This window comes from Chelonoidis abingdonii, chromosome 7 (genome assembly GCF_003597395.2).
Source record: "Chelonoidis abingdonii isolate Lonesome George chromosome 7, CheloAbing_2.0, whole genome shotgun sequence".
Classification (NCBI taxonomy): Eukaryota; Metazoa; Chordata; order Testudines; family Testudinidae; genus Chelonoidis; species Chelonoidis abingdonii.
This window is the reverse complement of record NC_133775.1, coordinates 91,944,547-92,009,121: the sequence shown is the minus strand read 5'-3', so window position 1 is coordinate 92,009,121 and position 64,575 is coordinate 91,944,547. Positions and strand designations below refer to the sequence as shown.

The following is a 64,575-nucleotide window of genomic DNA, read 5'->3' as shown; positions in this document are numbered from 1 at the left end:
TTTTTTGAGAGATTCTGTTTGAGAGTAATGGGGGAGACATTTATAGTGGGGTGGGAGGCTGAGCAAATCCTGGCTGTGGATTACGAGCAGCCAGACACCAGGAGGATTGAAGAGGCACAACCAGGAGGCGTGCGCATCAGAGAAGCCTTTGAACATATTCAGCACGCGCCGGTACGTGTGACTGTGTGGTTTGTTTCCTTGATGAACCTCCCCCATTTAGATTAGACTCATTCCGCTGGAAGGCATCCCACCTTTCCCTTTGCTTATAGGCTTGTGAAGGGAATAAGTCGTATTTGGGTTAAAAATCATGTATTCTTATTAAAAGCTCATTCGTCAGTTAAAAATCATGTATTTCTTTATTAAAGGCATTCCTGTAAGCAACCCACCCTCCCCCTTTGGATGTATTTCTTATAAAAGTAATTCATAAAGAGGCAGCAGATTACTCAAGGTATCCTGCTGCTGTGGTTTTGGAGAGGAGGATAGGAGGGAAGGGAAAGGCTTAAGACATTTCACCGTAATGACAGTTTTGGTTGGACTGTCCATGGGGGTGCAGAGTGGAAGGGTGCGAAAGCCTTCCCCATGCGTTCTTACACGTTTGGGTGAGGGGAGTATGGAACATGGGGAGGTGAGGGTGGTTCACGGCTGCAGCGGCACTCTGTACCACTGCCTTGCCTGAAGAGCATCATGCCGTTGGAGGATATCAGTTTGATCACGCCGGCGCTCCAGCGTTGATCCCGCCACCACTGATCTTTCTGCCTACACCTCTGATCTCTGCCGCTCCCTCTATCTTCCTGCCACCACCTATCATCTCGAGCGTCTCTTTCCTCACGTTCAACTGGCTCTTCCTGTACTTTGCTAGACGTCTTCCAATCACTTCTGATGAGCTCTTTCACTTGCGGGTTACTTCCATGATTTCCTGAGAATTTCTCTCGCGTTCTCTTCTCCTACGCCTTATCTGACTAGCTTCAGGATGGGGTAGGGAGGCTGGACAACTTGTGCGGCATTTATGGGGGGAGGGAAAACAGGAGAGAAGATATGTTAAAAGATACATTTTCAGAACAATGCTTGTATCTTTCAGTAAATAACCACTATCACCTTAATAGCATGTGATTTTCACTACCAAAGTCGCATTTTTGCATCCTTTAATATTGAGTGCCTTTGTGGCTTGGTGTTGCAGATTTCCACAGACGGCAGGTCAGCAATATCAATCTTTCAGCTTCATGCAGGGCCATGAGTAAGGTTTATTGTTTGACTTTTCTGCAGCTTATATACACAGTGCCCTACGATGCCTTGTTCCTTTAGAGGAACAGCAGAATCCAAACCCCCACCGCTCTTCTCCCCTCCCCACCTCATGGTTTCTATCATGTACGATCACGTAATCATCCCATCCTTCCCGCCCCCGCACCGCCCGTGGTGGTTAGCTGGGAAGATTTCCTTGCTCTGACAAATGCAGAAAGCTCAGCGATATCCTTCTCCCCTCCCCCCGCTTTGCTACGTGCACGGAAGGATTTATTAGTGGCAGCCTATATGGATAGGAAATTCGCCATGTACGATCTATTGCCCCCCTAATTAAATTCCTGATTTAACAGGTTACAATGAATGATATAACTCTCTGAGGAAACAGCGCAAGATGCGAACGGTATGTTTCGTGACATGCCAGCAGTCACCAGGAGCATACTCAGCTGTATGCTTTGTGAAGCAATGATACTGAAATTATTGTTAATGCATGGAGAGGAAAAGTGTCCTACAATGGGGGACGGATAAGGTGCCTTGCCAGCAAATCTCTCTGCCAAAAGGCTTTTTGAGTTACTCATAAAGAGCGATTCATGGAGATTTCTTGAGGATTTCACTCCATCCCCAAAGTTAACGAACTTTTTCCTGTAACTTTACTGCTGCGAATCAGCATTCACAAGCTGATGGCAAATTCAATCATAAAAAAATTGTTTAAACCTGTTGATATTACAAAGGTTACATCACCAGAGGTCGCTATCATGGTTTTCACTGTCTGGCTAGTGGCATTGGGGGGCTGGGAGGTTAATTCTGGAAGGTACAAAAAGTTCCTGGCTGTTGGGCTAACGGAGTGCTGTGTGCTCTACGGCAAGCTCTTATCCTCTTCCTCATCCTCATCTTCCCCTTCCGCAAAATCTATTCATGGCTGATATTACACCCGACCTCTGAATCCCACCGGCCAGGGTGGCGGACTGGTTTGCGGCCCCTAAACTGCAATGCAGTCACACTAGAAGCGGGATGTTTCGGCCCTGACCAAGACCTTCCGTTTCATTCTCTGGTTTGTAATGTCTATTCTGAGCTCCTTAACTTTTACTCCTGCACTGCACTGAGTCCTGCTGTGCCTTTTCGGTCATGACATTTGAAATTCTTTCAATATTTTTTCATTTCGTCTTGTCGAACGGAGTTATGTTAGACTAATACCTCTCGCCTATAGGCAATCAGATCGAGTACCTCTTTCGTGCTAGTCTATGCTGGTGCTTCTTTTTCGCAGTTCAGGGACTCATTGTTCCTGTTGAGCTGGATGAGCTCTGCCATGGCTACTGTGCATGATCAGAGCCACTGCTGGCCAACAGGGAATTGAATTCAAAAGTTTCACCAGTGCACCGCTCCAGAAATCGACGCTAGCCTTGGACCATGGACGCACACCATCGAATTAATGTGCCTAGTGTGGACGCGCACAATTGACTTTATAATATCAGTTTTATGAAACCGATTTTAGCTAATTCGATATTATCCCATAGTGTAGACGTGGCCTGAGAAAAAGCAGATTCCCCTTTTTCCTATGATGAGTTGCTCTCCTTTGAATATGCCATTATCTGACCTTCGGGCAGGGCAAGTGCTAAGCTTCGGGGAGTGTCAGTGATACTAGTGATTATAACTTGCATAACTAACCAAAGCAAAGTGATTTGACATTTTTTTCCCAGGCAGCAATAGGTCTGAAATCTTGTCTCATTTTTGACTGCCATATGAGCAATAGTAGATCCAGCCACAATTATGGAAAATCTTCAGGCAACAAATTATTAGGATTTTTTTCCTGTTGGGAAAATCTTGCAGGACAAAGACTCAGCTCTGTAACACATAAATAAAATGGCCATGGACCTACCTAAGCAAAGTGGAAGATGTTGTTCTCCAACACTTCACGTCCTCTGTGAATATCAGACACTAAGTTATGAGTGTGACATAATATATGGAACAATCTTGTACAGTTGATCAGCCATCAGACTCAAAATACTCTTCATCTAGTCTACCAACATTACCAATAATATATTGCATTGTTTCCAAGACTATGAAGAAGACTCACCTAGGCCAGCTCTATACTAGAAAAAGTGCTGGTATAGCTATACTAGCATAGCTAAATGGGCAAACTCGCTACAGTAGTTGCAGCTTATACCAGCAAAATAAGTTATATTGACAAAAACAATTTTTTTTGCCCAAATAACTGTCTGAAATATGGGAGGGTGGGGAACACAGCCCTAGCCAATGTTACTATACCAGCAAAAGTTTCTTGTGTAGACCTTGCCTTATTCATATTTGTATTATACTGTAATAAATCCACAACTAGGAACATCAGAGATATCACCACCCAGAACAGAATGATGGCAGGAGAACTGAAACCAAAAGGGCATGTTCTTACTAGTTAAGCCAAAGGACAAACTATTAGTTGTCAGTAGCATAGGACCCATAACACAGAGATCATTTCCGATTCCTGCCTTTATAAAGCAGGGATACACATACATTTTAAGCAGTTCGTTGTATCATTCCTAGCTGCACTTCTCTTTTTATGCCTTTCAACACTGCATTTTCTCGGTATTATTAACTATGATATATTATAACTGACAGCAAGTCAGAAAACGCCATTTGTCACCTGTATTTGAGAGTTTTTAGCATGCTGAATCTAATAGTACATCAGATCAGACAATTAAATTATTTGGCTAGCATACCCTTCTAACCCTGCATTTAGTAGACAAAAGCTGAGATTCAAAGCTATGTGTGACAGGAAGTTCTGAATAAAAATATTGCCATTTATAGAATTGGATGAGTGAGATGGGAGAAATATTTTAATACTAAGTGTGACAGATTTTTTAAAATCTCAATGTACTTTAAAAGGTCTGAACTGCTATGTCTCTGGCTGTCGCAGAAGCTTTACATTTTTTTTGGCTTGATCCTTACCCCTGTGATTCCTTTAGCCTCACCGGGGCTAGATTTTCAAATGAGCTCAGTCCCCAACAACTCCCATAATGATAGTCATACCTGGGGGTTTTTCAAGAATTCAGCACTAAAGCTGGTTGGGAATTTTTCAATTTTTTCCCTAATAAATGTTAATTTGTCAAAATTTAAACAGTTCATGGGAAAGCATCCATTCCAACACATTTGTGAACTAAAAAAAATTTTTTTTAGGTTTTCAAATTGTCAAAATATCCCATTTTGATATTTTCAGAATGAAAACTTTTGCTTTTTCAGTTAATTTATATGAAAACATGGTCAAAATGTTAAAATTGAGATGAAATGCTTTGAAATTATTGAAATAAAATGTTTCAGTTGAGCAGAACTGAAATATTTTTTGGTTTGTGGGTTTGCAATTTTTGTTTACTTGATTCAAGATTGGAATTTTTTGTCAAATTCTCAAATTCTTGTGGGATGGGAAAACCATTTCCCTTCCAGGCCAACTCAGCACCCAATATGCTGTGCTCTTTTAAAAATGAGGCCACTTTTTTTCATGCCTCTCTGAGAGCTGAGCTCTTTTGAAAATGGCCCTAATAATCTTGGTGCATAATCTTGTACTTGACAAGAGTTATCATATTGCATTGTGTACAAACAAAAATGTTCTCCTAGTAAAAGCTACTGTTGGCTGCATGTTTAATTTAGAATTTATGTGCTTTTAATCAGCCATGATAATACAATAACTCTTGTCATGTACAAGATGTGAGAGTGGAGTGTTGTCCATATGTAGAGAACAAATTCATATTAACCACAACACTACAATATGCCAAGCCTGGCCAAACCTTTTGGCTAACAATCTGGGGGATTGCTGAGCTGCCAATATGGAAGACATATGTTCTTCAGGACATAGATGATGATGGTTTTCATCATACTACTTCCTCTCAAGCTAGTTTATTGAGATAAGTAGTGTTACAGAGCTTGCTTGTCTGGATGGAACAAATGTGGGTCATAAATGAAATGTGTAGTTCTTGATATGATCCATGTCATTCTGGACTGCACTGGTGAAGGGATTATATTCAGTGACTTTAAAAAACAAACAGACAATGAATAGAGCTGCAATTCAGTATTCATTTGCACAGAGAAGTTAAAGTAACCTATAGGTTTCATGGAGAATACAGTTTACCCAGTTTAACATTACTGAGCTCCTTTCGTTTTATGATTACATAGGTATTCTGAAGGGGCAGGATTGGCAGCACACAACCCAAGTTAAAGGGCCATGTTGACAGCCACACACACACACACACATACACCCTGAGTTCAGTAGGATTTGTCCTGACAAGAGATCCTCATTAGGCGCAGAAGGTTGACTTTTCATTATTCTTTACTGTAGGTGGCAGGAGTATGCATGGTCAGGAGTTGGAGGATGGGGACAGGGTAGTTCTGTGATTACACTCTTAGCATGGATCTTAAAGAGCTGATGGGTCCCAGCTGCACTCACTACCCTTCTAGTGGGTAGAGATTGAATCCAGTTTGCTTCACTTTTAGGACCAGAGTGTCCTCTCATACAACAGCAAGTTAAAGGCTTGCTGTGGTGACAGTAGCTAGCGTTTCATTTCTTAGGCATTTTCCAGTACAGATAGTGCCAATATTGAGGTGGGCAGAATCCTGAACACAACAGGGTTAAAACCAATTTGACAAATTAGGCAAACCGCAGAAAATATGAAGACAGCTCTTTGGTGGCACATCTGATTCCCATCTACAATCGCTTAAAGGTTCTGTCATAAAGAGCAGCCTGGAATGCCTAGCTAATAAAATGTCAGCAGCAGGGATATTACAAGGGAGTTTACAAGAGTGCATGAATTTAATTGCTGCTGAAAACGTCTGATACACTTTGTGTTTGATTCCAGGCTTTGGAGTGTCAATGAAATAAACCCACAGAGTTATCATGAACAGCATTTTAAAAGGAAAATTTCTCCTATTTTAGGTACCTTTATGGCCCCCATTAGCAGAGTATCTGAGCAGATCACAATTTTTAATGTATTTGTCCTCACAGCACACTTGTGAGGTAGGGAACAACTAATATCCCCATTTTACAGATAGGTAGTGACAGAGACTAACCCTCTTGCCCAGGGTTTCTCAAACAGAGGTCGCCGCTTGTATAGGGAAAGCCCCTGGCGGGGCGGGCTGGTGTGTTTACCTACCCCATCCGCAGGTCCGGCCAATCGCGGCTTCCACGGGCCAAGGGACTTACTGGCTGCTGCTTCCAGCAGCTCTCATTGGCCCGGAGCAGTGATCCGCAGCCAGTGGGAGCTGCAATCAGCTGGACCTGTGGACCACGTGCTTGGGGTGGCATGCTGTGGGGGGCACTCTGCTGGTCGCCAGGAGGGCAGCAGGCAGGCAGCCTTCGGCAGCATGCCTGCGGAGGGTCTGCTGGTCCTGTGGCTTTGGTGGAGCCGAATGTCTAGATCCACCCCTGCCTGTGGACGGGGCAGGTAAACACATCGGCCCTGCCCACCAGGGGCTTTCCCTACACAAGCGGCAACCCCTGTTTGAGAAATCCTGCTCTTGCCCAAGGTAACACAGGAAGTCTGTGGAAAAGGAAGGAATTGAGCCTGTTGAAACTAACAAGCCCGAGGGGTCAAACTTGAGCATTGCTGAGACCCCTGTGGTGCCAGGTTGCAACGTCACCTGTCCCACCCCCTCCCCCAAAAATGTTCCCTTTCTCATTCCTCCTTTCATACAATCGAACATAAGTAGGAGCATACTGGGTCAGACCAATGGTCGACCTAGCCCAATATTCTCTCTTCAGACTGTGGCTGGTGCCAGATGCTTCAGAGGGGGGGAACCAAACAGGGCAATTTTGAGTGATCCATCCCCTGTTGTCCAGTCCCAGTTTCTGGCAGCTGGTGATTGAGGGACTTCTATAGCATGAGGTTGCATCCTGGACTATCTTGACTAATGGCCATTGATTGACCTATACTCCATGAACTTATCTAATTATTTTTAGAATGCATTTGTACTTTTGGCCTTACACTTGCTGCCTATTAATTTCATTGGGTGATGGCTTGTAGGGTAAATGAGTGAATAACACTTCGCTATTCACTTTTTCCCCACAATTCATCATTTTATAGATCATCCTCCTTAGTCATCTTTTCTAAGATGAACTGTCCCAGTCTTTTTAATCTCGCCTCATATGGAAGGTGTTCCACACCCCTAATCATTTTAATTGCCCTTCTCTGTACTTTGTCCAAAATCTAATACGTATTTTTTGAGATGGGGCAACCAGAACTACATGCACTTTTAAGGTATGGATGTACTATGGCTTTATATGGTGGCATTAGGATATTTTCTGTCTTATTATCTATCCCTTTCCTAATGGTTCCTAAGATTTTGTTACCTCTTTTGACTGCCACTGTACACTGAGCAGATGTTTTCAGACGAGTATCCACAATGACTCTAAGATCTCTTCTTGAGTGATAAAAGCTAATTTAGACCCCATCATTTTGTATGTATAGCTGACAGTGTTTTCCAATGTACATTACTTTGCATTTATCAACACTGAATTTCATGGGCCATTTTGTTGCCCAGGCACCCAGTTTTGTGAGATCGCTCTGTAAGTCTTTGAAGTCACCTTTGGATTTAAGTAACTTGAGTACTTTTTTATCACCTGCAAATTTTGCTACCTCAGTGTTTATCTCTTTCTCCAGATAATTTATGGATGTGTTGAACAAAACTGATCCTTGGGAGATCCCACTATTTACCTCTCTCCACTGAGAAAACTGATCATTTATTCCTACCCTTTGTTTCCTATCTTTTAGCCGGTTACCAAGCCATGAAAGGACCTTCCCTCTTATCCTATGACTGCTTATGTTGCTTAAGAGCCTTTCATGTGGGACCTTGTCAAAGGCTTCTGAAAGTCCTTCTGTTGCCAGCAATTATGTGAGCTGAAAACGTTACTATTCACTTCACATTGCCTGTCTCCAGCCTTAAAGCTACTTGACTGCAGTTTCTTGTACTTATGACAAAACTGAATGTTTTTTCTTTTATATATAAACTATATATTCTTCCATGCAAAGCTGAAAAAAGAAACCAAATAATTTAACATACCTATCGACTGCTCATGAGACTAAAAGTAAAATCAGGTCTCATATTCAGTAATGATTTTAAAAAAACCCTTGTATAGGATAACAATGCCAGTCGCAATTATTCCCATATGTGATGTCAAGTAAAATGACACCAGGACAATTATATAGCTATTTCATGAAACAATTTAATAGTCAGATCATATTAAATGAATCACTTGCTTCCTGTGAAAATTTGACTTCCTTAGTTTGAGATTTTCCTCTAAGTTGAACTAAAAATACTCTAAGTGGGGAACAGAGGTGTATTTCTAATCTGAAGCCGTGGCATTGGGCTGCAACAGCCTGTTTTGATTCCTTCTTTGTGATTACAATAATAAATCATTTAAAAAAACGATGGCATATATGGCCTGATCCATATAGATTCCAGTTGATTTTATTGTCTTTGGATCAGGACTAAAATGCTTTCATACCATTACAGTAAATGTACTTGCACATCCATTCCCGCTCACCCAGGGGACCATAGTGTGCTATCAGTTTTTAAGCAGAACTTCACATTGAACACAATCAAGTGCTATGGTCTATGGCTGTTCTCTGCCTCACGGGTGGCCCTGAGAAGCAGAACATACATCAGTGCAGCACTAAGAGAGTTCTATTTATACCATGGACCTCACGAACCTGAGAAGAGCCTAAACTATGAGAAGCACAAATGCAGAGCTCCCTCTATTCCTGCCCCAACCACTGGGAATGGGGTAATTACGAATCACTGCCCTAACGTCTAAGGCCTGGTCTACACATAAAACTTAAGTCAACCCAGTGACATCACTCAGGGTGTGAAAAATTCTCACACCTAAGAGATACAGTTAAGCCAACTTAAACCCAGGTGTAGACACCACTAGGTTGATGGAACAATTCTTCCTATAACCTTGCTACCAGCACTTGATGGAGTGGATTTACTACAGTGACAGAAAACCCCCTTCCATTGCTCTAGCAAGCATCCGTGCTACGGTGGCATAGCTGCAGTGCAGTAGCTGTGCCGTTGCAGGGCTTGTCGTGTTGACATGGTATAAGAACCTGATCCAAAGCCATCAAAAGACAATAGGAATATTTCCACTGACTTCAATGAGCTGTGGATCAGACCCTGCACACTGAGCACAGTAAAAGAGCATAACATTGTATAAAAGTGTTTTCTCTGAATGCTTTTAAGTAGCAGGTATCAAAAAAAAAATCCTACTAAGAGTATGATGATCAAGGTTCTTCCCTTAACTGATTTTTTTTTGTTAATGAATTTAAGAGTGCTTTATCATGAAAGTATGCAATTCTGCTTTAATTTTTAAAACAAATGAGTCAGCAATGCTAACACTTTTATTCTTTGCATTCCTGTTAACTTTGTTTTTGTAACTCCGCTGTTGGGCTTCTGCGTATTAAATCATTTCTGATCATCTGTGCTGCAGTCCAGATCAATACAATAGAAAGGGTCCCACATGCAGGAAGATGCACTACTTCTTGCTAGGCAGTGAGCACTCTCAACTCCTAAGGCACTCTGAGGCAGCTGTGAACAACCAATCACAAGGATGAGGCCCTAAAATAAACATTCATATCTCTAAAACTGTTCCTCTGTGGTGAATGATGAGTGTGTTCCAAAACAATCATAAGTGTGTGTATTCATCCAGTAGACCAGCTGTCCCAGTCTTTGCAGTAGTCATTTTATAATCTTACTGCAAACGATTTTACTGTTGTCTTTAAATAAAACAAATAAATAAAACTTTTATTAGTTTTAATTCATGTTTTAAAAACACTTTCACAATTGGACAGATTTCAAAACAAGATAGTGTGGGGCCTGATCCTACTGTCCTTATTCAAGCAAATCTTCCATTTACTTCAAAAATTAGCTCCTTGAGTCACTGTTTTTTTTGGAACAAAGATGCTGAGTGAAACTATAATGGAGGGGGGCGGGTCACAATGTATCATTTTTGAAATTCAGAGGGTTTTTTTGGTCCAAACCTAAATGTTTGAAATTTCTATCTCTCTCTTCTTCTGGGGGTTGTTTTTTTGAGGGGCAGGGAGGCAGGAGGGTGTTGGGTTTTGTTTGCCACTGCATGCAATGGGAAAGTGGTGTTCAGGGGAGACAGGGGGCCTTTTTTCATGTTTCCTTATGTCACTCTAACTTTTCCAAAGTTGGAGAAGTTGTAAAAGGTTATAAAGCATCCCAAGGAAAATGTATGTGTGTTGGGGGCAGGAGAACACCCTGGCCAGCATTCGTTTTATTGCATTCAGTAGCAAAAAGGGAGAGAAAGTGGTCAACCCTGGAAGTTTGGACATTTCAAATTTTTTGATTTTTCCAAAAATATCCCTGAAATAACCCTCACAAAACAGAAATTTTGAACATTAACAAAAATGTTTTTACAGTTCTTGTCCAGTTTGGCCCAAAATATAAATACTAAAATTACTGCCAAAAAAAAAAAAGGAACATCCAAAGGCTCTTTCCCTTGCCTTGGTACTGGCTCCTGTCCCCAGCTACAGCCTGTGTTCCTGCCTGCACTCCTATCCTCCCACATCCCTGGCTCCTAACCCCTTATGCCCTCCCCACAGGTTATTATCCCCTCTTGCCACCCATTCTTTATATCGCTACATTCCAGTCAAACAGCTTCCTTCTTCTCAACCACTCTGCTTGGACACCAGCAGGGGGGGCATTGAGAGCATAGAAGAAATAGTCTCCTTGCTCTCAGTTTCTGTGCCTGACACCTTTGGCCCCTGGGTTCTATTCTGGCTCGGCCACAGACAGCCTGGGTGAGTGCAGGCAGGTCACATACCGTTTCTCTCTCTCATAGTTTCCCCATCAATACAATGGGAATTAATCAACTATACCATCCTCAGGGGTGAAGCTAAACTCATTAATGTTTGTTAAGTGGTTTAGGATCCTTTATTTGTAATGGAAGGCACTAGGAAAGTGCAAAGTATTATAACAATAAATTACTGTTGTTATTATTGTTTACTGTTATGGCAGATTTCTCTGTATAAACAGGAGCTCTTCTTCTTTCCCAGCTGGTTTCTCTTTCTGCATAAAATAAGACATTTATATCCATGATTAAATCCTTTGGAAGAACTTCCACCCTAGTATTATTATTAATAAGAATTATTACAGTTGTGCCCAGGCACCAACCAAAAATGGGGACCCATTGTGCCTGGCAACGTACAGAGAGTAATATTCAGTGCCAAAGAATTTACGATCCAAGCAGACAAGATAGACATATGGTAAGGGAAAAAGGTCTGTTACTGCTAAAGAAGGGGGATGACTGTGGCTTGTAGCCTGGAAGATTTTGTAAGCCCTGGAAAATACTTGGGGAGTGGGGGAATTAAAAAGGGTTAATTCCATTTCACTTGACGTTCCATTCTGTTAAGAAAAACCCAGTTCCATGAGACTCCCAGCCTGAGTCCAGAGATCAAAGAGATTCAGATACTTTTAGATCCATATCTGCATTAAACCTCTGAACTAACATGAGACAACATGGAAACTTTTCATGACTTGCACTAGCTGAAAACTCCATTCATAAACATACAGATGCATTCAGTTAAAAAATACTGTTTAGGAATCCATTTTGTTGTGTGTGTCACTGCAGCTGTTTACGTATGTGTGTGTATATCTCCACACATCTCTGTCTGTCTATCTATCTATCTATCTATATGGCAGGGAGGTTGAATATTAACTTGGTCTGCAATTTGCTTTCCTTGTGCATTGTTCTATAGAAGCACTTCTTTCCAATTTCTAATGTTCTAATCGTCCACCCACTGTGTCGGAGTACAGGCGCAGAATACTCAGAGAATCATCTTTTTCAGATAAAGGTGGACTAACCCAATGCAAATCAAAGAAAAAGTACGTTTCTAAATGGAATCTGCACATATGAGCACAATATAAAGGTTACCATTGGAAATATTTCCTCTGCTTCTTAAAACATATTAAAATGTAATGCTAATTTTGCAGTCCTTCTTGGAAAAAAATAACCTCTCTTTTAAACTAATGGGAGTTTACCCCAAGGAATAGGGTTTAGCCCTAAAAGAGTCACAGAGACTGAATTTCCGAAATAAATGTCTAGAATTTAGACAGAGGGATAGAAAAATCCACTTTAGTTGGAATTTAAAACTAGATTTGATTCCTTCATTCCTCTCTACCTTTGGATTTTACCAAATAATTTATAAACCAGGTTTTGTCTCTGGCAAGAAAGGTGTATTTGCATGTTGAGACCACAAGAGAGAGCTTTTGTGTTGGATGATGTTTCCCTAACTCCATGAGGGCTCACCAGTCTGATTTTTTCCACTCCCAAGGTCACATGTAGTTCTGTTTTCCCATCTCTTTACCTGACACTTTACAGAATGTGAGAAGGAAGTCAAAGCTGTAGGCAAACTGTCCAATTCAAAAGTTCAGAACAGTCAGTGAACTAGTACGGGCAGGGCCACCGAGAGCTAGTGCTGGCCCCAGTGAAAAAAAATTTTCAGACCCACCAGCAAGGGCGGACTGGGCTGACGAAGCCGGAGAAGTCGGGCCCCCTTCTGGACCGCCAGGGCCCCGGTAATTTGTACCGGCTTTTCCCCCCACCCGCCCTCGTCGGCCCTGAGTACAGGCAGGCTTCACATATCCTGAAATATTTGACTTGTAGGGCCAGATTTTCAGGTGCTCAGCTCCCTCAATTGGGCCAGATTTTCAAAACACCTCAGCTCTCAGCTGGGCATTTAAATAAGGGCTGGGTTTTCAGAAATGCATGGCACCCAGATACTCCCATTGTGACACTTACTGACAGATTTTTATCTAGTGTGCTGAGTTCTTTTGAAAACCTGAATCTAAAGGTCTATGAACAGCCTTCAACATAAGATATTGGCTAGGGTGCTCCCAGATGGAAGGAGCGGTATTCATTTCACTTCTGTCTTCTTATATTGGGTTGGGTGGTACAACATATAGAGATCCATTACTTGTACCATAAATGTAATCAACCTCTTCCCTACACCAACCCATCTGCATGGAATATCTCACAGTTCTGGTCTGCCAAGAAACTACCCTCCCTCCATTCAACTTCCTACTAAAGATTAATTTCTTCCACGATAGCCATGAGAACTGAATCAGTAATAATGATTGTATTTTGGTCAAGCCATCTCAAATCCTCAACCCTATGCTGTGTTACTCCCACACGTTGTCACTTCTAACATCACATTGCGAATGGTTCAGGGGAGTGACCTTAGTCTTTTAATTTGTCCTGTGAAACATCTTTTTGATGTTATAAAAGCAATAAAGTATCACATGTAAAACATGGCTTTAAAAAAGTGTTGAGTAATTTCTAAATTAGGAAAAGCAGGACATTCAGAGTTACCTAACCCCATAGCACCTTGACATATTGCATTCCTGCAGCTGCCTAGGAACGGTATGTAGTGATAATGGTATGATAATGATCTTCCATTCCTGTAACACCTTTCATTCCCAAAGCATAGCAAATAACTAACTAATTGTGCAAACTGTCTATACGGGAACCACTTTGTTTACCACTGCAGAGCAGCCAGAAACACATGCAAGTATCTGAGAATGCACAGCAATATAACTCGTGTAAGGCCCTAACAAAACCATAGGATTATGAGCATAAGCATCGCACTGAGAAAAGTATGCAGATGGCATCATTGGGAGAGGGCCTTTAACTCTGTATTTTCCTGCCTTTGTTCTGTTTAAACAGGACAAATTGCTTCTTCACACAGGTTGTGCATGGGTGTACATTCATGCTACTACATATACAGTTGGCACCATTAAACAGGCTGCATTTGCAATAGTAACTGAGATACTATATCAGTTTTTTCCCCGTCTTTGAATAGGAAACCTGGGCCTGATCCCGAAAGGTACTGAGAATCCTCAAATCCCTTTGATTAAGTAGGACTGTCCCTAGCTGCAGGGTTTTCCAATACCACGTTGCAGTAATTGTCATCAAGTATTGACTTTTTAATGGCAATAAATTGATATTAATTAATTTAAAAACTCTATTCCCTGGAAGATTCTGAGTTGAGGATTTTTAAAATACAAATTATTTTACCCAACAGACCAGAAAAGTTTCTATAGACCCACAATGGGAATATAGTAAATAATAATATGAACACCCACCTCCTGTATAGTGTTTTTTATCAGTGGAACACAGCACTTTATAACGCAGATCGGTATCATTATCCGCATTTTATAGATGGGGAAACTGAAGCACAGAGAGGTGATGTGGCATATATAAAGTGTAGCAACTGCCCAAAAAGTCCACACCATGTTCCTAAGAGACATGCTTATCCCGAACCTGAGCAGCTTGAGCTCTACACACAGCTATTTGAGAGCGCTAACGTGAGCTCCCGCAAGCACAGGTCCATCATCCCAGGCTGGGAGACTGGCTCCTGCGGGCCACTGCAGGCTGTGTAGAAGTATCCTGTGGGGCCTGATCCTGCATCATGGTCCACTACTGATGAAAATGCACCTATTCGGAGTCATATATTGTACACAATTTCTAACATGCATATTCATATTCTAGCATGAATAATAATAGTCTATCTATCCCTCTGTACACACAGTCATCGCATTACTGTACCAGACACTTAATTTTTCCCAACAGATCATAAAAGTTTCAGCATTAACTACAAATGTTTTGTTGCACTTTTGATCTGATTGACTGTGCAATAGCTCCAAAGACAACAAGGCCGCTGCAAGTGACTCGCACATGTTGGACTCGTGTTGCTTCCTGTCTACTATGGTAGGTTTCCTTCGTAGTTTTACATACATTTTTTCCCCAAAATTCTCAAAGATGTAATTTACTAAATGGCCAGTAGCTATTCAGGTTACAGAACAGTGACATTTTTGAAAGCTTAGAAGTGGGCAAACGAGATGTATGAAACTGCTTAGCTTCTAATATCCCCCCACTCCCCAAGAGCAGTTTTCCTTACCCCCTATAGCCTTTTCAGAATGATACAGTATCCAGGGCTGGCTAGAGGATTCAGGTGGCCTGGGGTCTTCGCCACCGAAGACCCGGCACTTCGGCGGCAGGTCCCAGAGCAGAAGGACCTCCCTGCCACCGAATTGCTGCCAAAGGTCCAGAGTGGAAGAAGCTCTGGGGGCCCGGGCCCCATGAGAGTTTTCTGGGGCCCCCGGCACGAGTGAAGGACCCCGCTCCAGGGGCCCCGAAAAACTCTCATGGGGGCCCCTGTGGGGCCCAAGGACTGGAGCAAATTGCCCCACTTGCTCCCCCACTCTGGGCAGCCCTAACAGTATCTCCCTGGCCCACAACATGAATGGTTTTGCACTCCCTACATTCTGAGCCTGGCACTGTGGCCACCATTAATTACTTCCACTGATGAAGACTGAATATGTTTCCCTCCAGGGCTAACCAAACCCAAGATGGCCTCGGCTGCCTTCAAGAGAGGACCAAGCTTTGGAGCCAAGGACACTTACCTGACACAGCCTTTACCAACTGGGAGAAGCTGCAGCTCTTCAGTTGGCTAGAAAGATGAGGGAAGCCTGGCACCAGAAGCTGAACATACAGCTGAGATGAAAACAACGTGGAGTAATCAACACATATCTGTGCTGTGGGAACCTGGGACATCTGCGTGGTCACTCCAACCAGCATGGGATTAAATTGGAGTCTGCTTCCAAGCAAACGACTAGAATATCAAAAACCAGGATTCAAACGTGCCAATGTACATATTAGAAACATCCCAACTGTATGTGATATTTCCCTCACTTCTCATCCTGACACAACTCCTAAATATTTTCCACAATTCCTAAAACTCCTCCTGCCTGAGCGCAGAAAGGGACTGTTTTTAGTTACACACCTCCAGAGCACGCATTTCGGAGCTGAGGCAGAGGGCAGGGTGCAGCAGTAATTTACACACCATAAACTTTTGTAGGTTTTATTCACCTTGTTGGTCTGGTATTAAACAGCATCACATGGCGACTGTGAGCTACAGCGCTGGCTCTTGACTTGTTCGCGCTATATCCCTTCCCCCTCTTTCTGCTTTGCATGAATGAGATGCAAGTTGGAAGGCTGCTGACAGGAGGGGAATGAAAACGAGGAGGGAACTGAGTGCCCACAGACTATTCACTCTTATCACGTATTTATATTATAGCAACATTCAAAATGTGCTAGGTGCTGCACATATATACAGCTGAAGAGGCATTCCCTTCCCAAAAGACAAAAGAACTTACAATTTAACAGGCATTACTGATGGCAAAGGAAGACTCCAGTATCAAATATGCAAAAGGGTGACATATCAAGACACTCTCAGCATGGCTTTGTACTGGCTGGGTCTAGGAAGGTTCCTTTCAGGCACACCTGATAACAACAGTACTTGGCACTTTTACAGCATCATTCATCAGGTGACCACAAAGAATTTTACAAATTTGGGTCTGGAATTTTATTCCCAGGTAAGAAACTGAGGCACAGAGAATTCATGTGACTTCCCAAAGCCACACAGGTCTCTCAACATTTACTTCTCTGCTTTAAACCCTTGGCTTATGCTGCCCTAATAGCAATGCAATGCAAAGACCATGAGAGTCCATGTTTAAGCCTTTACTGTAGTACCATGCAGGATGCACTCATCCTATGAGTTCAGCCTCCTGATGGAGAACTGAGTTTCCTAATTGGTTCAGCCCACTCTAGAGCCTGGCTGCAGTAAACACTACTAGAAGGCCTACGCAAAGTATTCGAGAAACTCCTCTGATAATCAACAGGCAGAAAACACTGTCCAGTGTTAAAAGGAAAATCTGTATAAGTGACAAACTTTCTGGGGGAAGGGAATTTCTGTATGACACACAGAATTTTTAGTGACAAAGGCAAAGGACAATGGTACAGGATGAAGTACATGAGACCTGGAGGCAGAGCAAAGGATTCTCAGTCAAGAGTTTTTTCTCTTATTTAATTGGCCTCTCAGAGTTGATAAGACAACTCCCACCTTTTCATGCTCTCTGTATGTGTATATATATATCGCCTCAATATACGTTCCATTCTATGCATCCGAAGAAGTGGGCGGTAGCCCATGAAAACTTGTGCTCAAATAAATGTGTTAGTCTCTAAGGTACCACAAGTACTCCTGTTCTTTTTGCGGATACAGACTAACACTGCTGCAACTCTGAAATCAGTCAAGAGGATGAGGCTATGAAATAAACCTCCAGAGATCAAGCGGCTCTGAAATCGGACCATCTCTAGGAAACACTGCCAAACCTTCCTCTTCAAAAAAAGCCTTTTCACCATGAGAATGGCACAACACTGACAGCAATGACACTTGCTATTTAGCAAAATGCCCATGGACTCCAGGAGGAGCAGGAAACTTTGCACTGTGTTGGTTATTTCTGATTGTCAGCTGAAGTGGCAGATGCTCACTATCAGGCTACTATCATATTAAACATGGTCTCTCACTCCAAGCCCCAATGGCCCACTGCTTTATTTGAATTAGCCCATTGCCTTTATGTTCAGTAATTCTAATCTTCGTCACTCTCACGCCATGGCACCAGAGCGCTACTCTGCAGACCTTAAACAAATCTTCGTCCAATGGTCATTATGATGAGTGCAGTGTGTATTTATTTCAAACAAAGTAAAGGGGAAAAAAGCTCACACCATTATTAATTGTTCAGCCAACCAGGCTTTTCCAGGACAGCAAATAGCTGTGAACAAACTATTTTTATATGTCCCTATTTGGTCCTACCTGAATCGCAGAACCCAGAATTGTGTTTCAGGCCTTAATTCTCTACAGAAGTTTAAAAAAGACCTAAACCAACATTGTGGAAACTTCGAGCTAATATGAGCCTAATTCATGTGGGTGGCATGCTATTGAATTCAGTGGATTGACATCCACAATGAATTTGGCCCTATATTCAAAAGTCTGGGGGGTGTGCGAATGGGGAGGTGAGGTGGGGAATGACGTACTTGGTGGTTTATCTGGAAAGGCGAGCCACAAAATGTTGTAGTTACACTTACGTTTTATTAAAAATGCCATTCTAACAAGCCCTAGTGGCCCCAGCACATGGAAAATGGCTTGCTGTGTTTTGAATGGCACTAAGTAACACCCTAGGGCATTAAATCAGTTCAAGATGTGCTGGTAACGTCTGATGTTAGGCATAGAAGAGAAATTCAAAGCAATTCAGATTTAACCTACAGACCCTTCTTCTGCCTGATGCTTATCAATAATGCAAAAGAAAGTAAAGTCCAGAGAAATTAGTAATGAGGATGGTTAGGAAATTGAATAGTGATTTTATTATTAAAAATATTATTACCATAGGGTTTGCATAAGCAGGACAAACAACATATGCAACAAAATGTCAAAATGTGGAAGATACAGAGACACAGCAAAGTAAGACATGGCTTCATCTTTGTTTCTGTGGATGCTATCTAAGGGCTCGTCTATGCTACCACATAAGTGGAGGTAACTTACGTTACTCCAGGCTGTGAAAAAAAACAACTCCCCCGCCCCTCCAAACGACATAAATTACATCGACTTTAAGCAGCTGATCTAGCTTCCACCTCTCACTGAGGTGGAGTATTTATGCCAACACAAGGGCACTCTGCCGTTTGCATAACCTCTTCATCAGACACGCTGCAGCTGCATCACTGTAGCAAGGTAGTGTAGCCTAACCCTAAAAAAAGAAGTTATGTACTGTATGTTGGTGAAAAGTTAGAGAATAAATGGCAGAACCCGAGAAGAGGGTGGAAATATATGTGGAAAAGCTGCTAACCATCTTAAGTCTCACAGATAGTTGATGGGGATCCCCAGTGTCCCAGCAGCTGATTATCCAGGTCAGTGAAGGTTATTTGGGGGCAGAATGCCAATACCTCACAACTGTTTTATTTATTTATTTACAGGTATATCTGGTGCCTTTGCCATGTGGTGTCAGGAAGCCAAGCAAATGGTAAAGACTAAACTGACATGCCGACAAAGGGAAGGATAAGCCATCCCCGCCTGTCACCATACTCACTAAATGCTTTTCTCTTGCATCAATAATCAGAAAAGACCAAAAAATGTTTGCCTTCTGCTGTGCCCAGAAGGCCTCCAAGCCTTGGCTCACAAGGGCTGGAGATGGAGAAATGATGTGGTTGAGGAACTTCTCCTGAGATGAGAATGCCCAGCTCACCTATTGTGATGGGACACAATGGACAATATGAAGAGTGTCTACCCTACAACTGAAGGTGTGATTGCAGCACACATGGGCATATTCATAGCTTTAATCTAGCTAACACGAACACCAATAGTGTTAAAGCTGTGGCAGCACAGACCTCAACATGGGTTAGCTACCCAAGTATGTATCCAGGGTCCCAGAGAGGCTTGCACAGCCTGATCCCGAGAGATGCTTTGCTCAGCATTTGCAGTTCCCATTAGCTTCTATGTGAGGTGTAAGCTCCCTACGGATCAGGCTCTAACTTTTCCTGGGTCCTAAACGATGCCACTACATTGAGTTTCACCTGGAATGGGACAGAAACCCCCAACTCTTTTTGTGTAAGGCATCAAAGACCCTGAGTCAAGATCCACCGCTGGAAAATAGTAACTTGGGAAAGGATAAAAATCTGATATTCAAAATAATAATAATAATAAATAATAATAAAACAGCTACAATTCCCAAAGTATCATCATCCTTCTGCGATGGAAATAAAATGAAAATATTAGTGGACCTGAATATGAGCCACAGTCTTCAGGGGATGACAGAAAACTCCTGGAACTATACCCTAAGTATAAATCATACCTCATCCACTCTGGAAGCATTCAGAAATGGGCATTTCTATCACTTCTAGACTAGATGGGAGAAAGGACTTCTCAGAAAGGTACTGCATACATTTTAACTTTGTCAGAGATAGGCCAGAACTGGAACTTCAGGTATATGACCCGTTTGAATTCCATTGGAGATTAGTTTAGAATCCCCAAGAATCAGATGAGAATCCGTCCCTATGATTCTATCTACTGGATGGACCAATTGTGAAGATCCAGACTGGATTCAGCCCGATGTGGCAGAATTCTCATGAGGACAGCTGATTTCAGGAGATTTCTGCTATTCGGGATCAAAAATATTGCAAGAGCTCTCGAGATTTCAGAGTCAAACATGAATCCTAGCCCTGGATTCAACCTCAAGCCCCAGCCTGAACCTTAACCTAATCCGCATGTCTAATATTTATAGAGCAGGTCTAATATGCCACACTGTGCAGCACGTTACAGAAAAAGAGAGAAAGTCATAAACACAGACTGAACTGAGAGTGAAGGTTTCAAGGCAAGCTTTACAGGAAGAAAATGACTCAGTAGGAAGAAAGGAGCCAGGATTAAAAGGATGTTCTTGTGTAATGGATGAATATACACCTCAGACAGCCCTCAGAGGAGGCTACCAAACTATATCTTACAGCCAAAGTCACACCACCCCAATCACAGCTCTGAGATGCATGTCTGCAGGACTCAGAACCAATGCTCTCTATTGAAATGGTTGATAAACTGTAACAACCTTCTTTCCTAGGTATTCTTTCCTTGGTATCTTTGGAACTCCCTAGTGCTTCTTATAATGACTAGTAGGCATTTCTTTGGTAATAATGTGCAGAAGGACAAGGTCACCAACTTCAAACTGATCCTGGCCAACTGGACTAAGTGAACTGGGGACCTGCATAAATGTCAAGGGATTGTTCCATTTCACTCAAGGTACAAAGGAGCTGGACATCACAGATGACTAACCTGTCTTCCAAGGCACCTTGCAGAAGTGATACCCACCATAAAGGGAAGACTGGATGGTCAATACTAGAGAAGCATCATCAAGTCACAAAACAGAGTGCCACTTGTAATGACAGAATTGGATACCAAAACGGATTCCAAATTGGGAAGCAAAATGGGAGCTGTTTTGTTTTTTCTCTCCCAAGCTGGAAGCAGGATTATGCGAATATCACCTTCAGAGTATCACTGAAAAGAACGCAGCTAAGTCTCCACTGTGGATGTTCTCATGGGAGATTTGTCTAAGGATTCTGCTCTCTGTACCAATATATGCATCTTTTCTACATCACAGTCGACTTGAGTTAATTGCATCAACTGGCTTTTGTTTTTCATTGCTATCTTGAACAGCACATTTTTAAAAAAATGTGTGGTGTTGTCCCTGTTCGGATTTAGCTAAAGGGTTGAGCTCCAACGTGAGTCAGAATATCAAAATCTGGCCCTAATGTCTCTGATTTTTAATTTAGGGTTGGTGGAGAGATGTAGTCAAAATATCTCAAAGCCCCTGGACAGTTACTACCAATTGCAACAGAAAACTTTGCAAAAGCAGATCAAATCTGGCCCTGTTAGCCCTTCCCTGCCAATGTTTTGGCTGTGGGTATTTTTCAAGTTCCTTTCTTGTCACTCTAAATCAGGTGATTCACGCTGGTAACATGTTGTATCGCTTAGCTAGTAATGCAGCCTAATAAAACCCTGCTTAAAACCATTTTCCTTAAAGAACCAGAAGAATTTGTTCCTCTCAGAATCAAACCTGTGTTCTTAATAAAGGCAGATTGAATAAAACAAGCCCTGTGAAGTAAAGAGACTAATTTAACAGCTCGCTGATGAAAATCTGTGGCTAGGTTTCTCTCCTCCCTTCTCCACTCCTGCTCTCCTTCACCCACCCCCCAGCCTTGCATGAGAACAGATGGTTTAACACAACATTTTGAATGCAAACTTAATTAAAAAAAATCCATTCCCCTTACAATCCTTGGGCTAAGACTTTAAAAGTTCCCTGCTTAAAGGAATGCCAATGCTCTTATTTTGAGCTTTGTAATAAGGAAACAGACTCATTAATGTTCCATAATTACTGAAGTAGAGTGATGGTCATGGATTAGCCCTTGACTTGAGCACGGCAGGCTCTCTTGGCAGCCAGACATCAGAGTGGAATTTGAAAACCTCCATTTTGTTCCATTTTCTCCATCCTATTAATCTGGGTCTGGAAGCAAGTACAGTCACCTCCATGGTGATGTTACTATCCCAAAGGGAGGGTGGTGGGGGAGATTCAGAAGTGCGAGGCATTTTCCTGTAACAATAACAATTTACTGCACATTTACATTAGGGCTTTTCATTCCAAAGAACTATGGAAAACAAAAGATGCTTCATCCACTGCTGGAATCCAACCACTTCTAGAGTGGAACACAGTTGCTTTACAGTGACAGCAACATTTTAAAAGAGTTTAGGACAAACAAGGAAGAACACCACTATATTACGATTTGTTTCCAGTGCAAACATACAGGAAGGCATAGTCCCTGCCCCAGTGAGTTTGTAATCCAAAATAAATCCAATTTAAATTACTGGGGGAGGTTTGGGTAAGTGGAATGCAATGATCCAAGTTAGAATTTGGCAGGATGCTGGAGCGAACGCCTCTACTCTTACAAAAAGTGTGATGGCATCTATAACGACCACAAGTGGCCAAGACAGACCTTCATTTCACATCTCATCCTAAATCAAACCACCCTAACAGCCCAGTGCCCCCTAGCACTGGTTCACTACGAAGTCAGAATGAACAGTGCTACCACTCAACCACAAACGCCCCTTCATGCAGCATGCAGATGTTCCTCAGAATTCTTCCCTCATATTGGCCTGGCCCAGCCCCATTTTCTGGCAATTGTAAGAGTTGAGAGGATTATGTGGCCCGGTTGGGTGGCTTCAGCCTGAGTTCAGACTGGTGGTAGGCTGTATTAGCAGGGTTGTTAATGTATCTTCAGAGCCAAGTTACCCTTTGCAAGTAGCTGAAAACAATAACAAGCTGGAGAGAATCTTGAAAGGGAAACTGATTAGTTTTCAGCTAGCAGAGTAAAACGGACTCCTGATAGAGTTACTCTTCCTGGCCCATCTTGTCATCTCTACTATAAGCACAAGCAACAATGCCATGGTGCCCTGAAGTGGACCCTGTGTTGTTCCACAATTCATATGCATGACGGAGAAGTGATTAATCATATATAATGGCTTGTTCCTGACTACGAAGGGCCTGATTTTTAAAGCCAGCCTGCAATTTTGCACCCTTCATTGGTTATGCACTACAAAAATCTAGGTGCCATTAAGTGCAGATACAAACTACTTAACAACACCTGGAAATCAACTAGGTGTCTAAGCATTATCATTTGCACCAACACTTAATAATGCCCACAATCAGCAACAGATGCAAAACTGCTGGAGCAAAAGCCATAGTTCAGTTCTAAAAATCAGGCCTATAATGTGAATGGATCAAAAGTAGCATATATACAGCTAAGTATATTGGTAACGCACATTATTTGAATATGTACTTACCAACTATTGTTGGCATTTAAAGAGCAAGAGCATTTAGTTAGTACAGTTTGGTTGTCTGAGCAGACTAGCCATCTATTTTAAATAGACTAAATATATCCCATAGATGATGGACCTTTAAGTACTCTGAACATTGTACTCCTCCAGCTCAGAGGTGGCTACTGTTCCAGATGATATTTAAAGGTATCAGGGTCCATGACAGTCACTGTTGGTGGTAACTTCTAACTTGCTAGTTTCCCTTCTTTGTTGCATCCTCACAGCACAGTAGCAGTCTGCAGGTCTTATCATGAAACATGGCTGAGAACTAAGTGCTCGTGCAAAATCCCTATCGGCATGAAAAACTGCAGTGAGTGCTGATGAGCAGAGTAGAGCAGGGGCAATCTCAGCAGTTCTGAGTTACACCGATTTGTGGGAATGGCTTTTCCTCATTTCTGAGCTGCTTCTCCTTGCACCTTCAGAGTTCTGAAGAGTCCAGAACGCAAAGTGAATCTCAGTTGAAACCACAGCACTGTAAACCAGCCCCAGATCCACTTGAAACTTAGCCTTAGAAGACTTACAAACCCTACTGAACCTTTCAAGCAACATGGCCTTACCTGTTAATTTGTAACAAAACCTAAAATCAGCTAAATTTCATGGGGCTTAAGCCCCTCTGGCCAATGTGTCTAAAAGAAGCAGACAATTGCACGATACTATTTGGTGATAGAAAGTCCAGAACTCCCCACCTCTGCAATTGCAAAGAGTACCACAGTCTCCGAGATGCCTCACATCAACACTGCCAGCCCTGCAGCACATTTTCATTCTCCTAAATTGCCTCATCACAAATTTTTCAAAACCACAAAGCTGAACAAAAACTATTCCCTTCCACAATGTTGAATGTGAGGAAAGAGTTTTGATATTCCTATCAGGGCCGGTGCAACATTTAGGCAATCTAGGCGGTCGCCTAGGGCACTAGGATTTGGGGGGCGCCATTTTCTTTGGCAGCAACCACTGCGGCCGGATCTTTGGCTGCCCCGGTCACCACCAACATTTAGGCAGAGGGAGCTGGGGCAGGGGAGGGCTGCCTGCAGCAAGTGAGTGGGGGCGGCACGCAGGGGAACTCCCTGCCCCACCTCATTCCTGCCCCACCTCCTCCCTGAGCACACCGTGGCTGCTTCACTTCTCCCACCTCCCAGGCTTGCGGCGCCAATCAGCTTAGGTGCCGCAAGCCTGGGAGGTGGGAGAAGTGAAGCAGCGACGGCGTGCTTGGGGAGGAGACGGAGCAGAGGTGGAGGGGGTGCCTCAGGGCGGAGGGTGGGAGCTGACGTGGGGGAAGGTGCCTCAGGGCAGGGGCTCGGGGACGGGGGAGGGCGCAAGGTGGAAGTTTCGCCTAGGGCGCAAAACATCCTTGCACCGGCCCTGATTCCTATCTTAAATGGGCTTTGCAGTGTTTATCCAGTCGCTAATGGGCTAATTATCTCACAGTGTTTGCAAACGGACTAAGTTTTCTCTACTGTCTCCAACTCCTCCGCTAGAATTGCACCGATGGTGAATTACAGCTATGAGGTTTGCTACGATGGCCACAGCTCGTATGTTTTAATGTGAGTCATACATAGCCTTCTTGATTGTTTGACACCTTGTTTAGTCATTCACTCCAATGCAAAATTACACTAAACTGAGTGCAAACTATGACCAGTATAATTTAGAGTTTCTTTTACACCCACTTGCCACTTCTAGTAGCATTGAATTGATGGCTGTGAAATTCTCTGTACAGCTTTTTAAGATATCTTCATTAATAACCGAAGGTCACAGAAATGAAACTCTTTCTTTTAAATATAGACTTTCTAGATTGTTAATTGTTACTGAGGAAATGGGTAAAGTTCAAACAACGTAAGAACGGATATGAATCTTCATCCAAAACTAGAGATCTCCCTAGAGGTTTGGCCTGAGCCACAAAATTCAGGTCTCCACCATGACCTTCAACACCCTTAAAATTGAGGTTTTTTCAGAGGTAGGGTCTTTGTTTGCCCTATAACAGAAACAGGGGCACCTGTGAAATTTGGAGCCAGAGTCAAATTTTGATTATGAAACCACCACTCACCAAAACATTCAGAGAGATGAATACATAATGTTTTACTCTGGGGGCATCTTTATCCAAAATCAGATCAACACTCTTGGGTAACTCCCCCCCCCCACTCCCTCCACATTACTGCTCATGTTTGTTGTGTCCCTCTGTACTTCCTGGCTTGGGCAGGAAGTAGAAATGGAAACATCAAAAATAACCTGAAAATGGCTTTTTTCATGGTATTTTCATCCCAGCCAGAAGTAGGAAGCATTGGAAATCCCATGAAGAAAATCTAATGTTGCAGACTCCGGAACGCTGAACAAGCATCCAGGCTTCAAGATTCATATTCAAACCTCCACATCAGCTAGGGGGCAGCTATCACTATTCATTAGATATACTGCACCACCTAAAATGTGGTGTTTCACAGTCATTGAGAAAAATGCAAAATAGATCACATCAGTTTTGGTTCTCTGCCATTTGATTTTGAAAAGCTCATGCCATCTAGCACGAATGTTACTACCAGGTGACAGTATGAGAGAACGGAAGAACACTGACCTCTAAAATTATGCAAATTGTTTTGGGACCCAGATTCTGGACAGCCCTTAGGTAAAAAGAATGTCCCCAATTTCATTTGTGTGGCCCACATAAGGACCAAGTAGAATTCCAGTCCCTATGCTTGGGGAAGCAGGGCTCTACACCCCCCAAACTGCCCCCATTGGATCTGCCGCTCTGCAAAAGGAGCAGGAATTTGCACAACATAAAGAGATGTAACAGATGGCAATCTGCCTCTGCGCTCCCAAGACCTATCAGAGAGAGAATGCCTCCCACTGCTTCCTCTAGGGCAATATAGCCCTGCATCCTTACTATGAGCACATCTCAAGCTCCAATAAGATAACAACATTAACATTTTTAAAATGTAAATAGCCTTCAAAAGTGTTAGTGCACTGTCACATTTTGCACATGTACATCTTCACTCATGCAGAAAATTGGATCCGGTTGCACCTAATGCAGCTGTGTGCACAAAGTGGGCAACCAAGCATCTGCAATTGCAGTCTGAGAACACTAAATCTGAGTTTTTGCATACACAAGAAGTGGAACTGAAAAAACATGAATGCAAAAAGCTGAGTGTGCAAAATAGCTCTTGCAGTTTGAGTGCATTTATGGCACTAAACTGACTTTGAAAGAAGCTTTAATAACATCTGATTTTTTTCATGAAAGCATAAACCATTGATGGCTCCACTGAAATACAGTTTAGTGTTTTGCCCTTACTTAAATCTTGATATATCTTCCTAGCAAATTAGTTATTTTGCTGCAGTATATAAATCCTGAAATAGATTAAATGCAAAAGATTCATTTCCTGAAAAAAACAAAAACTGTTGTATAGAGTGATCAGGGAAGAAGCAATGTTAGCTGGATGGAAAATGTTTGCAATACTATTTGGTGCATTCAGTTCCCTGATCCCCCAGTGTTTTGCAATCGTGGTCGACCTGTAATTTTCAGGCACTTTTGGAAATGATGATGAATCAAAACATTTCTAAATCTCAACGAAAAAAGTGCAGGCCTACAGTAGTGTTCCCTAGTTAAATATATGTTTGCAATTCACCATGGAGTGCTGGGTTTAATGAGCAGCTGCAATTTACTTATCTTTTGGATGGATCATTTTAAACGCATGTTGGAAAGTGCCTTTCACTGAACTGCCCATTAGAAGTGAACTACAAAGTAATGGATTGTGTAGGAAGTATTTCTTATCTTACCACTGGAATACTCTGACTGCTGGGGCTTCTTAGATGAAGAGGTTTTAATGTTTGCAGGGTTTTGGGGGTGGTTCTGTTGTTTGTTTGTTTTTACTAAAATGACATTAACATGTTTTCTTATTTTCTACCTGCCAGTGAAAAGACAAAATAATGATAGACTTCAACAACAACATTCCCAGGGGGTGTATTTTCTGGATGGAAACAAATGGACGCTGATTTACAGAACTGACATTTTAAATAACAGCTTTGATTTAATGTGCAAGCCATTTTACTCCTGGGAATTTAATATTATGTTGGACATACATATACTGCATATAATGAGACAAGCAGATGACTTATTCATTTATAGATGGTTCTCCAAGGCTGTCATTGGCATTTCGGCAGAGAGGTATGAGACTATTCAAAGATCCAACGATGTTTGGACCATAATTAGTTATTAAATGATTATTCTTGGAGAATGCTGTGCACTCTTGCCAGGTGCTGAACATCCTCAACCAATAGGAATTGAGGACACTCAGCACCTCACAGAATAGAGCTCTAAGTGCCAGCTATCTGTTGGCATTTCACCACAATGAAATACTACAGCAGTGCCATCCTTTTTTTGTTGTTTTTTTTCCTCATTCCATTCAGTATATCCAGGCTTTAGTGGCCCTTAATGATGAATGTGCCAAAGGGCTGATGTATTTTGCCTTTGCACTGATGACTGATCAGGTGTCGATTTCCACTGTGTGGGGAAAACCCACCCTTCTCACAACTGGAGCGTGGTTCGATGAAGCATGGAGCAGCATGTGGTTTCATTTTGGAAAAGGCTCTGAAACACAATAAAAACCTTGGCAGCAAGGTCTGGAGGAATAAGGAGGTTCTGAGTTCTAAGCTCAGCAGTCTCTACTCCCACTGAGGTCCATACCAAGTGCAGTAAGTAAATATGCTGTCAAAGCCACTACACAGCTATTATTAGCATCCTGTTAAATAACTGTGTTGTTCCACTTATACAGCTGCATGTTTAAAAAGAATTACCATCAGTTATTAATTTCCAGGACATCTAAACTACCTGATTACCTCTACATGTACTTGTGTGTACCGAACCACCAACTAAATAAATAAAGGCAAATGTTCTAGTTATTAGAAGGTTGCCACTTCACTTCCATAGGCGGGTGAGCAGTAAAGTTGCCATCATTAAGAACTTGCATTCATTGTGTAGCTGTTAACCTGGCATGCTCTCTGTGATGGCACCAAAACCAGACACATACTTCAGATGAGAGCATGAGATATCTTTTTCTATCTGAACAGTCTTTTAAGTATTAGCTATTATCCCTGTGACTCATGGACAGTCAAACAACTCCACTACCAAGAGAAACAGCAACAGATCATCTGTGGTTGGATTCGATAGGATCAATCAAGTTCAAAGTGATACGTACAATGTAGTGACGACAGCAGACTTCAGCTAAGCTCCCAGGTTCCATCTGATAGATCTTTTGATGCTTCTCCAAGGCTTATATGACCCTTTGGGGCTGTAAAATTCATCTAGTCAACTTGCCAAAACAGGTTTCTTCTTGAAATTACCAGTATGATGGGTTTCAGGATGGGGCTGGAAAGACAATGAGAACAAGCCTTCTGCATTGTGCTTTGGGATTTCTGCTTCTAGAACCCTACATTTTAAAAGAAAACAAAATAATAGCAGCAAATAACCAAACAACTTTGAGGGGGGAAAAAAACTGGTTTGTGTTTGCTTCCAGTTTTGGGTGAAGGATCATTTTGAGGAAAAGGGAATGGGTGTCTTATTTAATCTAAACTGATTGCCCATCCCCTGCTCCAGCATCTATATTAGTTTTTTCCCTCACTCCAAAACAGCTTGGTTAGGGCCATTTCTTGATTGGTGAAGTCAGGGTCAGCTCTTTCCAGCTGGATTGAATTAAGCCTCTTCCACTGGCTCATCCCCTCAAGCCACGCCCCTTTGACTCTAGCCTCTCTTCTCCTCATGCTTATGTGGCTGCAGGATTGCTTCCTCTCACCCCCTGCCAAAATGTAGCTCCAGGAGGAGCTCATTAATTCACACTAATGAAGGGGAATTACTGAATATGGCAAATTAGTGAGAACGGGCTTGATCTAGCCATTATTGGTTGATTTGACGTAGGAAGCCAAGTTGAGTCCCTAAATGAATGAACACAATAAAAAAAGGAAACAATAATACATCAGACCAAACAGATTGTGCTCGTTTTGTTTTGACAGTTATAGTTCAGTCTTAATTATTTATGGTGACACTTCATGATGTGCTAGCAAATAAACTGTAGTAAAAGCAAAGAAGTCTTCGTAATATGACAATTCATTACAGGCTCTCAGCTATTAAATCTTCGCTGAGCCTGGAAGAGAGACAGAGGTTTTCATGTGAATAAAGTGTGGACCAGTGAGGTTCCACTGAGTATTTATTCAGCTATTTAAAAGAGATTTAAAAGAGACTCTCTCTTAAATAGCTAAATAAGTGTTACACATTAAAGACAAAAGCTAGTCTTTTGTTTAGTGGGACTCAGGATCAGTTCCCATCTCTGCCACAGATTTTCTATTTCACTTTGTGCAGGTCACTTAGCCTCTCAGCAACTGAGTTCCACATCTGTAAAACAAGGATAATGATATTCCTTTCTCCCTTTACCAACCTCAATGGCTACCTAATCTTGGCTGGGACCTCTTGCTGCTTCCATAGAACAAATACATGACCTTTTATTAGAGTGAAGGCAACAGGTGCACCATTAATTATTTCTAGTATTTTCTCTCGACTTCTGAGGGGCATAACTTGGCTTCCAATCCACTAGAGGAAACCCTAACAGCACAAAATTAGAGAACTGCATGGAGTGACTAACTTAATTTTGTTCCAATACATGCCCAAAAACACCCTTGGAAACCCATGATCTTGTGATGCTATGAGTAGCTCCAATTCAGATTCTGCATGTGCCAGATTTACTATCAAGTTAGTGTATTTAACTCTAATAATAAGTAAATATAGATCCTTTAATTATAATTAACAAATACACATCAGGGGTCTATTCTCCTTTTCTTCCCATTAACAGAAGTTACGCACAGAGGAATCATAGAACTGTAGGGCTGGGAGGGACTTTGACAGGCCATCTAACCCTGCTCCTTGCACTTAGGCAGAACCAAGTATACCTAGAATCTTCCTTTACATCTTGCCTCCAGGAGGAGGAATGCCAATCACCTCTGGCCTTTGGCGAAGATGCAATGTGTTATCAATTGAGAAGGAATGGGGTGAGAATAAGACTGCAATGCAGGAAATCCTGCATTCTAATCTCACCTCTGCCACTGCTTGGATGTGGGCAAGTCCCTTGGAACTAGAACCTGCTCTGGTCTTACTCAGTTGCTCAGAGTGGGGGCAAATAGGAAGAAGTCTCCAATCCCCCTTGTGAAGCCCATATAAGAGCAAGGCAAATGTCCAGTCTCTGTGCTGAGAAGGATTCAAGCAGTGCCTCTTCTCTCCTTCTTCAGAGGCATGTGGCACCCAAAAGGGAGGAGTAGCAAGAAGGTGGGGAGGTGAATCCTACACAGCAGACAGTGAAGCTAGCTATACCTCTTAAGAGGGCATTCAGGAAGGTTGTGTACTGAGACGTCTGGGAAACATTCTACTTCTCTGAGGCAGAGCAGCACATGTTGCTTTCTCTTGGGCGATGCAGCCCAACAGTACCATTCACTATGAGTTGCACCATGAGTTATTATTATTGATCTGTCTTCTGCTCAGGAGGGTCTTCTGCGGAATAGTCTTTTCCTAACCTCCTACCATCACAGGATCTTACAATCACACAATGTTATGTATAAAGCGATGTATGGGGATGTCAGGGTCTCATGACTTCCATTAACATCACCAGTGTAGGTGGCACTCCAAATTATTCTCTCAGCGCATAACACTGTGTTATTGTTTTGGTGCTTTCAATGAAACTAAGTTTTTCCAGACAACAGAGTTTCATGTCATCCTCACTTTTTACCCTCCCCAGGCCCTTCCAGTAACAAAACGTCCTGCCTATTGAATGGGGAAAACAGTCAGCTCTGGGAAAAGAATGAAACAGAAATAAGGAGATAGCTCTGTGTGTGTGTGTCTGTAGGCAGAGGTGCTCTGTGGAATGAATCAGATTGGGGTTCCCCCCTAGAGTCCTCCCCCACCCCCCAAAACCCATATCAGGCTCCACCTGCTCATAATGCTAAAGTTAGATGCCACTTACCATAGATTGTTTAGACCTTCAAGTATGATTATCTTTTGCTTTGTGCATTTTGATGAGCACTGAAATGGTTAACAGCTTGACATATAAAGTGCACCCTTGGCCTTCAGAGTTAGCATTTCATATCATGAATAAGAACAGGCCACACCTCTCTCAGAGCTATCATTTCAGGCTTCCCATAGATTTGGTCAAGTATCTCTGAATCTGTACACATTGCAAAGATTTTCATGAACATAAGTGCTAGAGACATGACAAACAAAAACAAAACCCCTGAAGTTTACTGTTCAGATTGTGATGCATAAGACACCTGTGAGAGAAAGGCAGTGCTAGCAACCTGGCTGGCTGAGCTGCCCTAAGCTGGCCCAGTCTGACCTAGCATGTGGGAGGAGAAAATGGGTCATGGTCTGCTGTGCCCGCCAAGGACCCACTGCTTTTGTAGCAATGGGACAAACAGAAGAGTGGATGCTGCTTTTCACTACAGCATTCTTATCTTTCCTTCTCTGGACTAGGAAACCATGGCTCTACCTTGAATAGTTTTGTTTGTCTGCATACTGTTCCAGCCACCTTTTAGCAACATCAAATGCATATACACCTCTACCCCGATATAATGCTGTCCCTGGAAGCCAAAAAATCTTACCACATTATAGGTGAAACCACATTATATCGAACTTGCTTTCATCCACCAGAGTGCGCAGCTCCGTCCCCCACCCCACCCCCCAGAGCACTGCTTTACCGCGTTATATCTGAATTTGTGTTATATCAGGATGCGTTATATGGGGGGTAGAGGTGTACCTTTAGATTTTCTTTGGAACCAGGACAAACCATACAGTCTAACTTTAAAGAAAACACCAAGTAACATACAGTATCAGACCTGAGTTATCACAAATCTTTCCAAAGCTGGAGTAAAGGGGAGAAAGAAAGATGACTCATTACTGGTTATTGGTTGTTTAACTGGCTATTAAAAAAAAAAGATAATTTTGATCAGCTACATTTTTTAAAAAGAAAAGTGGACAAGAGCCTAATGAAAAGCCCATTGAAATGAATGGGACTATTTCCACTGATTTGACTGACCTTAATCGTCAGTCCTTTAAATACACATGACACTGAGGGGGCTTTCTGATTGAAACAGATAAACATCACTGACAGTGGCAGGAGTCAGGCAAGCGTGTGTTGTACAAACCCATCCCATGCAGCTCTGTCAATGTACAGATTTGATCTATAATGTTCCTTTTAATCTACAAGGCACAGCCCAAGCCAAACTGATATCAGACAGAGGCAAAGGGTGGGTGAATACTGCAAAGAAAAAAATATAAAATGGCCCAAATATCCATTTGAAATTTTTAAACATGTTCACTTTAGCTGTATTTGCACCATTTTTTATTTTTCACTTTCCACAAATATTCTGTTGCGTGAGTTTACTGGCAGGAATGGTCATGTAAAGAGCAAACTGTTAAGCGGATGTTATAGAATCTTTACAGAAAGCAAATGTTCAAAATAGAAACAGGAGCATTTGGACTCAAAACATGACTATATACCAGTACCTACCCAATCAGGGAGCAGAAATAATACCATTTAACCCATGTGTCCTGCCAAATGTACCCATCACAGCTAGAAGGGTGAATATCCAATACTTGCAATTCACTGCTTATGAACAATCAACATACCAACAATTATTTGTGGAAATTATTTAGTGAAAACTTTTGAATTAGAGCAATGGTGGTAAGCTCTTCCTGGACTATTTCTGAAAGGAGAAGGGCAAAAATCATCAAATAAACTATGAACTATTCACCCAACTCAAATATTACTGAATTCTGCTGTAGTTTTCTGGCATGGGACTTAAGCACCATTTTCAATAAGCTGAGAACCAAGATAAGAAAAGATGCGTAAACAGGATTCTAGCTTGGTTTCTCGCACATCTTGGCAGGGTTCCCTGTCCCAAGAAAGGTGCAAGGAGAGACCATTAATTCACTGAACCCCCAAGGCCCCTGGTCTAATTATTTGCATTTTAAGTGAACAAGACTATTTGTAAATCACAAGGCTGACATATCCTATCCCAGTATATTAGGACTTTAGTTCAAAACCCTTCGCATTAGAAATCATGTTCCACTTGACTCTTCATTTTAGTTATTTTCTGTTGCTCCTTTAACAAAGATAAACTGAAAATAAAGGAGGTTGCAGAATCCTGATGGCAAGAGTGCTGAGGGAGCATTTTTACAAAATGAATAATAATAATAAAAGAAAAAAGCTGCTGCTTAAATCTTGGCCAAGATCTTGCAGGGATTGTCCCAAGTAGCCTTATGCAAATTATAAACCTCTCTCCCATCGGTCACTTGCAAAAGGGTTGTAATAAATACGTTGCAAGTGTGCATGCCACAAGTGCTGTGTATCTTTCTGCTTTTTGAATCTTCGAAGTGATTATATCACTGTCGGTTTCTACCACGTTTAACACAAGAAACAAGAAGAGGAAAGAACCTCAGTTTTTACGGTTTAGGACTGTTATTTTCTAACATCGGACATCGATTGTGTTTAGCACCTCTGAAGACGTAAATGCACGTAGGGGCCTGAAAAACTTGGTTCAAAAGCTCAGATATTACAATGACAGTGAGATAAAACAGCTCATTTCTACCTTCAGATAAAGATAAAATAGAATGTGAGCTCAGTGGGGCAGGGAGTGTTTTCCTTAGATGTGTGAATGGTGCCCATAAAATGGAAACTTACTGCTGCTGTTTCTAGGCTCTGTCATAATACAAATATAATCATAGCTGTTGAAAAGTTCTCCCAGAGAAACACGTGTATCTTGATTTTTCCAAGACTTATCCTTTACATGCCTCTTCCATTGGTGAGAGGTGTATGTTTAATTATAAAAAGGGTTTCTTGGGTGTAATCTGTTTCCCGTTCAGTTTCTTTGCTGGGTAAATCCCTTAAACGCGTTGTCATTCCTTATTTATTGATTGCAGGTATTTGGGGTTTAATTGAGCAAGTCGGTCGTGGCCCAGGGCAGGAGTGGCGCTACATGAGCAATTAAATCTGATTAGCCAGAGCCCTTTAAGACCCAGCTGGGTGATTGATAACCAAGACCAGCATTCCTCAATTGACTCGCTACATCAAAAAGGAAAAAGGCTTAGCCGAGAAATGCACGGGTCCAACATGAAAAATAGCAATGCAGTTGGGCAGATTAGACTTGTAAAGGAGCTGAACTAAAGGAGAAAGAGAGAGAACAAACCCGATCAGCCCATAAAACAAACCTCGAGGTGTCTGCTCCTTTAAAAGGGGAGAGAAAAAAAAACAACCCTAGCTGTAATTTCCAAGTAAATGACCAGGTTACAGTGAAACTGAACTATACAAAGAACGAGGTTAGGCAAAGTCTGTTTCGCTCTGTCTTTAACACCCATCATCCCCTGGGAACTGAACTCCATCCATAAAGCTGTCGTCTGTTTGTTAGTGCGTTTGTCTGCTCCATCATTAGATCTTTTGCCCGGTAGTTTAAGAAAATAAACTGGCTGAAAGAACAGAAGTGAGCAACCACCATTTATCAAAGTGATGAATGTGCCAGCTTCCATGTCCCCCTCTTTGCTAGAGCCATTGTCAGGCAGGAGAAGTTATTGATTTTCTAGGGGAGTGTGTGTTTAGATACAGTTCTTTGGCACCTTTGGCTCCTGGTCAATTTCCTCACCGCTTCCTAGTAAATTTCTGAAAGTTCCGCGTGTCACTAGTGGTTAATAAGGGAAAAAAGCTCGTGCCTTCCTCTGTCCTTACTCATGCCCCTACATTCTCTTCCTCAGCAGGACACTAGATAGAAGGTTTTTGTTTTTTTTAATGGCAAATATCGGAACAGAGAGAGATTTAATTCAGCAACAACGCTCCTCTCTTTTACAAATCGCTGGTCTGGTTAAAGTAGCTTTAGTGATTTTCATTCCAAAACGAATGAGTTAATGTAACTCTTTCGGAGCCAAGGTTTAAGTTACAGCCCTACATTTTAAACAGATCCCGAGCTGATGTAAATTGTCCAGGCTATGTGATAATTTAGACAGATAAACTTCCCTTGTGCCAGATATAATGAATCCTGCTTTGCACACTGTCTGGTGTTGCCTGCATCCTCTGCTCTAATAAATGGGGACAGGGGGATTTAAGGGAAAAATCAGACTAAAAGAAAAGTATATGTCACGGATAAGACTTGATCCATCTAGGAAGGGGGATTTAAATCCTATTCTTTTATAAGGAACAATTTGCCCTGTTGTTGGAAGGTTTTTTTTCCTGTTCAAACTGGAAAAAACATAAATATATAGCAATTGTCCCCACTCACCATTATTTTTCTATATTTTGCAAATGTGACTCGGCTTCCCCACGCGTGATTCTGATGTTGCACAGTGTCTCGTTTTCTTTTGGGCACCTCAGGCCCCAGGAGAAGGGGAGCGAGCACGTCTCTTGTATGTGCTGACTTTACACAAGGATCAAAACAGCATGAAAGCAGAAATCATTGGGGAAGGGAGGAGGGCGTCAGCAGGAGCTGGACTTCTAAAACCCTTCCGCCCCATAGGCTTTAATATTAAAAAACCCCTAGGAGTCTCAGACACTGTATTAATTAGTGCAGCCACCCATGCAAAGTTGGGTTTGGAGCAGCATTCTTTGCCCTGTGTGAAACAGCACCCCTCATAAACAATTGTTAACTTGGCCTATTGCCTCTGGTAAATTACACAGCATTAAAAAATAATGCTTTTCATATTAGGCAGTAATTAAAGGTTGGGACAGCTTTTAAACAAGAGGGGGAGGGTGAATCAAAGAAAATATAAAAATGTTCTTTCAAGAGTTATGGGAGGCTAATAAAGTATGTCTGTTATAGTGCACCACTTCGCCCCCAGCTACAGCCAAACTGGAGCCACTGCAATTGCCTCTCAACAAGATAATGATATTCCTTTCTCTGCTATTAAAAGGCTCCCAGTGCAAACTTAAAATGATTTATTTAATTTAAGAAATTATGAGGTGTAACTTCAAAGCGTAAGCCGTTAGTAATGGAAAACACCAGGTTGTTTAAAATTATAATAATAATTGTTTGGAATACAGTGACATCAAAGTGCTTTCATCACCAAATAAAATATGGCACAGACCTCCAAATCCAGTGGAGTTTATTGAGTAGAGTTTTTTGAGTGTTTTTATTATTTCCTTATCAAGAGACATTATTTTAGCAGCTCCTTTTCTCAGCTTTGATGTTTTGACAGTCTTAAATTAATGTTATTGCCTTTTGGGAGGCGGGCTGGCAGTGGAAGATTATTCCGACTGCTTATTTTTAATTATGACTTTTTGGGGTTTTTTTTCAAACATGATATTTAACACAGTGCCTTGATAGCCCAGCTGAATTGGATTGGCCATTACAGGTCATTAAAAAAAAAAGAAGAAAAAAATAATCTGTTTTCAAGCAGGCCATTACAGGAAAATATTTCTGCTTAAAACAAACTTGAAATTGAACTCTGGCATAATCAGTTTAATAAAATGGGCAGCACATATTTTTAAGGAACATGTTTTTTTTTTCTTTACGAGTTCTTGCTTATTCAACTCAAAACATGGCCATCTAAAAAATACATACAGAACACTTTCCAGAAAGACCTGCCTTTACAGTGGGACTGTCACAGAACGTTTTAATTTCCTTGAGCACTTTTATGAAACATTAATCGAACATATATATTTGAGTCTCTCCTACCCAAACAAAGCAGAATTATTCCAATCCCCTTTAAAAATGGTACTATTTTAAAAATATGTTGCAGTTGCAGCTTTATAGACCCGTATTTCCACTAAAACAGCAGGGACAGAATTGCTGTGGTATTAAAGAGAGTGAAATACAAGGGATGGAAAGATGTTTATTCCTTTCCTGCAACCAGCTGAGAACTGAAGCATGTTGATAGCCAAATACCTTATGTAACACGGTGAGAAACACGCATCGAGGTCGGGGGCGGTATTTATATTGTGGTGCTGACATCGAAAGCTAAACATAAATTATATTGTAATCCACCTCTTTTGATTTCGGAATGCAAATAGTGATGTATAGGCTTTTTGAGAACCTTAGTATATTTCACTTGTAAATGTCACTTCATTCGACATTTTTTGGTACCCTGATCTATAAATGAAGTGAAAACTCATCATCTGCTCTAGGGATGATGGGAGAAAAAAAATTCACAGGCATTACTTTTTGTAGGGGGGATTTCTGCAAGCAAATTGTAAGCGTTGGGGATGATGGCTATAGGTTATCTATATGGATTACTTTTTAAAAATAAACTTGCGCCTTTAAATGATTACGTTTGTTATTAATAATATGCAAGATGGGAACAATCTCTCGTTGATTTCGTCCTGTTGAGCGGAAAGTTTTTAAAGGCCATGTTACTCTGGGGGTGAGGAAGAGGGGGCATAAATCAGAGATGAGTACAAAAGATAGATTAAGGAAAGCAATGATAACTTTACTACCATAAAGAATCTGTAAAACTAACCCTGATTTTCATATCCCCTGTGTAACTCAATTAATTTCAAAGGAGTTACTCCTGATATTATACCAAGCTAAGTGAGCTCAGAATTAGGCCCCTCAGAGACTGGGACCTTGTTTTCTCGATGATTCAGTGCTTCTTCCAACAGCTGAGCTTCCCCGGTAAGGAGGAAAAAGCACCACAGCAAGTTTATTCTCGAATTTGGAGTTGTGAGCAAATTTTGCAAGTGTTCACGTGACAAGGTTCCTCTTTACTCTGACCCGCGGGGAGAGCGGAGGGGACTGTGCTTTCTCGATTGTATCTTTTTCTCTTATTTGTCATTATGTTTCCATTTCTGCGCAATGCATGCTTTGTGTGCGTGCGTGCGTGTACATAGGATCCAGGATTCCAGTGCAAACGTATAAAATTCTCAACAGCTATACAGAATTTATTCTGAAAATTAAGATGTCTGTATGTCGAGAGAGAGCGCGCAGACGTGGTTCAGAAATGCAATACGTTGGGACAAATACACATTATCTCTCTCCATACCTGTATTATGCGTATAAGTGTGTATATACCAAGGATATGTGTGCGTATGCTATAAAATGCATGATCCAGGCGTGCAGTATGATGGCAATATATATACATTCAGTCCTTTCTTGTCTCTGCAGGACAGAAATGTTGGCCTAATGGAGTCTAACTTGATTTGTTTGGTGATCCTGAAATTCCTTCTGTACTAGCTGTCATTTTATCCTGAAAACAACCCACGCCTTTACTTCCCTTAAATGAAAATCATTGGTGACTTTCCCACCACTCCCGGCTCTTTGTTGTCACAGAGCAGGTGGCCAAGACTGCGAATATTAACTAATTTCAGCTAAAGGGAATATGTGCTTTATAGCCTGTAGTGTAAACCCTAAACGGCTCCTCCTTTAAATAACGCACAATGCCTTGGGAGTAAGAAGCCAAGGAGAGGGTCTGTCAGATTTTGTTCTGAGTATTGTACCACCCTGTCAGCCCGAAAGAAACCCTCCTTTCATTTGAATGGCGATGTAGGGCTGTAATTAAGATCGGAATCGGGCCCCATGTTTCCAATGTAAGTACTTAGCTAGTGCGTTATTTCTCTTCTCCGGCGAAAAAAGTTGACCCTGCTTGGGGCCCGATCCTGACGTCCTACCAGGCTCTCAAGGCAGGGGCAGGTTCTCTCTCCCCATCTCGGAGCTGTTTGCCTAACAAACTGTCACATAATTTGGGGCCTGATCCCATAATCCCAGGTTTAGTCGCTTGTGCAACGTTTACTCACGAGCGTAAGGGCTTGCGGGATAGGGCTAGCGCCAAAGTAGACGATTGAAATAAAACTGTGACACGTGGACTAATAGACGCCCGGTAGTAACTTAACTTTCCCCCTAATAAAATGCAGGCAAGCCAGGGAAATTCCAGGGCTTGACAAGGAAATGTGACAACATGAAATACAGACTCAACGTGCCTATGGCGTTGGGTAATGAATTCCTTGTCAGAAACCCCTTTCCCCTATAACCGTTTATGTCAACAAATCCAAGGGTGGATTAAAGCCCCAGCCGGGTTCCGTTGCTTCGCAGGCCTGCCTCTCCCGTTCCCCGAGCTGCAATTTCAAGGATCGGGATAATTTATAAGGTAGCATTTTTATGTTTGTTATTTATTGTTCCAATTATCGTGCACTTAAAAAAAAATTAACCGGAACAGTTTTCCAGCTCGCTCGTTTCTACTCATCGCACCTGCTTTGTGTCAGAAAATACTTGGAGAGCAATTTAACTTTGCATTAGAGTAACTCATTAGAGACACACCTCTTGCGAAAGGGGCCGGGGGTGGGGAGCTGCATCGCGTTTGATGACAGCGTTCTGATTCCCCTGACGTCTTGTAATTGATTTGGTTACAGATCTGCCCGCAGGGCAGCTCCCATTAGGCCGCTGATGAGCAAAGCCTGACACCTCCCTCTAATGAACAGAATACTCAATTAGGTTGGCCTTTCTAAAGGCTTTAATTTGAACACGTTAATAGTGGGCGCAGGGGGAACTGGCCATTCCGCAGCTCGCTCTTAGGAAGTGTCATAGGCCGTCTTGGTTTTGTCATAATAAAGTCCCGCGCATGTTTTGGAGGCTTTTCCTTCAACACTCTTGTGTTTTGCCATAAATCTGTAGCCCTTTTAAGGATCTCTCGTAACACACACAAAGCTCCGGTGCTCAAAGAGTTTCCAGTGAAACGATTTAGACATAATCCCTGACACACATGATTTATGCTGAAGGTTCAAAATACTGCTGCTTTATTTCCAGCCCGGTTAAAAAAAAACATTCAGGAACATTTGGGGGCTGTGTAGCGGGGGCGGGGGGAGAGGCTCCTGCAGTTAGAGGGAAGAGAGAGAGACAGAAGCGGTTGTCTCAAGTTTTTATGTGGCAGTAAATGCTAATTTGAAAAGTCTGCATTGGAGATTGTATTCCTCCAGCTTTGGTCCTTGCATTTGGAGGGGAGGCAGGAGGGAGACTAAGGCTTTGGGATCTGGTCCAAAGTCTACTGAATTCAATGCGAGTCATTCCACTGAGCTGCAGAGATCAGACCTTTGCTCCTGAAACTCTTACTCGGGTAAAACTCCCGCTAGTTAGAGCGCGGGGTCCTGATTCCACCACCAGGACTTAGTATTATAACTTGGTTTCGGTGACATTTTAGAACTTTGTACTCTTCGTTCTGCAGCCAGGTCCATGTGCCTGATTGTTGTCACATTCAGGGCCACATCCTAACAAGGGGCTGCGTTCCCTCACCTCCCTCTGGATCGGGTCTTAAATGCACTGAATTCGCCAGGGAGCCAAGAGCCACCAAGAAGGTTGTTTAAAACATTTGGGGCTCTATTGTCCCATCCGTATTCAACATGAACTCTTCCTGCAATGGAAACTAGGGAGAGTCCTGCTTACAAACGTGGGGAAGGGCTCTCAGGCCGGAACCAACGCAGAAACACAACTATCCGCATTTTTTAAATTTTAAACAGGCATTGCTAGGTAATGGGCATTTCCCTGTCTTCTTGTTTTGAAGTAGAAAAGGAAACATATTGCTTAGGATCCTAGTCCCCCGCCTCCCTCCCTATCGCGAATGCAGGATCGTTCCCTAGCCAAGGAAAAGAACAAATCCCTGGGCAAAATGCATCACTGTGGAGGACAGGCCACCCAAACTATCACTGCTATTTAATATAAAATTGCACATTGTATATACAATTATCTTAGGAAGGACATAGGGTAGATATTAATCTCCATGACAGCGGAGCTAACTAGTCAGTTTCAGGAACTAAGGTGCAGACACACTACGGGCGATCATTTCAGTGTAGACGGGGTAAATGCGTTAAAATGTGTACTAGACTATTCCAACCCTTCCCTGATGTGTGTGTCTTTTAGATCCACAACCTTCAATCCTTCCCTGTCACTGGCTCCAAGGGGAGAATTTACTGGGTTCATTCTCATCTGCCCCTGGGTGTACATCATTGGGAACTCTACTGGAGTCAGGATTGAATAGAGATGCCAGCATGAGGGGAATCGGGATCAAGCGCTAACCAAAATGATCTAAATATTACATAAAATATCGTGCAAAGAGAAGAAGCGCCTAGGAAGAGTTATTAAAAAGAAGAACAACTCACAGGTTAGGCTTTCGATTGTGAATGTTTGGCTCTCAATTTCAACTCTGTGTGCCGCCTATCTGGCCTTTTTTCACTTTAAGATTTATGGGGGCAGTGGGGGGACGAACAATAAAGGCAGCCTACAGAGGAGTGCTGATTACTTCTTTGATCGTGACCCAGGACAGACAACCAGAGCGAAAAGTTATCTTTAAATAATTGCGAACACTGACAAACCCAGACACAATTAAACAAGGTTGGTTTTTTTTAATTTAATTCGAAAGAGATAAGAAATAATAAATCTTCAATAAAATATATAAAATTGTACACGGCATCCCTTTCAAAGGGACTTTAATATAATGGGAATGGAGGAGGGTGGAGGATTGAACTACAGTGGAAGACGACACATCCTGGAGTAGGTCAAAACTTTGTGGCTCTTTTTTTTTTTTTTTTTCCACAACATGCTTTTAAAACAAAATGTATCCAGGAGAAGTTCTGCCTTCAGTGATCTGCATCCTCTATAGTAACTTTACCACAAAGTTCAGCGCTTTATAATAATTATAAATATTATTCAGTAATAATAATAATTAAACAATAATGATTATAAGAAAAAGGCTGGGCTATATCGTGCCATTGGTTTGTAAGCAGAACTCCCCCAGTGAATTCCAGGAAAGGAGATCAGTTTGCAGAGCAGTGGCATCCTATTGTCCCATATGTTTCTTTTTGGTACCTGAATCTACTGGTGTTTTCAAGAAACGCTTAAGCATGATTCACTATATTGGCATTCTTTACAAGGTGATTTTTTTTTAAAGCATAAATTATTGCAAATAAAAAACAATTCTGCGTTAGGGTTTGATAGTCCTTGCACACACACTACTCTGGGGGGAAAAAAATAGCCCACCTCTTTTCTCCATATATCTATCGTACCCTTCCACCCTGCCCCCTTCAAATAGCATCCTAGAGCCAAACACACATACACCTGGCTGTAGGTGAAATTATTAAACGCGCAAAGGAAGAAGGGATAAAGACAAAACTCTTTGCCTATAGCCCTCTCTGTGCGTCTCCCCTCCCCCACAGTGCTTTGAAAAAAATATTTAAGTTCTACAAGAAAAAAAAGGGGGGAAGGGAATAAATGATCCGATAATGGGGTGGGTAAAGTTATTATAGACTTTACTCATTTAGGGGCCCGATCCTGCGGTCCAGGAATGCTCCTTGTTGCTTGGGCGCAGGGTGGCCCCATTTGAAAATGCAGGAACTTGCTGCCTTTGGCCTCAGTCTGACTCTACTGGGGTCTACGTCCTAGTTACAGTGAGTCTCTGTCTTCTGAGGTTTGTTTTAAAAACAAAACTCGACGATACCTTTCATCTCCTACATCTTAAGCGACAAGGCTTAAGATTCAGTTTGGGGAAGGAACCACTCCTACTTTAAAACAGGTCTTGGGCCTCCTAGGAAGGGGCTAAGGAAACTATGCCTTGAAAATACAGGATTTATTGTTTACCGACTCCTCTGTCCCGTGTGCAGTATATAAAGAGAACTATATTGGTTTAATTGTATAGGGTTTTATATTTTTCTTTCAGAGTCAGAGTCTGATTGCTCAGGTCAAGCTTAGGGGAGACCCTGGCTGCGTTCCCAACCTGTAGCATACAGGCTGCTTTACTTTTCTAATGCAAACTCCTATACACTGGATATGGCACATAGAAGCCGGCAGAAACAATGGCCAGAACTGGTTTTCTAGTGCGTTCTCGCAGTGGACAAGATCCGCCAGGAAGTCTATATCGCCATTGCTTTCCTTTCGATCTTCTTAAGACAGGTGGTACATGCTATATCCGACAGGAGTAGCATAGAGTCCTACAGGTGGGATGGGAAGCACAGGTCTGTGAAAAGGATAAGATGGTCCATACAGTGAGGCCGCCTGGATGGGAGAGTTGATGGGGAAAGGTAGACTGAACCCAGAAGGCAACATGGGCTTTGCTGCCATTTTTAGCTTCTCTAACTCGGCCTCCTGCAGTCTCTTGGCCTTGGCCCTCCGGTTCTGGAACCAGATTTTGACCTGGGTCTCTGTGAGGTTGAGAGAGCTGGAGAATTCTGCTCTTTCTGCGATGGACAGATATTGTTTCTGGCGGAATTTGCGCTCCAAAGCCAGCAGCTGGGAAGTGGTGAAAGGGGTTCTGGGCTTCCTGTTAGTCTTGTGCTTCCTCAGTGTGCATGCGGTGGGACTCAGATGTCCTGGAAGGAAAGAAAAGGCCAGTTAAAAAAAAAGAGAGGAGGAGGAATGCTTAAGAAAAAAAGAGGGGGAAGAAAATGAAGCTTGAGAGTATGTTTGGGATTTGTTTCATTCGCACCCTCCTGGAGATAACCCCCAAATATGACACAAATAAGAACATGACACATAAGCGGTGCTTGAACTCATTGCTGTCTGGGTCGTGGGCTGTTTTATGGAGAAATCCCGGCCCCATTTTCCATACGGCAGGTAGAGAATCCCCCTTCCCCATAAGCCTTTAAGTGACAAAATCAACAAAAAGGAAACAGCATGTGAAGACATCACGGGGTCCGACCACATAAATTCAGACAGTACAGCGCAAATGTCTTAATAGCTTCGGTGAGCAAGAATTCCTAGGACCCTCTGTGTACACCAAAGTGTAACGCGTTATACAAGAAATAAGTCCCCAGAAGTAAAATCTCCAGCAAGGGACAGAAATAAATCCACCATCATCACCACTCTCCAGGGATTTTTCCATTTTGGGCCAAACCCTGCAGTCCTAGTAGGCCTTCTGCCTGAGAGCTATAGAATGGGATCTGATAACATTCTTTATGTTTGCTGACAGTGGGTGACCAGATGTCCCGATTTTAGATGGACAGTCCTGATATTTGGGGCTTTTTCTTTTATAGGCTCCTAGTACCCCCCCCCCCCCCACACACACACGCACACATCCTGTCCCGATTTTTCACACTTGCTGTCTGGTCACCCTAGCTGACACCTCTATCTGCTTCCACTGAAAAAGGTGTGGGGGGGTGGGAATCGGGCAGTTTTATTACTTTTAGATTATTCACAGCCCCTCTCACTCTGCCCCCCCCCAACAAACAATGACAGAAAAGCACAGGAAGGAAAGAAGGCGAGTCCTTTTTCAAAGTGTAGCTTTTATGACATAGGCTAATTGAAAACCCCATATAACTGAAGCATCCCTGGCCAATGCAAGATGTGGAATGTGTTATCTATCGTGTTCCATCGTAATCCGGGCCACATCATTTACTTTGTCACTGATTTTTCTTAGAACGCTTTGCATTTCAGTAATAACCTTTTGGGGTGAAAAGAATGACTAAGATGCGAGCAACTTGAAAACCTGGGACGCTTGATTGGCTTTAAATCGAAGTATTTAACAGGCAGCTCTTTCTTCAGTGAGATATCGAAAAGGAGAACCTGCCCTAAATGGCAGGTGCATTTTAGACATATTTTTGGCCCTGTTTCATACACACTTGTCAGTGTTTGCGCACTCTGGTTGTCAATATATTTTTTCTTTGCCTCTTACAATTTGTTTCAAAGGACGTTTTGAATTTTAAAATAGACTGGGCGATGAGTTTGAAATGCAAAACAACCCCCCAAACTGTTCAACGTTTGAAAACGAAAAAGTAGAGAAAGGGAAGGATTGCCCAAAATAAAAGTCAACCTTAAATTCTTAATCCCTATTCTGTCTACTGAAGAGCGGAATATTTTCTAATGCAAAACAAATTGTGGTTAATACATTGAGGGCATTTTCGTAACTATGCAGCCAGTGTGGGTATTTCGTGCAGTCCCAGAACTTCCTAAAACAACACAGTAAATATGGAATTGCTTCGCTTAATACACTCCATTGGGGCTCATTTTAAAATGAAAATATGATTAGATGTTGTTCCTATGAATTTGCTTCTTGGGAAAGATCTCCAAAGGCATGGTTAGACAAGGGGCTTCATACTTATGCCTTTTCCCTCCTTACAAAGCATGTGAAGACCAAGAGGGTAGATGAAGATTTATCTCGAAATTGCAAACACAGAAAACGAGATAGTTTTATTCCATTGAAATTAAAAGCAAATCTTCAAATGGCATCAGGAACTGGCCCAACACGTCAAGATTTCTGCCAAATGTGTATATGTGGGGGGGGAGGGGAGACTTTCAACCTCATATAAGTACTTATCTTTTAATAAAATCCCAATCAAAGGTTTACTGTCAAATATCTGCAAACTTTAACCTATGTATCTTTCACCATTTCGGCATCCTTTCAAATAAGTCACCTGAGTGTAGCGGTGATAATAAACAGAGCACCAGAACACATTACACTCTCTTTATTGTGGACAGTCTATGGTATTTGGTGAAATGGCTTATTTTAAAGGTATCACTTATGCTTTTCACTAGATTTTCTGGTAAATCCTTGACACAGTCATCACCTGAGTAATGCTACCTGTGTCAAAGAAACCAACCATGTAGTTTAAGCTACTCCTCTCTGATCCCACTGATCACACCTTCAACCAAACATAAGTTTTCAAATAACCTATTTTAAATGCCAAGAGTGTGCAGGGAGATGATCTGTATCATCTCTTGTAAGAACCCAAAGTCACTGACCTACAGACAACCCTCTAAGACTTACCTAGTGTCGGGAGTCAGTAGTTATTTGACAGGGATAAGAGAGGCTGGAGAGGAAGGAAACCCTAAATTAAGAAGAGTAGCAATCTCCAATTTTCATCATGTCTTAAATCTTATTTTACCAAAACCTAAGACCCTCGTGCAGGCAAAATTTCCTCCGAAATAGTGAATTCTGTGAAAAGCCATGAATCCTTCCAAATCTCAGTATGTACTTTCTGTGACATGTTAAAGTTATAGAATACTGTGACCTTTGAATCATTGGCAATTTTTAATAAAGCGAGAAAAAAGCTGGGAGCTCAGTGAATCTATGGTCTTGGAAAAGAGCCATGTGAAGTAGTGTCTAGGTAAAAACGTTAGGCGTTGTCTATTTCCAGGTCATATTTTGTTAGAAGCTGTATGCTATAACTAGTAAAATATAGAAAGAGCAACACACACACAAAAAGCGCCTAGGGGTTTTGTTTAAGGTATTTTCATACCTTTCCCTAGCAAACCTGGAGTACATAGAGATTGGGAGACTTTCTATACAAGAATGACGCAGGAGTATTAGTTTTTCCCCCCGTTTACACTGTTCTATCTGTTGTCACACAATCTCTTCCGAACGTCCCAAGCATCAGATTAATTTGGGGGATCAAAGAAAATTGAAGCTCCGAAAGTCAAGGAAAATACACAGGTACCGGAAAAGTGAAAGCTAGAGCTTTGCTAAAACTTTCTTTTCGTGAGACTAGATTACAAACCGAACTCCTCCTCCAAGATAGTTAGACCAAGCAGATCACATCTGTTGGTGAAGCAGTTATTAGATCAAAGCAAAGCAGCCCATTTTAATTTTTAACTCAAGCTTGAGGTGTATTGATCCATCTGTTATTACAGGTGCGTAACACCGTTGGCTACTCTCTATCTGGGAAAATGCGGAGCTGCATAGCCATTTAAAATATATTTTTGTCATACTAGGTCAGCTATATTCCTGAATTTAAAAAGGGGCCAGAACTCTAGAAACGCGTGATGTGATCTAAGCGGGCTAGCTGCGAAGTTCAATGGCGCAATGCAGTGTCCACGCGCTGTCTGTAGAGATACAGATGGAATTCCGCTCTGACGAAAGCCGGCGGCATGGCTTTACGCGCATTGCTAGCCTGCGGATCGCGTGTCATTGGGGGTGTATGTGTGTGGAAACACCTCTAGTGAGGCTGGGGAGCGGATCCCGAAGACATGACAGAGTCCTCCCCAGTTTCACACAGTTTAGGGCACTTAGCGGAGCCAGCTCGGATGGGTTCATTCATGCGCACTGTGTCAAACGAAGCGCTCGGGGAGCCGGTATCATATAGAACAACTCTGGAATTCTCGTTGGAAGCCACGCTCCGTCCAGTTCAATTTGAGATCTGATTTGAAAATCTCTACAGACAAATGCAGTATCTGGGAAATTGCTGCGGGGCTCCGGATCTTCACTTATACAGGCCAAAAAGCGTCTAGCCAGCCACCCTCCGTCCAAATCTTACCGCTCAAAGACTCGTTCTTGGACGTGAAGGAACAGATTAAATCAGGAAATAGCAGCCAGTTAGTTCCTAAAGGCAGAGTCAGCGCCCTCCCTGGAAGCTATGCGGTCATAGATCTGGTTTCATGCCCCAGTACAGACCCTTCTCCCACGCGCACGACTCACCCCCAGACGCGGCATTTCTTACTTAGACAACCCCCATTTGTTCTATTTAGACCCGCTAGTGTCAGAGCCCCAGATCCGGGCAGCACTCACTTGGTGGAGGGGAATATCTCCCGGCCTCTTGAACCCAGGAGCTGCCGTCTTCGGAATTCTCTGATTTCACCGACGAGGTTTCCAAGGTTTTTGTAAGCCCCCCAGGGCTGTGAGCTTCCCTGGAGCCGTGCCCTGGCAGCAGCATGTTCCTGGAAGTGCCCAGGCCAGCTCCTTCCATGCCTCCCCCGCCGGGGGTGAGGGGCACCTCTTTGGAGGGCTTTTTGTCGGACATGAGCGCTTCCACGCTGAAAGGCAAACTGGAGACTTTGATTTTGTGATGATCCTCGGCACCAGCTGCTGGGCCCTCTTCATCCGAGGAGAAAACCTCCTTCGTCTTGGAAGGAGAAGACATCGCTGCACACCCCCACCGATCCCTGTGCACTGCGCCTGGCACACACACACAGCTCTGCTCCCGTATCCCTCCTACTCCGTGCGGCTCCTACTACTCACTGCTCAGGGACCCGCCAGCTCCAGCCACTCAGCAATTCCCCCCACCCCCGCTTCTTTTTTTGGGTGCTCAGTTGTTGTTTCCTCCTTTGGGAAGTTGAGTCAACCCAGCCGAACCAATCAGAGCAACCCTGGAGGATGACGTGCAGGTGCCACTCTTGTGATTGGTTCTGAGGGGCTTCCCCCCTCCCTTTTAAAAAATAAATTAGGAGTTAATAACATGGGCAGCAAACGGAGCTGCGTTATTAAGGAGCCTTCCAGAGCTATAATCATGCCAAAGCAGGAAAAGTCAGTAAGGTAATTAAGGCAGGTTCCATGAAGAGGATTCTAAGATTCAAGATTTTTCTCTTTTTAACCCTCCCACCCTCGCATTTTAAACACTCCTTTTCTCTAGCTTGTGGCATAACTGTTACCCACTTCCAATCACATCCCAGGTGTTTTTGTCTGACACGGAAACATGTGACATCGGACCACCTCCAGTCACCGCCACTTTTACCCGTGGCTCGGGCAGGGCACCCGCGATTCTTGTCTCCCGATCCTTATTTGTGAATTTCTGCTATTTAGTCTTTTGTCAAAATACACACACGAGACTACGGGAAATTACACGTGCCTCGCCCCTTTTTTGCTGCTCCGCCTGCACCTCCGAACGCTACAAAATACGCCTTGGAGAGTTAAAAGAATGATGTGATTTGCAAAATCGTGCGGTTCCGTTCGGATCCAATGCCACTGAGGTTCGAAGGGGTAAACATTTATTCAGTGCTTCTCAGCAGGGACAATTCCCTATAGCCTGGCAAGCACAAATACATCAACGTATAATCTTAATAGCTGGACCAGTTTTCACTACAAAGGCACTTTTGCTCTATTTCTTAGTGCAAAGACACCCGCCAGTTAAAAACCACGCTACAAAGGTGGGATTTGTAATGATGATTTTGCTCACATAAATTGCACGCGGACAAAGATGATGAATAAATGTGGTTCTAATAAGCATGGGACATGATTCTGCAGTCCTCAGTTTGCAAACATATCGACGTAGTTTTATGGCGGGGTGGTGGGGGATTCTGCCTCTTTTTGACTCCTTTAGTGTGAATAAGAGTGTGTTAATTAAAAACATTTCTTTCAATCGCCTTGCGGATAAAAGTAAATACATTTTCTTCATAACGAGTGTAATTTCATCATGATAATTATTTAATTACATGCTGGTAACTATGGCTATTAAAACGCTCAGAAAAATTGAAGCTTAAAATATAGGCGGGGGCAGTTAAACCTAACGCAAACCCTGAACAAGTGATGAGTCTATATTTATTTATTTGATGATTGATTCCGCCCAGATTTCCACCGACTGTAGAAGGAGCATAGGGGTGGGGGTGGGATACAGGATCGGGACCTGCCGAAGCAAAACTATATTGCAGAGTTGTTGTTTTAAAAGGCGGTTTTATTTTTGACACTAGCTGGTTAGTGGTATTAGTTTCATCGACCCATTACCTCTCAATAGCTTGAGAGCTTTTACCCCTTTCTTATTAATATCCCAGACAGTTACAACCATTTGGTCTTGACCTTGGTTTCTGGAGCCTATGTGCTATGTACCTTGTGTTGGTCTATATGAGAGAGCACTCTTCTCCGAGCGGTATCCGGGGCTTGATCCTGTAGCTGTTATTCAGGCAAAAGGCATTTTGAGTAAGGACAGCAAAAGATTATGCCCCTTCTCTGGACTGGCCTAGATTAGCTCCCTTCTCTGTCTCCCAGGTGGGGGCTGCCAGTTCTCAGAAAGGGAATAGAATCGAACGTTTTAAATGAAACTAAACCCAAATTATTTAAAGGGCTATATAGTGAAAAAACAGGCCCCCTTGGGTTCAGAATTATTCCTAGTATGCCACTTCAGATATTCTAGCCCATTAGCCACCTTTTCAACTCTTGAGACGGTAGCTGTTAATCGTTCCCCTAAATTCCAGCCAGCATCTGTAAAATATACACTGCATTCAGATCGACTGAGCAGCAATATATTGACGGTCTTTCCTCTACACCTAATCCTCATAGGCACATCTTCAGCAAAGATCTAGTTTATAAGACCAAAATCAGGGTGTTTCGAATTAAGCCACAGACAGTTTTAGCAACTATAAAAAGAGGCAGAGCACCGAAGAAGCTTTCAGAGGGATTAATAATAGGTTGGCATTATTATTATTATTATTAATTATTATTGCTGCCACTTCAGTAAACAGCACATGTGATCCATGGTCATTTTCTCGTTAAGTTAAACCACAGGTTACGCAGTGTGTAGAGAATGGGTTGGAGAGCAATTTAAATTACATACTATGACTTCCTATTTATGGTCTTGCAAACCATCTTGCTGCAGTTCGTCTACTTCGTATCTCCTCTTACCCCTTTCCCCCTGTTCCCTGCATCATGACAAGTAAATGAGAATTAATGAAAATAATGAAACAATGTGTGTCTAGGGAACAATGAAGCGCCGGTGTAAACCATTGTCGATTGGCTTAAATGCTACAGATAATTATACTGTATTCACAAAGTCAATGCACCTTCCAACTATCCATAAAGAAAGAATGCTTGCTGGGGGGTAGGTCAGGGTGACACTGTTTCAAGAATTGAGTACACTGGGTGTATTTCTTCAGCTGGACAGAATATTCTATTCGAATTCCTTTCACTGCTGCATTGCTGTGGCCCGTACGTGATATCACAAGCGTGGTCGTGTGTGTTTGATGTGCATTGTTTGGATTGTATCCCCTTTGGGGCAGCAAACATGCCTGTATACATGTTTGTATAGCACACTGTACATTTAAGACTTGGTTACATAAGTGTCTCACAACACCGGGTCGGTTGCTGCTATTCGAGTTTAACTCTTTTGTCGTGGATGATATTCGCTACCCATTTAGTATCACTTTGGGTTAGCAAAGCCTTCCTGAACCCATCCCCGATGTTCTGCCAAGGTAAATAGTCTGGCTGGATAATTCTAAGCCTATGCTTGTTCGCAAACTGTTCGTTTAGACATTTGTTTATTTGTATAATTGTTTATTTCAGTCACAGGGATTCGTTTCTGCAAACCGATTAGATGCCTTTATCTTTTAAGACAGGAGACGAGGATGACTAACTGCCTAGGACAGAATTTGGGATTTGCGACCATTTTCAGGAATGCTAGGTGGCTGTCCGGCTTCTGATCAAATCATGGCTATACAACCCCAGGAGCCACTGTGAACCCAAATAAACTCCTCTTTCATTCCGGAAAATAATCACAAGCCCATTTATTTGACTATTTGCCCAGCTCTCGCTGGGATCGAAAAGACCGGACAACCTGTCTCAGCTGTATCATTTCCTTTCCCCAGAGACACAAGTCACATCTTCTGATCCCCAAGCAAATGTCACGAACCTTTGCTCTAGAAAGGAGAACATGGGGGAAGGGGTTTGCCCGCTAAACCTCTGCTTGTGCCTTAAAGGCTCTTGGTCTACCTTTGGCTTGCCGTACCCTCACCTAGGTATCCGAAAGCCTGGGCTCGGAGATCCCAGAAAAGGACAGGGACCCTGCCAGGGTCAGGGACACCTTCCCACGAGGTTCTGGAGGGGAGACTGGGAGCGAGCAATTGTTAGACACGCAGCAACAATCCCAAGGGCTTCAGAGGGGTTTGCACCAGCTAAGGCATCTGGGGCTTAACATAACCTGTATCCACGCTCCGACACGAGGTTCAGCTCTCCCCTCTCATCACTTATTCTCCTGCACCAGCTGCGAAGGGTGTGCCTGGGCCCTGGGACTCAGCCTCCAGAGTGGGGCAGGGAGGGGGAGAGCAAAAGCAGGGGGGAGGGGGGAGAGACGTTGCAGACAAACTGAGGCTGTTTGAAGGCGCCAGGAGCGGGGAGATGAAAGGGAGGCTCCTGGGGGAAGTGCTGTGCAGTTTGACCGGCTCCAGCAGCAACAGCAGCGATTGCCTGTCCCAGTCAGACCCGCCCCGTCACCCCCTCCTGCCCCCCGTCTACCCTGGGGCAGCTGCCTGGCCACTGAGCTTGCCTTCGTGTCTGTTGTTCCGGCCAGGGGAGAGGAGGAGGAATCCAGCAGCAGAATCAACAACATCATAATTACTGTATCAACATTGTCATCAGCCTTATTAAGAACATCAGTGACAATCATTATTTTATTATTGTCCTGAACGATAATTCATAAGAAATATGTGAACGCCCAGTTCCTCCGCCTAACTCAGATTTCCCTGTCAAGAGTTTGACAGGACCGGGCCCGATTCTGATCTGGTGTAAACCAGGAACAACTCCATCCACATCACTGGAGCTAGACTAGTGGAAGCGGGGATAGAATCAGGCCCAGTTTGTGTTCCATGAAATTGGGTTTCCTCTTTGTACAGCAGATAATCAGTCACGAAAACAGTCGTTGCATTAATAATCACGTAGGTTTAGGACATTTGCAAACGAACTCAAGCTAATGTCATTTACAAGCAGTTTGTTTGCATTATTGTGAAAGGACTGAACACTTCTGCTACGTTGTTAGACTCTAGTGACTTCCCCCAGCCCACAAAAATCCCCTTTCAGATATTTTGAATAGATCTCATTATAAAGACAGATTTTTAAAACAAGGCATTGTGCTGCTGGCAAGTGAAAAAAAATGGGGGGAAATACTGCACTTTAAAAAAGTTTCTTTAAGAGGCTGAAGCATAAACCCTGATTGAAAAGAGAGGAACTAAAGTGGGCTCAGACTTGCACACAGTGGAAACGTTACCTCCAATTAGGTGTATGCAGATGCAAGCCTTTAATTTGTCAGATGTCTGAGATCTTCCTCTTATCATCACCCTTGCCAAGGGAGAACTGAAGCCAGCAGAAAGGCGTTTGGATTCTAGCTCACGTGCCTTTATCTGCAGACACTGAAAAAGGAATGAAAAACATCACAGCCTCGGAGCAATCGGAACTGGTTACCAACACAGGAGCCCATAGATGCGTTTTCAAAGCCGTTCTTGTGAAGACTATGCTTCTGAAGCTCTGACTGTTAGAGCGTGGGTGTCGAACATCCCACTCGGAAGGTGGAAACCCCCCGCTAATGTTCTGTTCTTGTTTCCCGTCCAGCTACGGAAATGTGTCTAAAAGCCGCCCTACCCTTTGCTTTGAGTGCGTACATTAGGGCCCAGATCTTGCTCCCTCCACTCCAAGTCTACGCAAAGCCGCAGTTGTGCAGGATCGAGCTCTGCATGTGTTGGGACCCAGCATGCCCAGGGAGGGGCTTTGCAGAACCAAACCATTGAGAATCGCTAATGAACATAAAAGCTGAATGAGTAAAGAAGAGGTTCTAATAAATTCGATCCTTTAGATCTCGCATCCAGTGCAGTCCTTTGCTACAATTACTCCCTGGGTCTGTCCTCTGACCATGTTATCACGACTGCCGGCAGTCAGAAATGACATTCAGTGTCTATCGAACAGTGTTACTGCATAATAATAACCTTTTTGATAAGAGAGTCTCCTCTCCCGCTCGCAAAGGTAAATTTTCTCCGAAGAGGAATTATATTTACAACGAGATATGCATTTTCTACTTGGCAAGAGCCAGGTGATAGCTTCTTTTTAGAGATCAGGCGTCTGGTTCCTGAAACCTGCTGACAATTTTTTGCCCTTAAGGACGGCAAACGATTTTTTTTCAGGGCAATGGCTTTAAAAATAAATAAAAGGGAAACCTTCAATGGGGGGTTGGGAGGAAGACACTATTTGTTAGGTAACAGTAAAGCGAGAGAAGTCATAAAAAGGATCGGTGGAAAGAGATGAAGATTTTGTTTTCAGATGCTCTATTTCTCACTGCTATGGATAATAATATTGATCACAGTCTTAATTGCGCGTTTGCTTCCCACTGTATAAATGGGACTGAGCGTTCCAGAGTGAATCCTACTGTCATTTACACGATCATCTCCCCACTGGAAAATAAGGCCCAGAAGGCGAAGCAGCATGTAGGACATTTGTCTAACCTAATGCACCATACTGTCAGTTTCCAGACCAAGGGCCCGATCCTGATTCCGTTGAAGTCCATGGAAGAATCGTTGTTGATTCCAAATGAAGAAGGAAAAGACCCTTGAAAATAAAGTTGGACAGCTGTTAAGCCTTCCCGGCTAGAAGTGAGTTAATGGGTCGGGATATCCCCGAGCATCTCGTACAGTTGCTAAAATGGGCGGTCGATAAATGGCCCCATAAAAACGCCCTTTGGAATCTGCCCAAAACACAACGGGGATTTCAATCTGCCAATAGCAATACATCGCCCCCCCCCAGTATTTATGGGGTTCCCCTCTCAGCTCCTGACTGTAAACATCCTTTTATCCTATGGGGAGGGGGGAAGACAACATAGCTTTTTACTAAGGCTCAGTGATGCAGAGGAACTTTGCTAATAATATAACCAAGAACCTTGGAAACTACATTGTAGAATTTTCCTTTTAGTTCCGGCTACAGTTTTTAAATCTATGACTTTCAAAGAACACAAAACAAAAATTCCAAACGTTTCAAATATGCAAGCTAATAAATTGTTATTTGCTCATCGCTGTATGCCGGCGAGTTGCCCATTTCCATCCAAACTTCCCGTGCCGCATTTTGAACTGGTATAGACACATTCTGCCATTAAAATTACTTAATTAACAATCCCTACGAAGCAAGTTGTCCGAAGCAAGTATTACAATCGTTTAAAACGATTCGAAAAGACGACGTTGCATTGATTTAGATTTGTACACCCTGTTATATCTAGCTACGCGCGCGCATACACACACACACACACACACACGTGTGTATTTATATACGTATTTAATTTTTATCTTTGCTGTCAGTTTTCACATGCTTTCGTTTTTAGATGTCCCGCATATTCCCACCCACAACATCAGAACTACAGAATGGTTTGGAACAAAAATAAACACCCTCCCGTCATACTGGGATCACATAATGGTCCTAATGCATTTCTTATTTACTTTGAAATATAGAGACATAGTCCAAGCTCAATACAGCCATCGGAAATTAAGTACACAGACTCTGCCCTTTCCAGCACTTTTACCTTTTAATTATCCTGTTTCTAATCTTCGTTTTGCAAAAAGAAATTCAAATCCTCTTGATTGTGGAAGCTTTTTCTGTAGCTGCCCACTCCTTTTTGTCGTGTGTATGTCTGTATAATTACACAGTAAATTATATACAAACTGACTCTGAATGAACCCGAATCTAGGGATAAACTATCAGATCAATTGATTGATTTGGTAACCTCATCATAAACTATATCTATGTATCTATATCTACACACACACACACACTTGTACATGTCACGTAGCAGCAAATCTCCCTTTTTACCACTGCAATCACAGGCTCTTATTAATTGGTATAATAAGGCAAGTTAGCTGATTATCCCATACTTGTCGAGGAAGGTGGGATACTATGAACATGAAATTATTTTATGAAATACTTTTCTGAGCCTTGAGAAAAAGGGGGACTTAATTCGCGTGTTTCACTGTGTGCTCTCGGGGCTATTTCAGCCTGAGCTCCAATCGGGGGAATTCACTTCCTGTGTGATCCTGTTTTTAACCCTCTTGTGGTTCCTGGAAGCTGTCCTGGTTGGCACAAGGGGTTGGACGCCAACCTCCTGAGATGCTCTGGTAACTGATTTCCATCCAGGAACAGGCACACTCAGAATTCACACCCCACACCTGATTTTACATCCCAGCCTGTTATCTGTCTGATAAATTCTATTGTCCTGGTCAGTGACAGCCCTTTAGATCCATTTAGCATCTTAGCTAGATGAATAGCTAATACATTATCCAGCACCTTCAGACTGGACTCCAAACAGCCTTTCAAGGTTAAATTTTTTTTCTTTGAGACATTCCTCATGTAATTGTATTCAGAACTCCCTGGGGTGATCCACGATTTTCACAATTATTATAGACTAATTATAACCCATTACATTTAGTGATGATATTAGTTCCAGGGAGAAATACTATCAAGGTACAGGAAATATTATACTGCTTGTTTTGAAGTTTCTCATTCAGCTGAAGGGTGTGTTCCATCTAACCTTTTTAAGGAGGGCAACATTTTGTATTCATATTTTTGGAGAGCTCAGGGAACGTTGTGCTGTAATAATCAAAATGAGTCATTCTTTGGAATATGACTGATGCTGAAATGAATTCATACAACAAATGATCAAATTAAACCCAAGAGGGAAAAAACAAGCTGCAATTGTATAGTCTTATTCAGCACCAAACCATAGGAATTAGAGAGGGAAAGAACTGATTGGTTAACCTAGTGCACATTCCATCACTCTCTGCCAATGCAGATTTGCCTCCTACTATACCTTTCCCAGTGCTTTGTCCGAACTAGTTCTAAATATTCCAAGCAGCAGTACTTCCACCCCGTCCCTTGGGAGAATAACCATGTTTATGGGGACAGTATTACTTTTGTCTGTGTTCTTACAAAAAAAATCAAATTGAGATCTCTAAAATTAAAAAAAAATAATACATTGCATGTGTGTTTAAATATAAGTCATGGCAGGCTGCTTGTGAGTGGGAATTTTAGGAAAGAGATCTGTTTCAAGCTTGGATGTTATCAAGGTTTTCTATTCCAACAGTTCTCAACCAGAGGTCTGGGGCCCTTGAGCAGGTTTCAGGGGGTCCACCAAGCAGGGCCAGTGTTAGATTCACTGGAGCCCAGGGCAGAAAGCCAAAGCCCCATTGCATGCGGCTGAAGCCTGGGGCCCCAAGCCTCGCCACCCAGGGCTGAAGCTGAAGCCTGAGCCATGTAGCTTCATGGGGGCCCCAGGCAATTGCCCTGCTTGCTACCCCCTAATGCTGGCCTTGGCTTTTATATGCAGAAAACCAGTTGTTGGGGCACAGTTGGACTGTGGAGTTTTTATGGTATATTGGGGAGGGTCTCAGCAAGAAAAAGGTTGAGAACCCCTGTTCTATTCCATTGTACATGGCCTGTGACCATTTAACACTCAGATAGACTGATGCACACTTTTGCCATAAATCTTCATGTTTTTACAATCCAAGTTTGTTTATCTTGAATGTTTCTTGGACTCAGATTACAATTTATCACAATTCCTGTCTTTCAAAGATCTTGACTACTCTACAGACAAACCATACTGGCCAAAACAACAAAACTGTGTTTAAACACAAGTTATTTCCAGAAAGGTGCTAACAGGGCTTTCCAGGCCAATTGTGGTTTGCACAGTGTTTTTGTAGTCTTGTTGATCCCAGAATATGAGAAAGGGAAGGTAGGTGAGGTTGTATCTTTTACTGAACCAGCTTCTGTAGGTAGATGGTACTAGCTTTCGAGCTACACATAGCTCTTCTGCAGGTCTGCTGAAGGAAATCAGAGTGCTTGACTAAAGATTATGATTAGCAAATGAGGATTCTGGCAAATATTACCAATTTAGATTATAATTTGGGTCATGATTCTGAAAGTGGTTTGGTATGGGCTGACCCATTATGGTTAAGCTATGTTCAACTGACTTCAACAACGTGCAGGACTGGGGCCCTGGTTTGTAAAAATAGTTTACAACTCATTCTTGATTATCCAGCTTTATTCAACAGCCTCCAGGACATTCAGACAATCAAGATTTGTAGTAATCAAAGAATTTTCAGTGTTACTAATATATACTGGGGACATGACTCTGTTTCTGATAATGGGGAGTTTTGGATAAAGATTTGTTTAATGGAGGTTCTGTTTTTTTAACTACAGATAAGCCTCAGCCACAAAATTCAGATCTGGATTTCAAGCACTCAAAAGCTCAGGAGCATTTGAATCCTAAGTTTTAGTTTGGTCTTTCACAGGGGCCCACTTTAAAAATATGGATCTGAATTGGAGTTGATATTCCAAACCCACAACCCACACATAAGAGCTGTCATACTGGGTCAAACCATGGTCCATGTTGCCCAGGATCATCTTCAACGGTGGCCCATACCAGAGCTTCAAGGGGAGTGTACAGATCAGGGCAGTTATGGAGTAATCTACCCCTCTGTTCCACTCCCGGCTGGCATGGGCTTAGGGCCACCTCTAGCATGTGGTTGCAGCCCTGACCATATTAACTAATAACCACTGATGGACCTATCCTCCACAGACTTCTCCAGTTATGTTTTTTGCCATCACAACATCCCAGGGCAATGAGTTCCACCAGTTAGTTGTGTGTTGTGTGAAAAAGTGCTTCCTGTTTTTATTAAACCGGATGCCTATTAATTTCATTGGGGGCCCCACTGTTTTTGTATTATATGAAAGGGTAAATACCACTTCTTTATTCACTTTTTTGCCACATCATTCATGATTTTATAGACCTCTATCATAACCTTCTTTAGTGGTCTCTTTTTCTAAGATGAACAGCCCTAATTTTTAGTCTTTCTTCATATGGAAGTCATTCAATATCCTTGACCAGCTTTTGTTGCCCTTCTCTGAACCTGTTCCAGTTCCACTATATCCTTCTTGAGGTGGGGCAATGAGAGCTGGACACAGTATTCACAGTGAGGGCTCATCATGGATTTAGATAGTGGCATTATGGTATTTTCTGTCTTACGTTTTATCCCTTTCCTAATAGTTCATAACATACTGTTAGCCTTTTTTGACCACTGCTGGGCATTGAGCAGAAGTTTTCAGAAAACTATCTAAGATGACTTCAAGTTTCTTTCCTTTGATGGCAATAGCTAATTTAGAACCCATCATTGTATATGTATAGTTGTGATTTTTTTTTTCCAGTGGGCATTACTTTGCACTTACCAACATTGAATTTAATCCACCATTTTGTTACTCAGTCACCAGTTTTGTGAGATCTGTAACTCCTTGCAGATAGCTTTGGAGTTAACTATCTTGAATAATTTTGCACCAGCCACAAACTTTGGTAATTCTCTGTTCACCCTCTTTTCCAGATCATTAATTAATATGTTGAGCAGCATAGATCCCAGTATGGACCCTGCTGTTCACTTCTTTCTATTGTGAAAACTCACCGTTTATTCCTACCCTTTGTTGCCTATCTTTCAACCATTTCCTGATCCATGAGAGGACCTTCCCCCTTATCCCATGGCTATTTGGTTTCCTTAAGAGCTTTTGAAGAGAAACGTAGTCAAAGGCTTTCTGAAAATCCAAGTACACTATACTGACTGAATTACCCTTATCCATGTGTGTGTTGACGCCCTCAAAGAACTCTAATAGTTTGGCGATGCATGACTTTCCTTTAAAAAGCCATGTTACTTTTCCTCACCAAATCACATTTATCTGTGTGTCTCATTATTCTGTTCTTGACTATAGTTGCTACCAATTTTCCTGGTACAGCCAGGATCTCCTCTGGGCTGCTTTTTAAAAACTAGTGTTACATCAGATCCTTTCCAGTCGTTTGGTACAGAGGCTCATTTCAGTGTTAGATTTTGTTGTTGTTCAAACCCATCTCTAGAACACTTTTAAAACCCAGGTCTACAAAGGGCAGGAAAATCATATTGAAACCATGTTAGCACTTTGAGGGAGAGAAATAGGTTAAAGCTTAGCCAGAATTCGACTAGCAGCATTGGTCTTCTTTATGTATTACCTTTCATTGTTAACACTGGTTCATCTCCTCTGGCATTACCACTGTAGGTCCTACAGTGTGTGCTCCCAGAGCCACCTTTATTTTTGCCAGCATCTAATTTAAAGTTAATCAGAGCAGCTCTAAAGAAGAGTGTATAAAAGACTGGTCCAGAGGCCTTGTGTGTACAATAGAGTTCCCAACCTTATTGGTGGAGCAGGACCAGTATTAGCAGCTGTGGGTTAAAAAATTACATAACACATCCCTAGCCTTTGCAATGCCATAGCGCAGATGTAGTCAGAAAGATGGTGCACGGTCCATCTCTGAGTGCTCTCACTCATGCTCCAGATAATGTTATTTTTGTACACATAAGCACATCTCCTCCCCTTGTGTTGATAAACGCCTAAAGCGTCTTTGCTGGGATTTTGATCTCTTTACTCATGCTTCAAATATGTCAACCATAAGTGGTATGCATGATTATCGGAAGGGGAGAAGCCTGCCTTTTTGTGAACATTTATTAGCTAATAATAAAGGAGACCTGAGAGGAGACCTTGCTAATCATACAATTAGAGTTATTGTCGGCATGGAAGAATTCAAAGGAGATAATGCAAGGAGCATATTTTGCTCAGTAAATACCAGAGCTTCTGGGAAATGTTGAAAAACATTCTACTTAGAAACCATTCTCTGGAAATATAACAATTTTGGAGATTACTCCCAGGACCGGTTTGTTTTTTTTTTTTTTAATTTATTTTTGCTTGGGCAGTTGCACTCTGGGGCGGCATGCTGGAGCTTGGGGAAGCAAATTTTTTGCTTGGGGCAGCAAAAAACCTAGAGCTGGCCTTGATTACCCCTCATTTTTATTACGAGGCCCATGTGAATAAAGACTGGTTGTTAAGAGTACCTTTTCTACCACTGATCAATTTACAACTGAATTAAAAATCCCTTTTTAGGTAATAAACACAGAACTCATAGAAATGTAGGGCAGGAAGGGGCCACAAGGGGTCATCTAGTGCACCCCCCGCACAACAAGGCAGGATTAAATATACCTAGACTATCCTTGATAGATGTTTGCCTAACCTGTTCCTAAAAACCTCCGATGATGAGGATTCCACAGCCTCCTCAGGTAACCTGCCCCAGTGCTTAACTATCCTTATAGTAAGAAAGTTTTTCCTGCTCTCTAACCTAAGTCTCCCTTGCTGCATACTAAGTCAATTGCTTCTTGCCCTATCTTCAGAGGACATGGAGAACAATTCATTACAGTCTTCTCTTATAGTAACTCTTTTACTGCTTTGAAGGCTTTGACAACATCTAGAAAAACACCCAGCTGTGAGGTTACAAACAGAACAATATGAGTCAGACAACATTCGGTGACCTTGATTTGCACATGGAACACCCATGAACATGAGCTGATGTTCCAAATATAATATACGGTCTATTACTTAAGGTGTGGCCCAAGCAGTGTGCACTAAAGAAACAAAAGGGACAATTCTAATTTCTATCCTGGCCGATTTATGCTATTCTGGTGGTGTAAAAGGATTATGAAGGGGTAGAAATGGCCCCTAGGCAATACTTCCTGGGTAAGGAGGTGGCACAGTATTGTCTATAATTGCTCTACATTGCTTCTTTCCTCCAATCAAAGCACCCAATATAGGGAGCATACTGGGAAGGGGGCATGACCAGAGCATGCTGCACTCTGACTATTCTTGACTGAAGCAGAGTGTATGTTAGGGTATGTCTACAGGGCAGTGTAATCCCAGGTTTTGAACTCAGGCTCAAGCCATCTCCACATAAATCATGCTAAACTAGGATTCACATGCAGCGTCCCAGGACCCCAAGGGTATGGAAGGTCCAAGACTGAGTCAAGCCAGGACTCAGCATTCAAGCCCATTGCTTTGCAGTGTGGATGCAGTCTGACTGGATTTATGCTCAAAGTATCCTCCAATCCCACAGGCCAACTTCCTTTGTCCTCTCTAGACAGAGGAGTTTGGTGAATCATCAAGTTTTTCTGCACCACAAACAAAGGGCTAGAGTGGCCATATTTTGGGAGGGTACTAGGAAGTCTGGGATAGGCACGGCTGGACTTGGGCCCACATAATGTAGTGTAGATGCTGGAGACCCAGGCTGAGACCCAGGCTGAGGTTCAACAATTCCTAACCAGAGGTTACAAATGTGTGTAGACAGTCAAGCCCTAGGTTAACCAAAAGTGGGCTTACTAACTCAAGTTCTACTAACTCTAAGCTTACATTACAGTACATTACATTATATATCCTTAGAGTGTTCTGGGATTGACACTGAAGGGCTGGGTAAAGTTTACCAGATGTCCCCATTTTAAAGGGATAGTCCTGGTTTTTGGAGCTTTTTCTTACATAGGCACCTATTACACCCACCCCCATCCTGATTTTTCACACTTGCCATGTGGTCACCTTAGGGTAAACCTATAGCTGGCTTAAAAATACGGAAGGCACAAAGATGGCTTTAAAGTCTTCTGACTCACTTCTAACCGAAAAACAAACCAAGCCAAGAACAAAAGCCTGCCAAAACACAACACTCCACTGCACACACACTTCTCCGCCCTGGCACAGGATGAGAGAACCACATATGACAGGTATTTGTCATGTTGCTTACTGCTCTATTGGAAGGCATTCAGGCTATGGCAACACTAGAGCTTACAGCTGCACCAATGCGGCTAGTGCAGAGGCTTTGAGTCGACACTCTACGCTGACAGGAAAGAGCTCTCCCATCGACGTAATTACTCCAGTCCCCATGAGTGGTGGTAGCTATGTTGGTGGGAGGGCTTCTCCTGCTGACATAGGGCTGTCCACATCGGCACTTAGGTCGGTGTAATTTATGTCGCTCAATGGCGGAGACTGCAAACATTTATATTTATGCTTCTCTCTGAAATTCTAATAACTTATTAAAGGAATTTGCTAATTATTTATTTGGACCAAATTTCACATTAAGTTAAAAACAAGACTTTCCTTCTCAAACCTAAGAACTGTAGAAATATTTCCATGTTTGTGCTTTAAGATTCCAAACGAAAGAGAGATTTCTAAACAGCTAAACGTCCCCAGATGCCTGCAATTGCAACTGGACTCTAGCAGCACTCAGAACTAGGAAGTACAAATAAAAAGGAAGGCAACTTTATTCATAATCCAAACTAGTGACATGCAAAAAAGCCAGACACCATTAAGAGTGAAAAATTTTAATGATTTCACTTTCAATTATTTCACATATTATTAGTAATAATATACATAAAGCTGTGTTTGTTACCATATACTTTTTAAGCTTAAGAGTGTTTCTTTGAAGTCTTTGGATCAATGTAATAAAGAATTTTAAAATTCTAATCAGCATATAAAAGAGGAAAGAGACAGTTTTATCCATCCATCCATCATGTTAATACTATAATAGCAACTGAGGCCAGAGCTTTCAAAAGTGGGATTTATTTTGAATAGGCAACTTGAGTCAGTGGTACCCCAATATTGAGGCATCCAATATCAGTGGCCACTTTCTGCAAACATTTGCCGTACTACCTAGGTTCAAGGTCCCTTTATGAGTTAAAAGATGGATAGTTCCAGGGTTCCTTTGGTTACCTTCAAACAAAGAATCTCCAATTACGTTGCCAAAATGACATCAGTATTACAGCCACAATGTGAATCACAGTGAAATGTGGGGAAACACAATCTGAGACCTGGTCCCAAATATTTTTATAAAATATTTTTCAGTTGCACTGTAAAGAATCTCTGATACTAGGATCTCAAAGCATCTAAACCATGAATTTATTAAGACTTAATTAAATGAATATTTTAAAAAAAACCCTGAGGTAGACAAATCTTATTGTATCTATTTTACAGCCAGGCAAACTAAAGCACAGAGACATAAAGTGACTATATATCAAGGTCACACATGAAATCAGTGGTTGAAACAGGAATAGAATCCAGGATTCCTGACTTCCAATCCTCTTCTTGAACTGCTGCATCACATTCCCTTCAATCAGTCAATAATTGGAGAACGTGCCAATTTAGTCTCAGGGTACGTCTACACTGCACGATTATTTCGAATTAGCTTAAACCGATATTACAAAACAGATCTAATAAAATCGGTTTAGCGCGTCCACAGTGGGATCCCGAAATCGATTGTTTGCATCCATGGTCCAAAGCTACCATCGATTTCAGGAGCGGTGCACTGTGGGTAGCTGTTCCTCAGCTATCCCATAGTTCCCACTTCCGTGTTGAGAGCACAGTGCTGATGGGGCACGAAAACACTGCCCCGGGTGGTGCCTGGGGTTAATGCCTCACCCTACCCTTTGTGAAGGCAGCCAGACAACCCTGTTGCGCCTTTTTGCGGAGTGACTTGACAAATGCCATAGCACAGCAATCTTCCCTCTTTTTTTTACGTGGTGGGAGGGAAATAAACTGAGAACTGTTCCGGCTGAACCGGACGCCGACACTGTGTTTGAACCTACAGACATTGGGAAGCTTCAGCAGAGAATGCAAATAATTTTCAGAGACGGCTGTGGCTGTGAGGACTGCCTGGAGTCCTCAGCTACCCCAACAACTGGCCGGATAGGGAAAGTCCACACCAAAGCTCCCATCGCCTTCATGAGTTTGTCCATTTGGTGATGTCTCTGCGCTTCGCCGAGTACTCTTGCTGTCACGAAGCCTGGGACCAGGCCGCTGTGTAAC

At 42.4% G+C, this 64,575-nt stretch overlaps 1 protein-coding gene across 1 annotated transcript; it reads right to left on the bottom strand.

Moving 5' to 3' along the window:
• Nucleotides 1-42,691: 42,691 nt before the first annotated feature.
• Nucleotides 42,692-48,410, bottom strand: MSX2 (msh homeobox 2). Its single transcript, XM_032801466.2, has 2 exons — nucleotides 47,956-48,410; nucleotides 42,692-43,825 (listed from the first exon to the last, which is right to left on the bottom strand). The coding sequence occupies exons 1-2, from the start codon at nucleotides 48,305-48,307 to the stop codon at nucleotides 43,401-43,403; spliced, it is 777 nt and encodes a 258-aa protein (XP_032657357.1). The 5' UTR covers nucleotides 48,308-48,410; the 3' UTR covers nucleotides 42,692-43,400.
• Nucleotides 48,411-64,575: the final 16,165 nt, after the last annotated feature.

Bases quoted from the DNA above. Each gene is read 5' to 3' on its own strand.
- MSX2 (XM_032801466.2), bottom strand. From the start codon at position 48,307: ATGTCTTCTCCTTCCAAGACGAAGGAGGTTTTCTCCTCGGATGAAGAG. The intron at 43,826-47,955 runs GTGAGTGCTGCC...CTTTCCTTCCAG, and splicing joins GAGATATTCCCCTCCACCAA to GACATCTGAGTCCCACCGCA.